Here is a 72,089-nt window from a genome sequence, read left to right on the forward strand (position 1 = left end):
TTCATGCAAGCTGACTGACATGTCATTTATTCTATCTGCCACAGTGTTCCTAGTTAACGCTATTTCTCTGAAGATTTTAACTTTTCTGTGTTAATTATTATAAACGAATAATAACAAGACTCTGGATATAACTTATAAGACATGAAATCAGCTGTTTAATCTAACGCCATCTTGGTTGTCAACAACAGTTACAAGGGATATTACTCCCAAACACCGAGTGGTGCAACCTATATAAAACACACATTAACATCCTTCCCTTTCTATAGCGAACAAAAAAACATATCAGAAATATTTGCAATTAAAATAACAAACATTTATAACTCATCTTATTTTATAAATTATGTAACAACTAAAAATACAAATAAATTTCAATTGAGAGTGTGACACATATATAATAAATATTTCAACATGCATATTAATATTGTCATAAAAATTCTTAGTACATATCATAATCCCTATGCCACACAGGTCTATTTGTTTCTCGAGTGCTAGTTCTTGCTGGCTTATTTCTATCACAATTATTGTCTGGTACATGAGAAACTACTCCAGACTGTGCTGCATGTTGAGAACAGTTATCAGAAAAATCTGGCCTTTCATTATCATCATCATCATCATCATCTAAGACAGGGGTGGGTAACCTTTTTGTATTGAGGGCCGCATAAAAAAAAAGGTTGGGAATGGCGGGCCGCATATATATATATATATATATATATATATATATATATATATATATATATATATATACAAAGCTTGCTGTGTACAATGTCTTTTAATTCATATATACACTGTATTATATTCACGTTTGTTTCCTTTTTTTTCACACTCCACGTTGAATTACAACAAGAGTTAGCAATTTTTTAAACCAATTTTTTTTTTAAATTGCTGTTGTCTTTTTATATCACAATATCCCCACAAATATACATTTGTACTTAATGTGCACTATTTTAATTCTTACACTCGTGCATAATGTTCCGGAACTGCGAAACACGCTTACTAGTTGTTACCCCTGTGACTGCTTTCAAATTACAGTCAATCAACATTGACAAGTGAATATACTATTTTAGTTTCCACAAAAGAAGTTGCTTGCTCACTGAATGAGACAATATATGTTCCGGAAGTTAAATGTCGGGACGATCGAAACCTTTCCTTGTGGAGCATAACCAGAGAATGCTGACCATGTTCTTCAATGGTGCATACTAAATCAAGAGACCCGAACAAGACTCTTCAAGGAATATTCGGAGAACTGCCTGATCTGGAAACCACTACGCAGTTCATATCTTATTACTGATATGAACCCTCCAACATGTAAAATGAGAACGAAGAAGAAGAACTGATGTATGTGTACCCAAATAGTGTGAACAGCAGCAAAGCTCCCGTGTTAGTACTGACTGGAACTTCTCTTTGCTTCAAGTTATGTCCTCTGGATCGGCTTCTGTGCTAAATGGTGAGCTGATTGTATTGAAAACTGGTTCTTGACGTCTTAAAATTTGCTTTTATAAATTGCACAATAAAGGAATCTTTATAAGTGTTGTACTTTTAATCATTTCACTAAAAATAGTTTCACCTTTCAGCAAAGGAAAATGACAAATACTATTTGCTTGTAGAAATGGGGAAAGTCTTGTTTGAAAAGATTTAACATGTATTTACATTTCATATGTTAACAATCAATTGGAATAGCAATTATAAGTTCAATAAAACATGAAATTTGTCTTCCACTCTTCGTTAGAAATATTGGTAACAAAGTCACAGTCAGTGTCCTTCAAGGAACAAAGCACTTTCTTCCTTGAGATTTTATATTTTTCTCATTTGCCTTGCCTTTGCTAAGATAGCAGATATATTGAATTATTTATTCGAAATCAGACTACCAGTGGTTAACAATTCTAACCCTATTATTCTCCCATATTATTTAAATTCAACCAATTTAATGTTGAAATTATATGCAGCTTTGTGCAAACTTTCTTGTTTCGAATTTATGGTTTTCAGTCAAAGATATAGCTCCATCCGTAGTTACACTTGCCATCTTGTTCCAAGCCTACCCAACACTCAGACATTGTGTCTTCAATTGTGTGTTTCGATGTATAGCCAATAATCATTAGTCTTCGTTTACTTAAAACTTTTTATAATGAGACAGTTTCAATAATTTATATAAATGTTATTTATAATATTTGCATTTTTCTATCTTTATACTGTGGGCAAACCTGATTACTGTAGGTGTCGGCGGGCCGCATAAAACACCTCGGCGGGCCGCATGTGGCCCGCGGTTCGTAATTTGCCCACATTCCCATCATATACATCAGTGTCTTTCAAAATAGTTTTCCTTGGCCTAATATGAAATCTGTTGCGTATGTAGAATCCTCCATATCTCCCTCGATCTTATAAGATCTTGGAGATAGTTCTTCTGTGATTACTCCAGGATACCATCCCGTTTGACCTGGGTTTTGGTAATAAATAGTTTGCCCTAGATGTAGTTTTGGTAGATCCCGAGCTTGCTTATCATATTGTCTTTTTACCTGTCGTTTGTAATTCTCTTTCTTCTCAGCTACAACATGTTCACTTAAACACTTTGAAGTGCTGGGAATCAATGTCCGAGGACTTCTTTTAAGACACATTTCAGCTGGGCTAAATCCAGTATATTGCCGAGGTGTATTTCTGAGTTCCAGTAAAGCTTCATATGGATCATCACCATTATGTTTAGTTTTCAGTATTAAATTCTTCATTATCTTTACAACAGCTTCCGCCTTACCATTTGTTCTTGGACAACCAGGATCTGATCTGATGTGATTGATGTTCCTTCGCCTTGTGAATCTCAAAAACTCATTTGAACTAAATTGTGGACCGCCATCTGTTATTAACATTTTTGGAGCACCAAAACGAGCAAATTGTCCTTTCAATTTTCTAATCATATCTTGAGATGTTGTTGTTGACAGATAATCAAACTCAATAAAATTAGAGTAATAATCAACAGTAATTAGATATGTCTTCCATTCACCTTCATCAGGTCAGCTCCAACTTTTTCCCATAGCACATTTCCTTCATCATGTTGTATAAGTGTTTTCTCTCTGGTTCATAGGTTTCCTTTCTTGACAAGCAGTGCATGTCTCTGCTATCAGTTTTATTTCATCAGCCCAGAACATCGTCTGTCGGGCCCTCCTCATCATTCCATCATATGCAATGTGTGCTGTGTGCAGGTTTTTCTTCATTTCTTGACGCATACCGAAAGGTATGACTACCCTTTCTCCTTTCAAGATTACTCCATTACTAAGTCCCAAAGTATCAGCAAAATCAAAATATGGTTTTATCGTGTTGTCTAAATCTTGTTTTCTTTGAGGCCATCAATTCATTATTTGCTTTGATAATTTACTTAATGTGTCATCTAAGTATGTTTCTTGTTTTATTCTTTCTAATAACGGATCCGGTATGTCCACAACTTGTGTCTGGCATATGTTAAAAACTTCATCTTGCTTCTCCTCTTGATTGCACAGTCGTGATAATGTGTCAGTAATGTGTAAACTGTTTCCTTCTACCCACTGAAATGAGAAATCATAACGATTGCTCCTCAACATCTGGAGCCTGGTTTAGAGGCTTCCTTAAGATGTTTGCAAGTGGCTTATGGTCATTTATTATTATGACATGTCTTCCAAATGTATATTGATTAAATCTTTCTAGCCCAAAAACTACGGCAAGTATTTCCTTTTCAATCTGAACCCACCGTTTTTCAGTTGGTGTCAATGCTCTTCTAGATGCAAATTCTATTGATTGCTCTTCTTGCATTAGTACAGCTCCAAGTCCATGTTGACTACTGTCCACTTGTATTTCAAGTTTCTTGTCGGGGTTGTAGAATATAAGGAGTGGAGTATTTGTAATCATTGTTTTTATCTTGTTGAATGCCCCTTCACATTTTTCAGTCCATCTAAAATAGCAGTCTTTCCTTGTTAGTTCTCTTAATGGTTGAGACACTTCTGCTAGATTGTTCAAAAATTTTGACAAATACTGCACCATTCCACATAGTTTTCTTGCTTCCTGGCTATTTTCTGGTTTCTTCATTTCCAGAATAGCTTTGATCTTCTTTATGTCAGGCTTTACGCCTTGCGCACTAATGCAGTGTCCCATGAAACTTATCTGGTCTTGTTTCTCTATTGTTTTTGTTTCATTTAATTTAATGCATTTCTCTTTGCATTTCTCTCTTAATCTCTTCAGTTTGTCAGAGGGATCTTTTTCTGTTTCTTGTTTGAACTGACCACATCCCACTACCAGTGCCACCATGTTGATTATAATAATCGAATAATAACAAGACTCTGGATATAACTTATAAGACATGAAATCAGCTGTTTAATCTAACGCCATCTTGGTTGTCAACAACAGTTACAAGGGATGCTACTCCCAAACACCGAGTGGTGCAACCTATATAAAACACACATCAACATTCTGGACAAATTACTTTGGCAGCTTTAACAACACAACCCTATATTAAATTCACGTTCACTAAATGATTTGCTATGACTTGTAATGAAGTTTGACAAAATGTAGCTTGCTTTCACTGCAGACTCACTTTCGTTGTTCAGTTTAGCAAATACTATTTTTCAATTCAAGTAGCTTGTCATCTCTTAATTTACAGCATAATAGTTTAACATATTTTGATAATTTTTTTAGATGGCCAAGCGGAACGCATGCGGCCCCCGAACACCTTGTTTAACATGCCTGCTATCTAAGCAGAATCTGGCCTTCAATGGGCATCACCGACGAGTTGAAGTCGAATTGTAAAGACAAAATCTATTAAGTAGATTGTTAGTTGTTCTGCAGTCTTAATTTTCTCACCTATTTTGGATTCTTGGCCCTCGAATTTACTGAAATAAACGACGGGTAAGTCTAACTTCAAAAACAATGATTGTCAATTTGAGACTGCACACTTAAATAGAAAAGATTAAAAGCAATGATATTAATAGTCGGAAGGGCAACGCTGAAGCCATTAGCGAAATGAAGTGCTCTGATCTGAGGATTAATGCAGAACATCCAATACGTTTTGGCTTCAATAAAAAGAATCCAAGCGAAATAGTGAAGATTCTGTATAAACACAGAAGAACGAGCTACCGATTGAGATTTAATCTTCCTTGGACGTGACTGTTCAAGAAAAAATCACCCAATAGAATCATATCGTAATGTGGTAGGTGAATATGAATTTTGTCGCTATCCCAAATATTGAATCTTCAGATTGAAATCAATCTCGATAGTGCTCATAGGGACATTGACAAAAACGAATTCCGCTTAAGTGTTTGTTGCAATATCTTCAGAAGTCTTTGTACTTCTTAAACAAGGACCTGTTTGAAATCTTGAGTTAAATAAAAAGATATCAGCTAGAATGTCACTAGATAATTCAGTTCTAAATATTGTCTAAATATTTTAAATATTGAATGCCAGATTCTGCTTTGAGAGAAAAAAGAATGATGTCCAAGATTCTCTTCATGTAGCATTATCAGATTTTAACATATTTCTGACAATTGCGGTTAATCTGGCTATATACGAGCGAAGTTTTTCAGACTTAATAGGTTGATCAAGAATTGATACCAATCAACGATGCGTTTCACTAACAAGGCAATTGGTGGAAAAACTACTTCAAAAAATTATTGATAGTTTTGCAACCAAGAAAGCACGTAATATTTATTTGCAGTCTATATGGCTCCTTTTGTCTCGAAAGGCAATAGATGCGCCCAAATGAGTCACTGGTTTTGGCTTAATCTTGAGACGGGGCAGAATCTGGTGTGGCTAATCAAGCCAATTAATTCTAGAACGGCAGACTTTGCCACAATTCGTACATGTGTATGCCTCTGATTTAGGGCTAGCAGACAGGGCAGCTTTCTTTTTTTCCCTCTTGATTAAGGCCGCTTCAATTCTTTTGTTCTCAGCAAGGGTTGTCCCAGCACGCACAGTCTGTCTCCATGCACTCCGGTCTTCGGCTATGTTTTCCCACATACTTTCGCTGATGCCTGAGGCTCTCATGTCTCGCTTGCAGACATCTCTATATGTTAGTCTTGGGCGGCCCTTGGGTCTGACTCCTTCCACAAGCTCAGCATATAAGATATCTTTCGGGATTCTACCATCTGGCATGCGGGTGACATGTCCGAGCCAGCGTAATCTTCTTTGTGTCAGGAGAGCATACATGCTGTTCATATTGGCCAGTCTCAAAACTTCCTGATTGGAGACATGGTCCCTCCAAGAGATGCCCATTATGCGTCTCAGGCAGCGCAAGTGGAAACTATTCAATCTGTGCTCTTGGTACATGTATGTTGACCAGCTTTCACTGCCATACAGGAGAGTGCTCACAACACAGGCGTTGTAGACTAGGATTTTGGTCGCTGTGGTCAATTTACCATTTTCCCAGACGCGCTTGGAGAGTTTTGCCAATGCTATGGTAGCTTTTCCTATCCTTTTTGTCAGTTCGATGTCTAAGTCTAGGTTACTGACAATTGTTGAACCCAAGTAGGTAAATTCCTGCACTACTGAAAGGGTATGGTTCCCAATTTGTATTATAGGTATTTCTGCGATGTCTTGTGCCAGGATTTCGGTCTCGGAGAGACTTATAGTAAGGCTAGACTCTTGACAAGCAGCTGCTAAGGCGTTCACTAGCTTCTATAGACCTCCTTGTGCAAACAGCAGCTCCCTTATCAAGATACGACGCCTTTTCTGTAACATAATAGTATTATATGTACATTTGCACACTAGCGCGTCAGTGCAACACCGCTTGTGTTTACGTAATAAACGGAGTTCCTAATATGTCTTCCCTCTTAAACACTAGTTTGTTATTTGTGTAACACGAATATTCTACATGGTGTCAAAATAAAACTTGAAAAGCTGTCCAGACAAAGGTTTTTATTAATCTAATAATGGCTTCTTTTTATTTTGAGCAACCAATCTTGAATTGGAATGCTAAAGATCTGTATCAAGAGTTTTTAAGGTTTCAACAGCAGGTGAGCTTTTGTTTCAAAGGACCGTTAGCTGGTGCCGATAGTAAACAAAAAGCCGGATGGCTGGGAATGTGGATAGGTCAACAAGGCCGTGAGGTTTACAAAACTCTAAATATTACTGATAGTGAAGAGGGAGATCCGCAATTACTATTAAAGAAAATAGAAGACTACATAAGGCCAAGACAAAATAAAAGAGTGTCTAGATTTAGAGCACATCAGAGAAAGCAGGAAGAAGGAGAAAGTTTTGATAACTTTATTAAAGACCTAAAGCTTCTCATTATGGACTGTGAGTATGATGACCCAGACGATATGCTTATTGATTTGATTATTAGTGGAGTCATACACGAAAAGGTACAATTAAGACAACTTGACCAGGGACAGAAGTTGACCCTTAGCAAGGCTATAGAAATTGGACAACAATATGAGATGTCGCAAAGCCAAGTGAAAATTTTTTTGGGGCCAAGAAGTTCTAGCGATCAAGAGAGGGTCACACAATGTACTCAAGCAGAAGTCTAAAGACAACTCAGATAAATTATGTAGTAAATGCGGCAAGAACCACAAAAAGGGAAAATGTCCAGCAATAGGAACCACATGCAATTTCTGCAAGAAGAAAAACCACTGGTTTCAAATGTGCAGAAAAAGACGCAACGTCAATCTAGTAGAAGATGACAGTCACAGTGATGAAAATATTATACCTGTTAGCACTGCAAGTAGCCAGTATAAAAAGGGTAATATTGAGAACATCAATGTCGTCGAAGACAAGTGGACTGTAAAACTAGTCGTGCATGGCAAGACATTAATTTTTCGTATCGACACTGGTGCAAGATGTAACATTCTTGTCAAGTCAGAGTTTGAAAAGCTCAAAGACAAAGTAAAACTTGCTTATTCAGCAAAGTCGCTCAAGTCTTACTCTAATCATGTTATTAAGACTTTAGGAGCAGTAGTGCTACCTTTGAAAAATAATACACAAGAGGTGAAAGCAAGGTTTGAGGTAGTAGACATTAGTCAAGAGAACATTTTGAGTGGTGACACAGCAGAATGTTTGGGACTACTACAACGGATAGACAGCATAGAATCCAAGGCAGAAGACGAGTTACAAAGAAAATTTCCTGAAATGCTGAAAACAACTGGAACACTGCCAGGAGAATACAAGATTCAGTTACAGGAAAATGCTAAAGGAGTTATTCATTCACCACGTCGCTTAGCAGCATTTCTACGCAATGAAGAGGGGCTGCTTTTGTTCTCTGCTCTTTTCCTGTAGCTGCCGCAGAGAGAAGATCTTATCTGTTGTAGATCTACCTGCACTAAAGCCACACTGCGACTCTGGATAAACACGATCTGCCAGGATCTGTAATCGCTTTAGCCTTTCCGACTATGCTAAGCAGTGAGATGCCTCTGTAATTGTTACAATCAGAGCGGTCGCCTTTATTTTTATAAATTGTAACTATGTTGGAGTCTTTCAATTCCTGGGGGACCATTCCTTGTTACCAGCACAAGCTTAGCAGTTCATGGAGTGGTTTGATTAGGGCATGTTTTCCAGCCTGAATGACTTCAGCAGGAATGCCATCTCCTCCGGGTGTTTTCCCATGTGCAAGCATTTCAATGGCAATGCTTAGCTCCTTTACTGAGGGCGTTTCGTCTAATTCCGTCAAAACTTGAAGTGATGGGAAGTTGGAAACAGCATTTGGTGAGATGGCGTTTTCAATCTGGTATAGTTCTGCATAGTGTTCTACCCATCGTTCCATTTGCAGCGCACGATCGCTGATGATTGAGCCATCTTTTGACTTGAGCGGAGCACACTTGCTGGTGTGAGGTCCAAAGGCTTTTCTCATGCCCTCATATAGTCCTCTTATGTTACCACAGTCGGCACAAGATTGAATATCTTCGCATAGCTCCTGCCAGCATTTGTTAGCACATTGTCTCGCTACTCTTTGGGCATTGTTACTGCGTTAATATTAGAAGATATTACGTCATTGTTTGTTGTTTATGTTTTATGCGAAAGCAAAGAATCGGACGGAAATAAAAGTTAGTTATATATGTCTACCTTGCTAAAGACAGTCTCGTTATTATCATTATTAATTAGTAACGTCTACAGTAATTTATTATTAATCTGTGACTACAGAACATGGTGTCAGAAGTGTAATGTAAAGTTCAACAAGAACAAGATACAATATAAACTTTCTGGTGTTAATTATCTCGGAAGACAAATTGGAGCAGATGGTATTCGTCCAGATCCAGCTAAAATCAAAGCAATAATGGAGATGCCAGCACCAACAGATCGAACAGGAATTCAAAGACTGCTAGGGATGTTGAACTTTCTGTCAAGTTTCATTCCAAACATGTCAACAATTACCAGTCCATTGCGTGAATTGCTAAAGAAGGATGTATTGTGGCAGTGGAATGCAGAGCAAGAAAATGCTTTCCAACTAATAAAGAAAACACTTAGTGAAGCTCCAGTTCTGCAATTGTTTAACCCTGAAAAGCCAGTTACTATTCAATGTGACGCTTCTTCTAAAGGGTTGGGAGCATGTTTAATGCAAGAAGATAAACCAGTTGCGTATACGTCAAGATCATTGACAGAAACAGAGTGTAGATATGCACAAATAGAAAAGGAAATGTTAGCTATAGTGTTTGCAGCTGAACATTTTCACCATTATATTTTTGGAAGAACTGTGACTGTACAATCAGATCACAAACCTTTGCAAACTATTGTGACTAAGTCTTTACATAAGATTTCACCAAGACTTCAGTTGATGATGTTAAGACTGTTGAGATATCAATTAACAGTAACTTACACTCCAGGTTCAAAAATGCAAATAGCTGATACGTTATCGCGTGCGTACATCAATGGTCAAGAACAATCAAATTCAAATGATGACATGGTTATGAGAATTCATAGCGCAACAGCACAGTTTCCGGGAAGTGATCAGAAGATTATTGAAATTAGAAGGAAAACTGAATCTGATTCTTAAAACTTGTAATGAATTATGTCAGAGAAGGTTGGCCAAAGATAAAAACTCAAGTTCATGAAACAGTGAAAGTGTATTGGTCATTTAAAGACAGTTTTCATGAAGAGAATGGAATATTGTTTTACGAGAACAGAATTATAATTCCTTCAAGTATGAGAAATGAAATTCTCGACAAGTTGCACATAGGTCATTTTGGTCTTGAGAAAACCAGATCGAAGGCAAAACAGAGTGTGTTTTGGCCAGGATTGTCTAAAGATATTTTTTCGACAATAATGAAATGCGCAACATGTGCAACGTTCAAAAGAAATAATGTGAAGGAAAAATTGTTACCTCATGCTGTACCAGACAGACCATGGAAAAAGGTTGCGACAGATTTGTTTGAATGGCAAAACAATTACTATTTGCTAGTTGTGGACTATTTCTCCAAATATCCTGAAATAAAACTACTAGAGAACAAAACAGCAGAATGTGTTATCAGGGCAATGAAAGGTATTTTTGCTAGACATGGCATACCAGAAGAAATAGTGAGCGACAATATGCCATTCAATAGCTATCAATATAGAGAGTTTGCTTCTGAATGGGGTTTCAAGATAACAACATCAAGTCCCAGATACCCTCAATCAAATGGACAAAGTGAGGTGTATGTTGGTATCGTAAAGCAGATATTCAACAAAGCATACAAAAGTGGGAAAGATCCATATCTCGCTATGCTCGAGTATAGAAAGACTCCGATAAGCAGACTGCTTTATTCGCCATCACAACTGCTGATGAGTAGAAGACTCAGGGACATCATTCCAACTGATCCCAAACTATTGAAACCATCGGTAGCTGAAAATGCAGAGACATTACTCAACGAACGACAGAGGAAAAGCAAAGTGAGGTACGATGCAAAAGCAAGGTTACCTAAAGACTACTCTGTCGGGGAGAAGGTGAGAGTTCGTCTAGGACAAACATGGCAGAAAGCAGTCGTCATTAAGAAACATCCATCACGCAGATCTTACATCATAAAGACAAATGATGGGAAAACATACAGACGAAATCAACGGTTTTTAAACAAGAGCTACGAAGAAGACATCTCTGGGTACTATGACACCGACGAAGACAATGAACAGCAAACTGTTAGAACAAAAGAAACAGACAATTATAAACCAACATCTAGAGAACTTGCTGTGCCGGTCAAGACAACCAGAAGTGGTCGAGTTGTCAAAATTCCTTGTAAATATAAGTATTAAAAACTTTAAAAGGAAGGATGTGTTGATAGCTTTAAAAGGAAGGATGTGTTAATATTAGAAGATATTACGTCATTGTTTGTTGTTTATGTTTTATGCGAAAGCAAAGAATCGGACGGAAATAAAAGTTAGTTATATATGTCTACCTTGCTAAAGACAGTCTCGTTATTATCATTATTAATTAGTAACGTCTACAGTAATTTATTATTAATATGTGACTACAGAACAGTTACGTGCAGCTCTGAGCCTTTTTAAGTTGCTTGGGATGGGATCCTTCTTGTAGATTAGCATGGCTGCTCTCTTGTTCGTAGTGGCAGTTTCCATTTCTGGTAGACTTGCCTTAAACCAGTCTACGCTTTTCTTGGTTTTGTTTCCAAAGACCAGTGATGATGTTTGGTAGATTGTATCACGCATAAACGTCCAGCTTTTTTCTACCTCAGTCACAGAGAAGTTTTTAAAACCTTCCTCTAATTTGTTGTCAAATTCGGTGCAAAGATCAGGATTTTTTGTGCTAGTAGTATTCAGGCGTGATTTTCTTTTTCCCTGTGATGTGTGGATCTTAGTTGGCAGCAGTCTTGTCGGCAGGAAACTAAAGTATGATCAGTATCACAATCCGCGCTTTGGTAGCTACGTGTCAGCAGTAAACCACAGCACTGTGTCTCATAGAGGCACCCTAGGTCTGGGTACTGGCACCAGCTGGATATGATACTAACACGAAAAAAAGACATTGGAAATATACTGCTGACACGTAGCTATTTGCAGGATATTTTGTTAACATATAATAATAACATATTTTCGCTGTTTTATATTCGGGTGGGGGGGGGAGGGGGCATCATGAGAAGATGGCATCAAACACCCTAGCTATGCCACTGCCTAAAGGTTAGTTCTGTATCTACGAGACTAGTGTGTGCTGGGGAAATTGCAGTTTCCGGGATAAGTTTTAGCAAATGGATTTCGATTTTCATGTATATGTATATATTGTTAGACACCTTATTTATATAGGTTAGTTATTTAGCGACGCACCATAGATGACGCATATTGAACGGGACTAGTGACGTTTGGGATATGTTGGGTTAGAGACCGGAAAATCAGTTAGCGTTAGAACACTCCAGGGTAACGACGTGTTTAGTGACAGAGACTTCTACTGTGGCCTTTTATCAGAATAAATCCATGTACAATTGTTCATCAGAGTCGACTACATCTCTTCACTAGTTAAAACAGGTGTTGTTTTATTTAGTCTGACTTGTTGGTCAACTACACGTAATACACCCGAACAGTTACACCCAAACGATTGCAGAGTAATTGGTTGACTTATTTATATAGGTTAGTTATTTAGCGACGCACCATAGATGACGCATATTGAACGGGACTAGTGACGTTTGGGATATGTTGGGTTAGAGACCGGAAAATCAGTTAGCGTTAGAACACTCCAGGGTAACGACGTGTTTAGTGACAGAGACTTCTACTGTGGCCTTTTATCAGAATAAATCCATGTACAATTGTTTATCAGAGTCGACTACATCTCTTCACTAGTTAAAACAGGTGTTGTTTTATTTAGTCTGACTTGTTGGTCAACTACACGTAATACACCCGAACAATTACACACAAACGATTGCAGAGTAATTGGTTGACTTCAAGACAGCCTGAACTAGTAACATCACAATATACTATATAACACACTCATATATACACACGCATAAATACACAATTACACACTAATATATCCACACTCATATAAATATACTCATATATACACACATACATGAGTGTATATGTCATATTTTACAATCAAACGCTCACACAAAGATTTCAACAAACAAATAAAAATAATAGACTCTATAAAAAGTGTAATTCAAACATAAAGCCATTTACATTGATCAGGAAGTCGCTCATAACAATGTCCCTAAGTGTTGTTCTAAATTTTTAGTTAATTAATAACACTACCAGCATTAGTGAGTTATAGTCTTAAAGTAAATAGGAAAGTGCTTTTGGAACTAAATCTTTGTAAACGTTACGTGTGTTGTCGTGTCTTTTAATATTACACATGAGACTGGTCACTATTAATGTGACGAGAATGCCGTAAAATGCTGGGTTCGTGCTTCCCTGGAGTTACACTTGACAAGTGACAAACATAGATATTACTAATTGACTTAATGCCACTTTAGCAGACAAAACATAACGTTTATTTAATAATAATAATAATAATAATACCGCACTCATTGTCAGTTACATAAGTCCATAATGGATGGCTGCCTGGTCGTGCGGTTTGCGTGCTGGACTGTCGTTCGGATTTATCGACGGTCGAGGGTTCAAACCCTGCCCGCTCCCATCCCCCGTCGTCCTGCGGGAGGTTTGGACTAGGAAGTAAACTATCTTCAACTCTGAAGGAACATCCGAAACATGTAAAACATTTTACAAACAAACATAAGAAACAATCACATCCACATAACAGCGGTATCAAATATATCCAACATGTCAAATTCTCCAAAATAGACTTCAAGTAACGTCCGCTTCACAGCGGGTAACAACAAACTTCCATAATCCAGATTAATAACTACTAGAAATACATGTCTCAAGTGACCACTGGCTTCCACTGCCCAAAAGATACTTCTTAACTCAAAATTACTACTTGATTTTCTAAATCATTACCGTCCAGACCGGACCAAACGATATTACTTACTGCCCTGGACCAAAGGATAATCCTTGACTGACTAAAAGTCATCCTTACTTCCTGATATAGGAAAAAAGGGCAGCAAAGATTACGATTACTAAGAAAACTGTCCTCGTTTAATGTTTGCGAAAAGGCCTTGGCTATGCTTTATCACGCTCACATCTGCAATATATTAAGTTTCAATATCACTGCCTGGTATGGCAATCTGAGCATTAAAAATGAAAATAAACTTTATAGAATCCTAAATGCTGCTGGTAAAATCATTGGCAAAAAACAAACCCCATTTGGGCAGTTGTTTGAGACAAACATCTATAAAAAAGTTAACAAGATCCTCGAAGTCTTTTTTTTTGCCGAAATTTGAGAAACACTGCTTTATTTTTATTCTCAAATATATATATATTTGCTGTACGCACGTTTATGCATAGGGTTAGGCTTTGCTGGGCGTTTGGGTTAGGGTTTGGAAAAAAATCGCCCCCCCCCACTCCAAAGTTCTGGATCCGCGAGTGCGTTGGATCGAGTTAGGTATAATGTTAGTTTTTAGGGTTAACATAGAAGAATTCAGACTCGTTCTTTCTGACCCTCTACAAGAGATTACAATTCAACAATTCATAAATACTACCAGTTTTTTTAGCGGACCCCTAAAGGGAAATAGACGCTATTAGTTTTGTGTTGTCTGTCCGTCCGTCCGTCCCGTTTAGATCTCGTTAACTAGAAAAGATATTAAAAATTTACAATTGATAAGTAGTGTTTCCATAATATCGCGATAACTACGGAGTACCCGGGAGACCGCAGAGTATTATGTACTCTGTATAACACTTATCTAAACGGATTTTCTTTACAGATTTTTTTTCTTGAGGCTTTAAATAAGAGATTGACCCTTTACAAAACAATTAGATCAATTAGATAATAGTTATATAACATCAGTTAGGTCAGGTTTACATTTAACTTCACTTTCCCCTACCTCTTGGTCTGTTGGACCGCTGGGTCACCACACAAGATCTGTAAATCTACTTTCTTCATTCTTTTCTCTCATTTTCCTTTGATATAATTTCATTCTGATATTCTTTCTGAAATCACTGAAAAATTCCTTTTTACTTACCTGGTTGGACCGCTACGGGGGCCGATTGTGAGTTTGTGTTTTACTCAAACTGTCTTTTTTACCTTGTTTTTTTTTATGTCACTTCTTTTATTATCTATCTAGGCTGTTAAGCTTCCCTCTCTATCTCTCTCTCTTTCTCTGTCTCTCCCTCTTTCTCTCTCTTTCTCTGTCTATCTATTTATGTCTATCTCTCTTTCTATTTCTCTCTGTCTCTCTCTATATTTATCTCTATTTCTATTTCTCTCTCTTTCTCTTTCTATCTCTCTGTTTCTCTTTCTCTCTCTCTCTCTTCCTCTCTCGGTCGTAACTCTCTGATTTAATTAACCAATTAAATGTATAATTCTCTACATCGACGCACGCACGCCGACTCTCAAACCCTGTATGAAAAAGGCATGGAAAGATAACTCTTTTCTTTCTGCAAGTCGGACTAAAGTTAGCCCACGTAACTTTCGCTGCGGCAGAGAACGCGGCTCAGAAATTTAAAAAATGGGGTGGGGGGAGGAGAGAACAAGTAATCTTCTCACTAACTAAACCTTGTATTCTATAAACCTCACCAAGTAGCGAGTATCTTTAAATGGTATACTGAATAAATCCTTTAATTTCAACATGAATGGCAGTAGACCAAAACTGAGTAGAATACGGCCAAAAAGAAAACGGAGCAGGATCATGCTTGAATTTTAAGCTGTAGACCAGACCGGGTTAGCCACCTCGGAAGGCTAATGTATTAATTAAAGAACAACAGCAAACCAAGTTCCATAATAACTGAACTGTCAATGCTAAATAAAAATACTTAATATTCAGAATATGTACAAATCACTTGTTAATAGGTGAATGCATTATAATTGTACTTATAAACACAGCTCACGCACGCACACTTAGTTCAGGCCACACGGCTCGGTAACTCCAAATACTAAGACATGAAGATGCAAGGCTCATACTAATTAAGGGTCAATCACGTCTCCAAAAGCCATCTCAAACCCACAGACTTCAATGTAGCCCAAGCCCAACACCCTGAAACGAAGAATAACTTCGATCTAGCCTGGCTGCTAAACCACAGAACTTTCATTAAGGACATCCGTACCAAAATATCAACCTGATTAATGCATTTTGGAACTTAAGTACTTTTAACAAGGGAAACAGTAAAAACTGTAGCCCAGAAAGAATCTACAACCGGAACGCCCTCTTTGCTACAAGAACTTTACATGAAAGTAAGCCTGACGTTAAACGCACACAATATTATTAATAAGAAATCACGCCCAATGCTAACTAATACCTCAAAAGTCGACTATTAGACAAGAAAGAAAACTTCACGCGACGGTATGCGATCTGGACTGTCATCTCAAAGATCCTGGGTTAGAACCCTGCACGCCACCATCCCGCTGAAAGTTTAGGTTAAAATGATATAATCTTTAATTCTAAAGGGTCAATCTTCATGTCATGTCTTCAAAGACGAACAAATAACGTTTAAAAAAAAGAAAACAAACTCGCGATGTGATTTTTACCCTGTTTGTTTATTTGTTTCAGAGGAAGAGATTGCTCACTGCCTTCGTCTCCCAGGACAATAATAAAAATAAGATCGATCTACCAACATAAAGAGACATGGTACTCTAATGGTCGCAGTCACTCGCGCGTGCCTCGGCTAACCCTGAAGTTGGGAACTGACTAAATATTGATGACAAGTCGCTTGCCTTCACGTGACTCGAGTATAGTGATGTAACGATTGGATCACGCAGCTAATCAACGATCGAAAATCAAGTGTTTGAACTAATTCCGTTGACGTGACATCTTGTTGGATGGTGATGATGTACAGGATGGGAAGCCATATAACGATGTAGTATGCTCATCGCAGTTCGATTATCTTGCAAGCTAAAAGGCGCTTTAGTTTTTCTGTCAAAGACAATGAGATATTTAGTACAAAATAGCAGACTTTGAAAGAATGCCAAAAGTAAAAGGTAAGGTGTTGTAAGATATTGTTAAAGTAATTTAGGTATCGTAAGGTAACCTAAGGTAGTGTAAGATATTGTAATGTAATGTAAGGTATTGATGGTTTGTAATTGTTTAGTTATCTTCTTCACTAAGGAAATACCCAATTAAACTCAACTTCTACACTTGTTACTATTGAGTTATTACAAAGGTTATGTAAGGTATTGTAAGGTATTTAGGATTTTTGTTCGATACTAATTATTTGATTAATCAACAAAATATCGATTCTATCTTCTGCAAGAATAGCTACGAATGTATCACTTTAAGAGTATTTTAAAGTATATTTGCTAATAGCCAAGTTTTTTTTCTGTCTATTCGTGAAACGGTGGACTAAACCATGTGAGGGGGTGGTGATAATATGGCACCACTGAGCGAAAGGCCTTCTAGATTAAGGTCACTGGCCAGTGCGGAAGAGTCCAACGATGGACTACAACGGCCACATGTTCATTACCGAGGCAAACCACCTAATTGGAGGTACTCGGCTGTGGTCAAACATGGATAGGGTTGGGTTTCGCCATGCAAGTATCTAGCCCTCATTACACCAATTGAGATCATGATCGTAAATAAATCCATACCGGCTCGGCCGTCGCCCGGGTTACCAAGGGCCGCGCCTACCGTTACAGAACAGGGTGGAGGTGAAAAGTATACTACTTGTCCATGCAAAAACAAAATAAATACCAGAAATAAAATCACCATAGGAACATGGAATGTGAGATCACTTAGAGACGAAGGAAAAGTTGAAGAGCTCATACATGAACTTAACTGACTCCGTTTCAACATCATAGGACTCTCTGAAATGTGCTGGAAAAACATAGGTGAAACAACAACAGAAGATGGCCATAAACCAGGGGTGGGCAAATTACGACCCGCGGGCCACATGCGGCCCGCCGGAGTGTTTTATGCGGCCCGTCGACACCTACAGAAGTCAGGTGTGCCCACAGTACATACTTAATAAAAATGCAAATTATTAAAATTAATATAAATATAAATGATTGAAACTGTCATTATAAAAAGTTTCAAGCAAACGAAGACTATGCTTATTAGCTATACATCAGTACACTCAATTCGAATCACAATCTCTGATCAGTATTTATTCAATGCTATGCAGAACTGTGTTGAATGTCGGGTATGCTTGAAACAAGATGGCAAGGGGGACAACTGGTGGATCTCGATCTCTGACTGAGTAAAATGGTGGATTTTTTTTAAATACCCCAACTATAAACTTTAAACAGGAAAGTTTGCACAAAGCTGCATAAAATACATTTTTAGAAACGAAGAAAAAACAGTAATCAAACTTATTAATGCTAAGGGAGGGCATGGACCACAGGTAGTTTCGATTATGATTAAAGTAATCCAATATTTCCTCTATCAGAGCATGGGCAAGGTAAACGAGAACAATGTAAAATCTCAAGGAAGAAATTGTTCTGTTACTTGAAGGACATTGACTGTGACCTTGTAACCAATATTTCTAATGAAGAGTGGAAGACAGATTTCAGGTTTCATAATTGCCATTGCAATGAGTCTTTTGCATATAAAATGTAAATGGAGGCTAAATCTTTTCAAACAAGGCCTTCCCATTTCTACAAGCAAGCAAAAGAAAACAGATTTTGTCATTTTCCTTTGTATGTCAACACTTTACAAAATGTGCTGCTGTTCACACTATTTGTGTATACATACATCCGTTCTTCTTCTTCTTTGTTCTCATTTTACATCTTGGAGGGGTCAGAACAGTATCTAAGATGAACCGCGCAATGTTTTCCAGATCAGGCAGCTCTCCGAATAGTTTTGGTTCTATAGGAGGGCCCTTGGCCAGAGTCCTGTTCGGGTCGCTGATTTAGTATGCACCATTGAAGGACATGGTCAGCATTCTCTGGTGATGCTCCAAAAGGGCAAGTTTCGCTCGTCCCAATATTTAACTTCCGGAACATATATTGTCTCATCCAGTAATAAAGCATTATATTTTGGGGGGGGGGGGGGGAACTAAACAAGTATAATTACTGGTCGATTTTGACTGACTGTAATTTGAAAGCAGTCACAAGGGTAACAACAAGTAAGCTAGATCCACAGTTCCGGAACATTATGCACGAGTGTAAAAAGTAAAATACTGCACATTAAGTACAACCGTATAACTGTTACCCTATATCATGGGCGTAGCCAGGGGGGGATAGGGTTCAACCCCCCCCCCCCCCGAAATGAAATCCCCCACTCTCGGGGGGGGGGGGATCGGAATTTAGTGAATGATTTTTTGCTTTGATTTTGTTTATTTTAGCACAACCAATGGGGGTTTGAGTTTAAAACCCCCTACCAGGGGGTTTTGAGTTTAAAGCCCCTACCAGGGGGTTTTGAGTTTAAAATCCCCTACCAGGGGGGTTCGAGTTTAAAAACCCCTACCAGGGGTTTTGAGTCTAAAACCCACTACCAGGGGTTTTGAGTTTTAAACCCCCTACTTGGGGTTTTTGCAGTTAACTCCCTCTCTTCTATAAAACAAAACAAAAAAAAAATGCAAACGAAAATCCCCTTATTCCAAGAGCACAGTTAAGGGAGATTTTGATTTTAAACCACCCTCCAAAATTTACGATAAACCCCCCTCTTCAATATAAAAAAAGCTAATTACGCACTCAAAATGTGTATGAGTGTAGTCAAAGGGGTTTTGAGTTTAAACTCCCCTCCAGTGGAGTTTGAAGCTAAAAAGTAACTTTTCAATATAAATAAAAGCAAATTACTTACTCTAAAATCTATAAGCGTAGCCAAAGGGGTTTTGAGTTTAAACCCCCATTCAGATGGATTTGATGCTAAAAAATACCTCTTCAATATAAAAAAAAAGCTAATTACACACTAAAATTATTTGAACGTAGCCAATCCAATCGGGGGTTTTGAGTTTAAACCCCTCTTCTAGAGAAGGCGTTTTTTTAAAGTTTAAAACCCCTCCAGATGGTTTTGAGTTTAAGATCCTCCTTACAGGGCATTTTGAGGTGGAAAACCCCCAACAGATGATTTTGACGATAAAACTTCTCTTTTCGATATAAAATCTAAAGCAAACTACAGTCACTTAATTCCAAGAGCGTATTCAAGAGAGGTTACACATTTTTACCAGTGGCAGGGCTCCCTTAATAAAATGGAGTGAATAGTCATCTGCCGAAATTGAAAAACTAAATGTGGCTAAACAAAGATGGCTTAGACAGATTTTAGGAGTCAGTTATAGAGATCGGGTTTAAATCAAGGAAATCCTATGCCGAACTGGGAGTCGACCCTTTAGTAAGATTGTGAGAGAGCGACGCATGAGGTTTGCTGGACATGTTCTCCGACAAAATGAATTACGCATAAGAAGATTTGCAATGATATCCTAGTACAACTTGACGCCACTCATTTATTGAGGTGGGAAGAGGCTTCAGACATTACCAGTGACAGATTTTTTTATGGAAACAGCTTGACGGCAAATGTGCCAAACGGCGCGGGAGGGTCAAAGACAGTAAGAATAGCACATAAGGTTTTTGAAATAAAACTTTTTAATAGCAGGAAAATGCACTGTAGATACCTCAGAATATGCATTTTGTTGGCTTTCAATAGCAGAAATAGTGCTTGACGGCGGGGCTTCGCCCGCCCAAAAAAAAACCTGGGTAACAGAGGATATACTCCAACTCTATGACAAGCGACGGGGACGGGAGCTTAAAGGGAAAAAGTTGTCTGACACACAATTAGTCCAAGAATACAACAAGCGGACCAAAAAGGAAGAAAATGTGGATAGAGAATAAGTGTCAGTAAACTGAACAGGTACTTAACAGAAATGACAGTAAAAAAAACCTAAGGTCAGCATGGAAACCTCCCAATACAGTGTGAGCTGATTACCTACTTTTACTGATTTTCACTCAAATGTAAAATCCCAATGTTAATTACATTTATTCAATTGTTATTGTACATTTTACAATAATACTTAATTAAAATTGTTAAGAGACTTAACATCACATGAACAGGTTACTTTTGTTATTCTTTAAATGTTATAACGTTGTGCTGTATCGTTCACATTTACCATACCATCTAGATGTGTCTAGGTATATTTCGGCATATATCTAGAGATTTTATTATTATATTTTCCCATGTGTCTGCTTTTACCGTGTCATAATTTTTCCAACTTGGTTGTCACCCCAAAATGGTGTCCACTGGTGCGAACCGCACCCCTTACACCCCCACCCCCTAGTGACGCCACTGCTCAAAGATATATCCCGAGATTTTATTTGTATCTTTTTCAATGTGTCTGCTTTTGCAAAGCTATAATTTTTCCAACTTGGTCGTCACCCCCAAAATGGTGTCGCCTGGTGCGGACCGCACCCCTTACACTCCCATGCCCTAGTGACGCCACTGCTCCAAGATATATCTCGAGATTTTATTATTATCTTTTTCAATGTGTTTTCCAAGTTATAATTTTTCAAACTTGGTTATCACCCCCCCCCATTGGTGTAGACTGTTGCAGACCACACACTCGCGCCCCCCATGACGCCACTGCTCAAAGATATCTACTTCTTCCCAACAATTTCGATTAATATATTGGATTATACGTAGTAAGAAATATTTAAAAAAAAAAAGAAGCCTGCACAACTTAACAGGTTTCCCATGCGAACAGAAAAGGCTAATAAACTATTAACCACTCTTTATTAGTATAATTAAATCTATAGCCTATATTAAATTCTGTATGAATGCATTGGTAAAATAATAGATCTAAAGCTACTTATTATAAATAACATTAGTAGATTAATGTTAATAAATTAAGTGGAATAGATTTATTGTTCTAGAACTTTAGAATCTACTTATTATTTTTTTTTTTTGGCATTTTGTACAGCACAGCAGACAAATTTACAAAAGCCATCAAGTCGCAAAAAGTTCTGCGTATATGTATACAGTTCACGCCATTCACTGTTCTGCGTATATGTATACAGTTCACGCCATTCACTGTTCTGCGTATATGTATACAGTTCACGCCATTCACTGTTCTGCGTATATGTATACAGTTCACGCCATTCACTGTTCTGCGTATAATGTAGGTTTAGTCATATCACCACATGGGCACATGTGATTTGTAAAACATTAAAATACATAGTAAACACTGCACTCATCATTAATCTTCAGAATCACTGACATTGTCATTAAGTAGACTCTACCCTATATCTAGATCAACATTTCAGATCGAATTTAGTTTACAAATCTAGATTCTATCTTGAGACTAGATTGTCACTAGTCTAGATCTAGCTCTACCTGACTAAAGTCTATTAATTAGGATAGGCCTACATCAACTATCTAGATTATTTTATATAGAGTCTGTATCTAGATAAAAAATAATTGTATAGCTAGTCTAAATCAGACACAGTAGATCTACTGTCTATACAATATTGAATATACTTCTACTTATAGATCTACTTTTCAACGCCAATATAATAATAATAATGTTTGTCATCGAGTCCGAAGATTCATGAGGATCTCGAATGCAATATTTCCCATCAATACGCAGCCCCAGCTGTGACCTACATATTTTTCCACCTCCAGGGCAAACATAACCATTGTCCGCCTATGGTCGATTAAGATTTTCTTTTCGCCATCTGCGTCTGTCCTGCTTGTAGTGCTGTCTGGCCACCGTATGTTTATGATGGAGCTCAAGCATCTTTGGTGAAAGCGTTCAAGTATTGTTAGTTTAATACCCATGTCTCAGATACATATAGAAGGGTTGAGAGAACCACTGCTTGGTAAACACTTTTTTTTTGTAGGCAGCAGGAGCAATCTATTCCGCCAACTCACTCCTGGAGGCGACCAAAAGCACTCTTGGCCATGGCCAGACGGTTATCAACTTCCTTGAAAGCGAGGTGTCATTCGATATTATGCTTCCTAGATATGTGAAGTGGTCTACCACGACAAGGGGACGTCCATTTACGGTGATCTTTAGGGCTGAGTAGGTTTTACTGGGTCATTTCTGGAACATTACTTCTGCTTTCCCAAGGTTTATAGATAAACAGAAAGAAGCGGGATTTCGTTGACCGCCATCTGGAGATCATGTTCATTGTAGGTCAGCAGGGCGCAATCATCGCCATAGAGAAGCTCTGTTATGACCATTTCTTTTGAAGATTGCCTCCGAATGAAATGTGATGTCGATGCTTTCTTGCAATTGCTGACTCATTTGACCCAGCCAAAGAAGATAGCGAATAGAGTAGGAGCAAGTATCTCGATTGTTTTTGTTTTTATACAATACCTTTATTCAAGTCAGAACTTCATGGGCGGTGGAGAATGAAATCTGGATAACGTTCTCATTAACGGCTGTAATGATGATTTTCCTAGAAGCTTAACAGTACAAATCGTTCTAGCTTGATCTTTAAAGTTCTTTAAAATTGGAAAAGAAAATAACTAAATTTAATTTGGCAAAAAATTTGATTAAAAACCAGCATAGTCAGCTGTAGTATACCAATAACTAGTTTGTTTATTTAAAGTACGGTTGCTTTAAGTTTATTAATAGATTATCTAAGCTTTGCTTTTTTTTTTTTTTTTACGTAAATCTATAGATTACATCTAGAATCTAGATCTTAAAGAGTTGTAAATCAAAAGTCTAGATTTAGTTCTAGATAAGGAAAATTCCAATTAAAAATGATTCAAATATACCAACGCCCTCTGAACTAATGAGTATCATCGTTCGTACAAGGTGCTGACGGCTTGTAAAATGTTTCTAAAATGTTTTACATGTTTTGGATGTTCCTTCATAGTTGAATAAAATTTACTTTCTAGTCCAAACCTGACGCATGACAACGTGGGATTGCAGCGAGCAGGGTAGGAACCCTGGACAATCCAGAAGTCCGAATGACAATATAGCGTGCATACGTCACGACCGGTCGATAAAAATTTTATTGTTTTTAGCGTCTTTTAGTTTTGTCCGTCCCTCCCGTTTAAATCTTTAAACTAGAAAAGATATTGAAAATCCAACTACTTTTTTCTTTTCTGAAAGCGGTAAATTCAATTTTTTAAATCAAAAGAAAATATATACTAACCGGACATTACCCGCGGCCTCAGGCCTTAGTTTGAGTATAACTCATCATCATCATCAAACTCCATTGATGGCTTGAGAGGCTCAAATCCATTCTTGCAAAAGCCATGAACTGAAACTCTACTGTCTTGCGTAGTGCATACAGTTCACCATAAAGGTCGAGAATTTTTGGTTTCCTAGAGCTGTCGATGCGGAGATCAGCAAGTCTGGGAAAGTCAAAGAGAATGAGACACGGTTTCCTCTACTTTACAGCAGTGGGGGCACCATGAATCGAAATTTGGCCATAGCCTTGAGAAATATAAGACAACAGGACAGTGACCTGTCCTGCACTGTGCTATAATAGCCTGCTCAGACCTGGACAGCCTCCACCACAGGGAAGTGCGGTCAGGGGGCCTCATGCGCTCCCAGACTTCACGGGCTTTTTGGGACTTTTCCCATTTCTGTTTTTTTCTAATTATAGCCAGAGCATGATGAAAACTTACAGCCTGTTCAGTGGGTGGAATTTGCCCTCTCTGGTGGGCCAAAAAGTTTGCAATAGTGTCTCCTTTATTAACATATCCTATTTACGTTAACAGCCTCTCATTCTGTAAAATGTATGACCCAATTTTCTTGTGTGCGTATCATTCATTCAGGTCGTTCACTTTTATCAGTTCTAATAACAACCGGAAAGGATTGAGGAGCTCAGCAGTGGGAAAAAAGTAACGCCTTTGAAAGGTTGCTGACCTATTGATGAAAGTTCATGGCAAATCTCAGCAAAATGAGCACCAGCTTAGCATTGGGGTTGGTTGCTGTGTCCCTTTCACTCTTCTGGTTGAAGAGAAAAACCACATCTAGAGACCCCGCCTGGACCTCCAGTACTTGTACCAGGTAGGCTTAGACTTTTATAGCTCTTTCTTTCGTTAACAAAGACGAGTAATTAGATTATACTAGTTGAAACACGTCCTTCGTTTAGTTTAGTTAAATAGTTGCTCTATTTAAATTATTTTGTTTACCTCTTTACCGGAATACTTTTTTTTTTAATTGGCATCTTCACATGGAACGGCCAGAATTCTAACGCTCTTTCAGCAAACATTGTTTTCCAGAGAACCTTTTGTTTTGTTCTCCCGCCCTCCACCCCATCATTACACTTTGTTGACCCGTGAATTCTAATAGCCCTTAAGAAAAAAGACTTTTGATTTTCTCCTCCAGGGTTGAACTTACGTCTTCATTGGCCCCTTTCTTTTGTATCCGATTACATCAAAATAAATGTGTTGGTCTACACAAAGGTGAAAATCACTCAAGGGAACTTTCGCCAATTTGTCCTCCTCATTACACACACACACACACACACACACACACAAACACACAAAGACAAAATTACGTTTCTTTGGTCGTCAGCAGTTTTAACGTCTGCCTCTACATTTCAGAAGTGCAGAACGGCAAGGCATACGCTTGCAACGGGTTTGGTTTGATCTTGGGATCTCGTGACCACATACGGGAGCGCAAACCTCACAACCTTTCTAGATCTAAAGTCAAGATAAAAGTCTTATTTCATAGCAGACTTTTATGTAAAGAAAGTCACATTGTTTGGCCCCGTCAATTGTAGTCCATAAGAAATTCACACAGATTTATTAGTACAACTGTGAGTTATCGGACAAACAATGTTAGTTAATGTTTCTATATTATACGTTTTGTATACATTTTTGGGCATGAATAAATGTGATTAATGTATTTGTATTTAATCTTAAGACTTTAGTGGAATTGAGCGTGTAAAGTATTTAGTTGTTCCAAGAACATGGAAATATGAATAGCTGGAGAAATGTAAGATGGAGAATTATTGATAATTGACAGAAAACTTTCCGTGTTGCTAGCACTTCCCCATCGCAGTCATTTACCTATTTGACTTCTGTGTACTCATGAGATTTGAACCCGAAGCCCCTTGGTTTGGAAGGCAAGCGCTTACCATTCTCCTTTTGAAATAGATAGTCTTTAAATTTATTCCGATTTTGGCATAAATCGTTTAACTACATTGTAATCCTTTTGAACCATGTTCAGAAACTGTCTAAATTATACAATGTCAATGTGACCTTGTTCAGGTTTCGGTCATCTGCTACAAATATCCAGTCAGCAAGTCCAACAACTTTGTCTGCTGAGACAACTCTACGAAGATGTGTTTAGGTGGAACATGGGTAGTTACCATGTGGTCATAGTCAGTGGTGCCGAGATGATCGCTGATGTCCTGCTAACTCGTGGAGTGGAGTAAAGCCACAGACCGCCCTCGTTTTTAGCTAAAACTTAAGCGTACAGTAAAGGTAAATAATGATAAATCTAATACATAACGATAAATCTGATATTAATCATTCCCTACATAGCCATAAGTCTGATAATAATCATTCACATACATAGTGATAAGTCTGATATTTATCATTCAAATACATAACGAGAAGTTTGAGATTGATCATTCGCATACATAACAAAAAGTCTAATATTAATCATTCACTATATAGCGAAAAGAAAACCTGAGATTGGTCATTCACATACATAACGAGAAATCTGATATTAATCGACAAGTCGGACTAGGCAGATATTAAACTCTGTAGAACGTATATTTGTACGACTTGGGGTGTGTGTTCAAAAGCTCCTAATTCTATGTCTTGCAATAGTTGAGGAATACAAATACACTGGTCGTTGTGCTGACCACAGCTAACCCTGATAGACATAATTAATAAATCGGAAACACGATCGTATCATATGTAGCCAACATTTTATTATCATCATCATCATCATCAAACTTCATTAGAGTGAGGTCTTGAGAGGCTTAAATCCTCTCTTGCAAAAGCCATGAACAGAAACTCTAATGTCTTGCGTAGTGCATACACGTCACCATATAGGTCCAGAATTTTGGGTTTCCCAGACCTGTCGAGGCAGAGATCAGCAAGTCTGGGGCAGTCAAACAGAATATGAGGCACGGTTTCCTCTTCTTCCCCGCAGCGGGGCACCATGAATCGAAATTTGGCCATAGCCTTGAGAAATATGAGCCAACAGGACAGTGGCCTCTCCTGCACTGTGCTATAATAGCTTTCTCAGGCCTGGACAGCCTCCACCACGGGGAAGTGCGGTCAGGGCGCCTCATGCGCTCCCAGACTTCACGGGCTTTTTGGGACTTTTCCCATTTCTGTTTTTTCGAATTATAGCCAGAACATGATGAAAACTTACAGCCTGTTCAGTGGGTGGAATTTGCCCTCCCTGGTGGGTCAAGGTAGGGGCGGACTGGGTGTCGAATCGACCCGGGCATTCCTATACATCCGGCCCACAAATTATATCCCAAATGAATGGTATCCAATTTTACCTGTCCTCAAGAGCATTGTGTAAAGTTTAATAATGTATCAAAAGTAGTTATATATAGGCCTATGAAAAGTTTATTAGATGATATATAGAGCATTTTATTACTAAATATTTTAAATCAAGTACAACACTAAGATTGGGGAATCTCTTAACCTGAACTAATTCCTCATTAACATATAAGAGCCTCCATCAAAGAACATATTTTTAATGATTCAATTTGTATTTCTCGCCATTCTCTCAGGCATATTGACTTCAATTTACAAATACAACTCTTAATTCTCCATTTCAAAAAGTTACAGGGGCGCAGTGGCTGAGTGCTTAAGCGCTTGGCTTCCGAACCTGGAGTATTGGGTTCGGATCTCGATGGAAACTGGAAATTTGAATTTCGGGAAATTTATAGCGCACTTCAGCCCACCCAGCTCTAATTGGTATATGACATAAGTTGGGGAAAGGAAAGGCAGTTGGCCGTTGTGCTGGCCACATGACACCCTCGTTAACCGTAGACCACAGAAACAGATGACCTTTACATTATTTGCCATATAGACCATAAGGTCCTTAAGGGGAACTAGGAACGTTGTTGTTGGTTCCTTTATGTCCGAATATATTCACACTAACGTCAATCTCTATAAGAAATAAAGGCCTTAAGTTTCTTGTTTATCGTTTAAAATTGATAAAGAATCTACGTCAACGCTTTAGATTAGTATTAGACTTAAAAGTGTATAAGATGTTGTTGCTTTTTAAAATTACGACGCTCAAAGTGTTGCTTTTAAAGAGATCATTATAAAATCTTAAAATAATTTACTGGCATTCATGTCGCCATTTCCGTCCCAATCGGGTACCGGCCCACCGGGCATTTGCCCGAATGTCTATACAGCCAATCCGCCCCTGGGCCAAGGAGTCTGCAATAGTGTTGCCAGTCACACATATGTGACTCGATACCCACTGCATTATTACAGGGGAGCCATAGCGCTGCTTTATGTTGTGTGAGGCCATAATGACAGTGGGGGTCATTGTCCAGGGCTTTGCAAAGCCTGTAGTACAGATTTTGAGTCAGTGACCACAACAATCTGTGTTACCCTCAAATTTCCTTTGTCGAGTTGAGAGTCAATGACCTTTAAGGCTTCACAGACCGCCATGGTCTTCGCATCAAAACTGTAAACACTACCACATGGTCCAAAGATTTTGACTGAGTGAGAGCCAAGAAAGTCGATGTAGGCTCCATAGCCTGCTCTTCCAGAATCTATGAATGCCGACCCATCAGTATGTGCAAAAATGAAGGCTTGAAGGCATTAATGGTCACCAGTGCTAGAATTTGAAGGTCGTTAGTGGCATTAGGGTCTACTAGTTAGTTTTCAATCGTATGTCTGGGGTCGTTTGGCGACACCAAGGGGGAAGGCGATGAAAACGTTGAATGTTTTGTCGGTTGGTGGAGAGGCCAGCTTTATCAGATAGTCTAGTTGCATGATGCATAAAAGACTGCATCTGGATACGTCTTCTGCATTTCCAACTATCCACTAAGTTTTCTAGGTGGGAGGTACTTTATTATCAGAAAATTCAACGACCAATTACAATTAGTTAATATTAATCTGTTTTTACGAGAATGAAACCTAACACTAGTGTTCTAACTTCATTGACCTAGGAGACGTTGGAGGGTTGAGGCATTTACCTTGTGCAGTTAGGACATTTATTTTATAATGAAATAATAATTATAATAATTATAATGATAGAATAATAATTATAATAACAATAAAAATAGTTTGAATAAAATTAAATAATAATTATAATAAAAATAATAACTATAATAAAAATAATAATTATAATAAAAATAATAATTATAATAAAAATAATAATTATAATAAAAATAATAATTATAATAAAATTAAATAATTATAATGAAAATTAAGTAATTATTTTAATACAAATTAAATAAAAATTATATTAAAAATAAAGTAATAAATATAATAAAAATGAAATAATTATAATAAAAATGAAATAATAATAATAACAAGATTACAAAGAGAGTTTGTGTTACACAAACTCAGAGGCGACTCCCATCGAAGTCGGATCCCTGTCGGATCTGCATATTCGCAAATAATATTCAAGAGGTGATTGAATTTTGATGGTCAAAAGTAATAATGTTTCAAAGATTCAATTACCGTAAATTTAAATTTAAATTTAATAAAAAAAATAGTAGATTAGTTTTAGTATATTATAACATTGCAATATTGATCAAAACGTTTGGAAATGAAAATCTACACTTTTTTTTTTTACACTTTAAGTTTAGAAATTTAAATTCTACATCTTAATCTAGTCTATTTTAGTCTAAACTAGATCTAGAAATTCTAGATCTAGACTCTAAAATAATTTTAATTAGAATATAAATCCAGATCTAGATATACTGTAATAAAAATCTAGATCTAGTTTAAAAAATCTAGATTAGATCTAAATCAAGATATCATTCCTTTTTTTTAAACGCGAGTCACATAACGAGGCTTAATAAACATTACTATACCGAGTTCTTTTTTCATTTCATTTGAAGAATTAATTCCATATAACGTCAGAGGGAAAAAAAAACACTACGTCACACGGCCTAGCTAGACTAAAAATCGCATTCATGAATACGAGCCATTTATCGAGTGTTCATATACATTGGTGCACCGAGTGCGTTCTTTTAGCATTTCGTTTAAAGAATTTATTCCATATGACGTCGATTGAAAAAAAACACTACGTCACACGGCTTAGTTAAACTAAAATATGTTTTCATCAATACGAGCAATTTTTCGAAGGTTAATAGACATTGGTGCACAGAGTGCGTTCTTTTAGCATTACATTTAAAGAGTCCATTCATATGACGTCGTGGAAAAAAAAATCCATTACCTCAAAATAGGGTAGTAGTACTGGTACCATAAAAAAATGTCTTTATTTACACGAGATATTTAACGAGGGTGTATAGACATTGGTGCACTGAGTTCTAATAGAATTTATTTAAAGAGGATCAACCCGCATTGTTTTTGCGTTTTGTCTGTCAGTCGGTATGTCCGTCATCTTGATATAAAAAAACAACAACTAAAAGTTATTAAAAATTGATTAACCTTTATTTTAGGTTCAAAACATCGCAATAATTTTTAGGTATGAACACAATTGAAAAGTTTATATAATAGATTGTTCCAGATGTTTGTATAATTAGTAAAAGAAAAAGAGAACTTCAGATAAATGTAATACAGTTAATTAAATTTTTTGGATGGTCTCGTATAAAAATTAGATGTACTACAGCCATGTGGAGAGATTTTCATACCTTACTTTGGTGTTTGGATTCTGTTTTCCTTAAAAATCGGAACATAATATTAAAGATAATTAGATTATTATTATTATATTTTAATGTTTAAGTTAGAAAGTTAAATGTACTGTAAGAGAGAAGTGAGTTAAAATATTTTTCATAAAAATCCGTAAAAACATTATTTCGTAAATGAGAAGATTATTTGTTTATTAATTAGAAGAGGGAGTTCAAACAATTATTTGGCGTTAGTAGATTTTTAAATAAATTCGGAAATTTCTGGCGACGATTTGTAAGAAAAAAATCCGGAACTTTCTTTATCGATTACAAAACTTCTATGTTATGTTTCAGCAAGAAAATTAAGTCTAAAAAGTATTTTTCAGTAATCAATTCTAGTAAATTACTTTTTTTTAAAGCCCTGAACAACCTATTGTCGATATTTTTAAAATTTGCTTAAAGATAAAAATACGGAACAATTTGATATTGATAACCAAATTACAGTGACGCATTGTCAAATAATATAAGTGTAATATTAGTAAATTATGCGATTTCAAACAATCATTAGACATAATTCATGTTTTATAAAACAATATCCGGAACATTTTTACACTTAATGAAATATAAGCCAGTATAGAGATTTTGGTTTAGCATTAATATGCTATTCACATAAAAAACGGAACAACATATTATTGATAATGTGTTTTTGCAACGTTTAAGCATGGAAATAGAATGTAATATAAGTTAGAAGAGCAAACAAACATTTGTTGGCGTTGATTAGTTTTGCACAAAAATATCCGGAACAATCAATTTTAGATACTTAAAACTATTAAGATGTTACGGGAAGAACATTAAAGGGTAAATCAGATTTTCAATAGCTTTTGGAGTTTGGACCAACAGACAAAACGCACAAAAATAATCTTCCTTTATTCGGATGGGGGCACTAAACAAAAAATAAATAAAATCTGATTTTTTTAAAAAGTTTAAGGAATTGGTTTAGCACCTGATCATGTTGCGACGTTACGCTACTGCACGAAAATCGCTGCATAAAAAGTCCATTTAAAAAAATGTGCGTGATATTTACATACAAAGTGCATTATTAGCCTTTATAAACAAACAGAAATGTTTTCTTTTAATTTTAGCAGCTAGATGACCAGAAAGAACATCTTTAACTATTATTTATATTTGTTGTAAACATTTCCTGTACATTTTTTTAAATATATTTGACTTAGTGATACTGAAAATACACGTGTCCTTTCGATCTTTGTTAGCATATTGTAACATGCCTCCAATACATTTACGTAATTGTTTTAGAATTGGTGTATTTTTATGAAAAAATCGCTTGCATAATTAATTTTATAAATTAAACGGTTTGCTTTTAGAAAACCAAAAGTAGCCGTTGCACCTAAACTTTTCAAGCCATATTTAATGATGAAATAATATTTTTCATATCTCTTCTAGTTTTCGAGATCTGAGTGTGACAGACGGACAGACGGACATTTTGCATAAACCTAATAGCGGCTTTTTCTCCTTACGGGGGCCGCTAAAAATATAATATTCATTATAATAAAAAAATATTGTAATAAAATAAAATAATTATAATAAAATTATTATAAAATGATAAATAATAATAATAATAAAATGATAATTACAATAAAACTAAAATAATAATAATAAAAATAAACTAATTGTAAGAGGTCTGTTGGACCGTTGGGGCACCTCACAAGATCTGTCGACAATCCATTTCCATTCATCTGCTGTATTGTGTCTTGGATACAATCTCCCTCCCCATCCATTCCTTTATGTTGTATGCCCATCGCTTTCTCTGTCTGCCTCTTTTTTTTCCCTGAAGTAAGGTCTTTAAGAATATTGAAAACCTTGGAATGTGGCCATAGAAATTTTGGTAGCGTCTTTTAGCGTCAGTAGTAGCCGGGTTTCAATCGCTATACTAAACTTGTCTCTATTTGCTTTTTCGGTGATGTGATGCGATACCTAAAATCTATTTTTAGCATCTCAATTCCACTGCTAGGTTCCTCTTCCTCTTTCTTATATTTAAAAGTCAGTTTATGCTAAGTTTTATTTTTAGTTTTTTGCAATAAATGAAATAAATTCTAAAACATTTTATATTTTATTGTATGCCATAGGTGAAAAATGAGATGGCGCAATGAAAAAATGCAAATTATGGATTTATTTGTCTACCTCTTTTATTACACCCTGAGAGTAGAGGGCGGGTAACTCTTCAATCCAATGATCCCAAAGATTATCCTCGCATTGAGCCCAACTATTTAAAGAAACAGAAAGATATCGAGACTTTGATCACAGGTATGGTGTTATGTTCTTGACTAGTTTTGTATGAAAGGAAATATGTTGTACCTCTGTACATATTTGTGCATCATTTATTAATTATGTGTCTGTGTACATTTCGTATATCAGGTATAAAGTTAAAGATTTCTCTATGCACATATTTGTATATCAGGTATATAGTTATGGGTTCCCGATCACTTTATCCCCGGTCACTTCATCCACGGTCATTTCATCACACGGTCATTTCAACCCACGGTCATTTCATTCCCAAATAAATCCAGGGGGCAGAGGGCTTCTCACTGGGGTTTTTTTTTTGCCTCCTCATGTAGCTGGCCAGACCTATGAGAGACCGGAATGTTCGGTTGTACACTGGGCAGGTTATATTGCTGGAGCTAGTTATGTAGTTATGATTATTCGGTGTACATATTTGTACATCAGGTATATTGTTATGCAATGTCTATAAACACTTGTCTGTTCCTCAGGTTTATTGTTATGCTATGTCTACAATTGTCTGCTCCTCGGGTATATTGTTATGCTATGTCTATATAAACTTGTCTGTTCCCTAGGTATATTGTTATGCTATGTCTATATAAACTTGTCTGTTCCCTAGGTATATTGTTATGCTATGTCTATATAAACTTGTCTGTGCCCCAGGTATATTGTTATGCAATGTTTATATAAACGTGTCTGTTCCCCAGGTATATTGTTATGCTATGTCTATATAAACTTGTCTGTTCCCCAGGTATATTGTTATGCTATGTCTACACTTGTCTGCTCCTCGGGTATATTGTTATGCTATTTCTATATAAACTTGTCTGTTCCCTAGGTATATTGTTATGCTATGTCTATATAAACTTGTCTGTGCCCCAGGTATATTGTTATGCACTGTTTATATAAACTTGTCTGTTCCCCAGGTATATTGTTATGCTATATCTATATAAACTTGTCTGTTCCCCAGGTCTATTGTTATGCTATGTATACACTTGTCTGCTCCTCAGGTATACAGGAGTGTGAAAAGTTTGTTAACACTAAAACACTTCAAGACATGGGTGCAGAGCTGGCAGAGAAAGTTCCGATAAGTATTTATAATGGGCACAAGTTCAGATCTCATGATTACTGGCGATGCCTCATTAAAAGCATGCCCCTAACTGCCTATCACCCCGTGGGGACATGTAAAATGGGACCCAGGGGTGACCCGACCGCTGTCTTCGATGCTGATCTAAGGTATATACTTTGATCTTAACTCTTTCTCTCCTAATTGACGATACCAAAGTTGATTTGACCCCTATTTAACTAAATTGATTTTTGGATTTATACAATTTATTTTTTCTGTGGTGTAAAAAAAAGCATGCATTCTCCTATAATTTATTAAAATTATAACAAATATAAAAGTTACTGAAGTTTAATCATAACAGGATAGTGTAATACAAATGAGCATAACGAATGATACTATCGAAACAAAAAATAATAATTACGGAGAGTAAAAGTTAACTAGCTTAAGAGCAGACATTAGATCTTGTAGAAACAGATTGATAAGGGCCAAATACGTTTAGGGCTAGAGCTCTCCAGCTTGAAGTCAAGTCGTACAACTTATTTCATCGTAACATACATTTAAAAAGCCAAGAAGTTAATCTTCACACAGATGCCACCTTCTTCCAAACTAATTGTTACGACCACACTTAATATAAGCTTTTTAAAAAAAATATTTATATATATTACCCACATTTAATCTCTAGGGTACATGGTATCTGCAATCTGCGAGTAGTGGATGCCTCCATCATGCCTTGGATTGTTTCTGGAGACACAAATGCAGCAACAGTTATGATAGCCGAAGTGGCTGCTGATTTGATTAGATCAAAGACTCCATTGAAACCTTCGAATTTGTAAACTTTTGGTCAATTACCTAGGCAACGAAATTGTAATGGATTTATATAGTTGTATAGAAATAGAAATAAATTTTTTTAAAGAAATAACATACTGTCTTTGAATTATGTAATTCTTGCAAGTCAACTATAAATATGTTCAATATTACAAGAAGTATATCTCGCACTGGACTCACACTATCGAATATTTCAAGAAACACTATTTCTTCTGTGACATAAGGTTCTTAAGATGGGCTCCAGAACGCTAAGACTTTGGCGTCTTCCAGTGTGGATAACTAAGAAGACATTTGTTTTATCTTTGGGCCGCCCAAACCATTACGCAATCATTCATGAACTTATGACACGAAACTACTCAGACTCACTTTTAAGCTCACGCACGAGCTTACACACTCACACCATCAATTTTTCTTTCATGATCAACCACGCAAATACGCAACTACACATTCATAGATTCACAAAATAAGTCTCGTACTTACTTGCTCATAAAGCCCCAACAACACTCACCAACTTACGAGATGCCTTGTCACTCACTCATGCTCTTACGCATGCGCACACAATGAGGCACTAAATCACTCACACACCTTCATTCATTCACTCTCACTCAATTACTTAACACAATCTCGCATGCGCGCACTTGTACACTTATTACACACAGTCCAGGACATTAAATATGCGCTTTACTCATTTACATGGTGACTATGCATGACTAAATGCATGACGCGTAGGACGAAATCATCTTCTTTTTTGAAGTAACGTCTGTATTATATTAGATAAGAAGAAAGATAAGAGCTTCCCATAAAGAAAAGTTTTGGGGAGGCGATTTTCTGGCATATGGACTACATGTCCTCCCTCCCACCCCATTGGAAATTGCTGTGGCGTGGATGCTGGTCATAAGCAACATCTGTAGTATTTCAATATTTGAGGTGTCATCAAACCAGTTCACCTGATGGATTTTTCTCTAGACAGCGTAGATGGAAGTTAAGCTTTCTGATGCGGCGGGAATATAAGGTCAAGGACTCTGAAGCATATAAGAGTGAAGGGAGGACTACTGCGTTGTTGACTTGTAGTTTTGTAGATATGCTGAGTTCTCTCCGCTGGCCTACTTGTTTTTTGTTGTTTTAAGTCTGCCAAAAGTAGCACTGGCACGAGCAACACAGTAGTCTACCCCCATATAGACCAACGTTTAAACATTTGCTAGCTTTGGATCATCTATAAAAATATCTTTTCTGTGACTGATTTCTTTGGAGGAGATTGGAGCATCTTTTCTGTCTTTTTTTTTTTTTGTGCAGGCGTTGGCGAAGATGGACAAGCTCTTTTAGTGGTCCTCTTCATTTACAGTATTTGGGGAATAGTCACCTGCTGTCTCTGATATTTTGTGATAATATATATTTATTTTGTAATTTTATTTGGGCTAATTTTGTTTTATAAGAATACCTTTATTAACTTATTCATGGTATTGATCAGAACAGTCATATCCAATGCGATTATATCCAATCATGGAACTATACTAATGGAACACCAGCTTCGAGATTTTATGATCAGAGTACCGTCGCTCATCTTTTTTCGCGCACCATACCAATTTGAAAAATCGATGAGGATGCCAAAGAAGAAATTTACTCTGAGAGCCACTTGGATTGACCTTCATTGAGAGTAAAACTTCCCCACACTATATTTTATTAGATCTGTAAAAACTTTATCCATTTTTTGACTATCTGATAAAATAGATAGAATTTCCCTGAATAAGAGATCGTCACAAAAGATTTTTTTTTAAGGCCACTTCGTTAAAATAGGTGTTTCCAGTACTTCCTCATTTGGGTATTTTACACAAAATCTGGAATTTTTTTAATGTACATGTCATTTTTATCATCTGTCCCGCGCAACCAAACCATCCACTTTTCCCGGTCACCAATGTTCTTAACAAGATAACAAGAGAGAGAGGCTGGTCCATTATTTGCGTAGTCCAGCCAGCTTTTTTTTTTTTTTGACAACCTTTTTTCGTTCTCTCTCATGAAGGATATGTTTTGAAAATTAGTCTTACAAAATACAATTCCAAACCAACTCATGCAGTTATCGTCTTTTCACACTATTGAGGAGTCATCCTTTTTGCTAGCCAGAGTGATAATTGGCAAAAGTGAAAAATTCATTTGTTTAATTTTTTTAAGTAAATATTCATAACTATATCTTTTATATAATAATATATTTTTAAAATAATAATCTTTTATATAGACATGCTTTAATAGATCTAATAAATGATTAACTCAGACCTACCAATATGGGTATATAAATACTTAAATCTGGGTATTTAAAATTTCGAATGCGAATTTTTAAAAAACCGAACTTATATATAGATCTAGATCTCTTGTAAAAAATGTATAATATCTAGAATAATATAGATCTAGATCTACAACACCTAGACTAAAGTTAAAGACTAAGGTCTAGATTTATTTAACGTTTTAAAAAAATCAATAGATCTAATATAGACAGTCATGTGATCCACTCTATTTTATCTAACCCTAGATCTAGACCAGTGATTCCCAAAGTGGTCTATATGGACCCCCAGGGGTCTACGACGACCTCCAGGGGGTCCACGGAAGTTAAAAAAGAAATTGGGGGTCTATGAGATGCTTTTGGGGGTCTACGCTAATGGATCCCATTTAAAACCATTACACAATTATAGTCACCGGGCTATGCCTGCAATCGCCGATTTTTAATTGTTTCGTTGACGTATGCACTGCTAATTTTTTTATTTTTTTTAACATTTACTAATTCTGACATAAGAGAACGACAGAGTGAATATAATTATATTTGAATAAATAAAATGTCAATAAGACTTAATACTTGTGTTTTTATTGTAGAATAAGGATAAGGGTAAGTGATTACCAGCTGTTTGAGTCTGATGGTAGAGATAGTGATTATTTAGTTCAACTGGAGAGTGGAAGGCAACTAAATGTGGCATTTGAAGGTTATTGAGCTCTGTAGAGTAAACCTATTCAAGACTTCAAGATTCTATTTAAAACATGATAATAGTAATAATATATTGTTACGTATTTCTGAATCTTCTGGCTAGATGTATTAGTTGGCACACAAATAAAAACACTGCAAAGAACTTGACGACTAAACTTTCAGTTTCATATAACTTTAATGACTATTAACTCTAACATTACTGTAACATGTAGCGTAGAAGACTGTACAATATCTGTCAGTTTACAGTTAGCTATACTTCGTTGCACTGCATCTCTTCACTTCGTTGCAATTCCTCTCTTCTCAACTAGCATCGAGCCGTATTCCACAGAACAGACCAACGACACACTTCCCAGTGTCGCTCCAGGTCTCCCAAAGCTGAACCAAGTCGTACTCAAGTCTACCGAATCAGAGCCGCACACGTCTTACATCGACTGTATCGACTGTAACGGCTCAAGTCCACTGTAGTTCGCTGTATAGACTTTAACGACAGTAGTCCACTCCAGTTAACTCTACCCTAGTTAACTTGCATCGAGTCGTACACGTTTCTCTTCCACAGAGCCGCACACGTCTTACATAGTCTGTATCGACTGTAACGGCTCACTCACGACTCCATACGACTGACGTTCACATTAACTCTCTGGCTTATATAGAGTCCCTAATCGCTTGTCCAAAGTTGCACAAACACGGCTAGTATCCTCTGGAATAACACGTGAGGAAACGTCACATCCTGTCTTTGTTTATACATGTAGATTCCAGAAAACATCGGCTGCAGTGTCATCTTGCCGGGGTCACAAGTTGTGACCTCTATCTGTCACTATTCATTAGTAACTGTCCCCCTACTTAGATCTGTTCGTCCCCTGGAACAACTCGTGAGGACACGTCACATCCTGTCTTTGTTTGTACATGTAGATTTCAGAGAACACTCGCTGCTGTGTCATCTCGCCGGGGTCATACGTTGACCTCTACCTATCACTGTTCATTTGTAACAATATTATAATAATCTGTATTATCCGTGAGAAAATTTGTTTTACAATTGTGCCTTACACATTACAATACATTATAAGAGCAAACAATTTGTAGGATATTGCACATACTATACATTCCTACAACAGTTTCTCTTTAGCATTACATGTAAAATTTACAACTTAAAGGTTCATTTTATTGAATGAGTAGTTTTGTGTCTATTTTTATTTATGTTATCTATGTCTTATATCTTCTTTGCGATGGTCATAGATTACAATCATGAAACAGAAGTGGTTGTTTTTTGCTTAAAATCTGTATAGCTTACCTATCAATGTTTTTTTTTTCTTGACTAATTGTCCAAGTGTGCGCTTTGTTTGTTGGCGATGATCTTGGTACAGCATCGAAAGTTACTATTTTATAAAGTATATTTTATTTTTTTATGTTCAGATTGTCATACATGGCAGTGATGTTGAAACTTAAAATAATGCAGACGTTAGCATGGTAAAACATTGATGCTTATCCTATTAGGACTATTTTTCACTATAATAAAAGAAATATTTTGTATGATGTTATTAGTTTTATTTAATGTGCATTGATTTCTTAGAATGAATAATACGATGCTATACATCTGCTCTCATGGATGGGGTAGTTATTTCCTGACAACTGCAGAACCTCACTTTTATTTTCTTTTATTTCCAACACACATGATACTTTATTTGTACGCCTACCTTAGCTAATTCTTTAACTTTCAATCCTGGTGAAATCCTCTTGTGCGAATCGAAAGTTTGTATTTTAATAACTTTTTCTTTAAGTAACAACACAGTTCAAAGACGAATAGATGAAATGAGTTATGACACTGAAAACTTCTTATGTAAATATTTGCAAACTACATGTTTCTCTATACAGCTGAACGAGTCAACCTTGCCTAGTAATGAAGCATTATTGTTGGCATATTTTCGTTTTATTATGGATCAAGAAATCCACGAAGAACTTCTATTTGCAAAAACTTTGGCCATTGACACAAAAGGCGAATCAATACTGAAAGTTTTGAAGGACTACTTTAAAGAAAAAGAGATCCCTTTAGGAAATATAATATTAGTAGCAACAGATGGAGCACCTGCAATGGTTGGACGCTACCGAGGATTTGTGAGCCTTTTAAAAGAAAATGTACCCGGCGTGTTAGCAATACACTGCGTTATCCATAGACAACATTTAGTTGCTAAAAATCTCAGTGTCAGATTGCATGAATCTCTTCAGTTTGTCATTACTGCTGTTAATCGAATCCGAGCCAACGCTTTGAATACTCGATTATTTGCTCAATTGTGTGAAGAAAATGACGAGAACTTTCACCAACTGCTCCTTCACACTGATTCGATGGTTGTCGAAAGGCTTGTTTGACTAGATTTTTTTCTCTTTTTGACACTGTTTCAGAGTTCTTGCATGCTAAAGATTCAATTTTAAAACAAAATTTAATTAAACGGAAATCGGACATTGCCAATTTGACAGGCTTATTTCAGAAATTTAATGAAGTTAACTTGCAGCTACAAGGGGATAACCTGAATTTGATCAAAACAATGTCCATAATCTTGCAAGAATAAAATTAATGAAGCAAAACATTGGTCGTGGCGAATTTTCCCTATTTCCAAATTTAGAACACATAAAATGTCAGGAGGAGGACATTTTCATTTATGTTGAGCATTTGAATTCCCTATATTCTGATTTTAAAATTAGATTTGAGAATATTCTGAATATGGAAATACCTCAGTGGATTATCGATCCATATGTTGATATGATAGAAGAGGATGATGTAGCATTGCAAGAAGAACTTCTAGGAATAAGTACTAATGAAGAACTGAAAGTACAATTGAAAAAAAGGATATCAGCTCTTTTGGTTCCAAAAGATATACCCGATACGTATACCATATTATGGAATATCGTCAGAAAGTTTCTAATTGCTTTTCCATCTTCCTATCTTGTGGATAGAGGGTTCAGCACTGTTAACAATCTTCTACTAAATACAAGAAACAAACTGGACATCACTAACTGAGGAGATTGAAGATTAAGCCTAACGAAATGGAAGCCCAACATTGATTTGTTAGTATCAAAGCATCAGGCCCTTCCTTCCCACTGATGTGCTTTGTACTCTTCTTTTTTTGCTTCATACTTTCATGTAAAACTTATTAAATTTTACTTTGCTTCGTTTTAATTTGTATATATAGGGCCTACCAGTTAACATGTGCTTCATGATAATTTGTTTTACTTTTATTCACATAAATACAGTTTAAAAACAGTTTTAAAAAATTGAGTTGTTACATTTACAAAATTAAAATAATAGTTAAGCAGGGGGTCTACCGAAAACCGGAAAACATGTTAGGGGGTCTACGAGACAAAAAAGTTTGGGAACCACTGATCTAGACCATACATGAGATCAATAATTGTCAATATGAATATTTATAGATCTAGTCTAGAGTCTAGAATAGATCTATCGATCATCTAGTCTGTCTAGTATAGCTATACTTATACACTTTTACAGTTTATGAGTATAGGCCTACTCATACGAGTCATACTGGCTATACTATAGTAGGCCTATAGACACTATAGTATATAGTTAGTATAGTTAATACTTTTTAATAGTAGATCTATCAATTCTATCTAAATCTAGACTTCACTTTCACATCACATTCATACAATTATTGATACAGACAGTGAATGAAACGAATGCAGTGGTCATACAGATTATACTTAAAGTGACGATACTACTTATAGATCTACCAGTTGATAAACATCATCATCATAGATAATAATCTACATCTATAATCATAGTGCCCTTTATTTAGTCAATATAGTCAAGTCAAGATAGTGGAACGTAAACTCGAAGGTTTAATACAATACGGTATGAGTCTATGAGTTAGTATAAGATCTAATTATTTTGTTACTTTGTATGTGACATTATATAAATGTCTCAATTAAAATAATTAATATCATCAGCCATATCATTTTAAATATTTAAAAAGTAGATATAGATTTGTATTATATTATAAATAGATAGATTAGATCTACGTATAATTTTACAAACTTTAGAAATGATTGATTTTATTTTTTTTATTGATAAGCCTTCTAGACTAGATCTAGCATCTCTAGCTATAATAGACTCTAACATGTAGATTGTAGATCTTTGAATTGGATCGATATTCACCTTCCTAAATTGTCTCTAAAGTCTGTAGCTGATTTGAGAGGCCCAACGAGGCAAGACGAGTCTATTAGTACTCTGTCTCTTGATCTATCTAGTAGGCCTACTAAGCTAGTGCATTAGCCATAGTGTAGTCAAATCTTGACAACTAGTCTTCTAGATCTAAGCTTCTAGAATAATTAGATCTAGATCCAGTTTAGATTTAGAATATAAAAGTTTTTACTACCTAAAATACTAAATCTACTGATCTAAATTCTAGATATATAGATCCAGTTCAGATTAGGAATATAAAAATATTCCACTAGCTAAAATTCTAAATCTACTGATCTATACTTAATATGTTAGATATTATATGACATCTACAAAAATTATTATTAAGATATTATTATAGATTCTAGACTAGTTATATATGTACGTAAAATATATAAATAAAAGATAAGATTTATGCAGGCCTAGGTCCCATACATTTATAATTGATCCAGATCTATTAGTAAAAGTTACCTTCGATTGGCAGTTTTACCCAATCTAATCTATACAAGACAATTTATAATCCATGCCTTGCCTACACCCCATATATATTAAATAATAGTTTCCATGCCATACCCAGACCCATGAGTTCATGAAATAATAAATGATGTGGTGTCAAGTTAGATCTATTCCCTGAAATTCAGTACTTAATATAAAACTCACATATCTAGTTAATTATTTGCTATGACACTCTGATAAACTTTGACTTGTGTGATACATATATGTTTCTTATCAGATTTAATTAATGATGTTTTGGTGCATTTAACCAGTAATAAGGCTACAAAAGTAGCATCAGGTGTATTCTAACCATTGGTATTTTTACTGGCAACATTTCTATTCTAGTCTGTGATAAATTATAAATAAAAAAAATGTTTCAGTTATTAACATTAAGTAGAACCATGGCAACCAGTTCTGATGATGTACCAGAATGGCTCAAGGATCATACTTATACTATTTCTACTCTCTGGGCATCCATTCAATATTTAATGTAAGTACTACTATACAATTTTTATTTTAGTTATCTAATAGATATTTTATGATTTGTGTGATTTTCATGGTCAAGCAACATCCAAATATCTGGGATGGAATTTAACATTTTTCTCTAGTTTTATTTATTTATTTATAACACTCTTAAGCACATTCATCTTTCATGAATGCCTAATATACCTTGACTGTTGTGCAGGCCATTCCTTTACAATAAACTGTTAGATGAAATTAGGCAAAATTGTCTGATAATTTGTATGTTTGATACAACAACGTTTTCAATTTAATAATATTATTTTTTTATTTTAATGTTTTCAAAAGAAATTAACCAATATGCCTAATTGTATAATTACAGTTATGTTTGGAAATGCAAGAAAAAGGCATGCATTCCTGAAAAGTCAATGATTGGTTGCACCTCTTAAAGGTAAGGTACTGCAATTTTTCCCTATGTACTTTTCTCATAAGCTGAAGTACTTGTATTTTTGAAAAACTAGTTTTCCATGAAAATGTAAATCATAATATATGTTATAGTTGCTTTTAGATTAGTTCAATGTGCATCAAATTAACTGAACATCTGCCTTCACCTAAAGTAATAATTCATAACTATTAAGGTCAGGGCCATGTCTACACATTAACGCAGTAGATCTTTCTAGATACAGACTATTTTTAGAATGGCAAAATTATATAACTATACTTAATAACATATATACGTTTAGCATGGTCAACACATATGTCACACATATTTTTTTATTTTTTTTTAAATCCAATTATTTATTTTTATAACTAGATAACTTTCTGTTATGAGAAAAGATGAGATTCTTGGACTCCTGCATAGCACCACCAGAAAGGAAAATACCATCATGTTGCAAAATAAAAGTCTTGGACCAATTTTAATTGAAGATATATATATTACACTGTAAGCTGTATACATATTTATGTATATCCTGTCATTCAGCCAACAGGTTTGGATTTAGTATTTCTTTAAATCAACTTCATATTGTACTTGAAAACTATTAATGTGAGCCCCATTAAAACAAGAGGGAGTGCAGTGGATGAGTGGTAAGGGAAATTTTACTTTTTTAAAATTAAAATAAGAATCTAACAAAAGTAAACATATAAAATATGGTACATTCTGCTTAAAACTAAAACCTGGTGCAAATTAAGGTTTAAAATGTTGGCAAAAAAAAGCAACATCAATTAAATATTCTTAATTCCCTTTGCAAAACTTACTGAGAAGAACATGCATGTTGTTCCCTCATAAGTTTCTTGACAGAGGAAATCTTGTTTATATTAGATTTGAATTAAGCAAATTAAGAAAAAAATTATAATCATTATTTAAAATGGTTGTATCTAAACCTTATGAATTATTTTTCAGTTATAAGTATATTGAAATGAATGGATAATCATGAAATTGTTAAATAATTGCTGCTTTCATTCCATTGACTCAAGAACCATAATTTTTTTTTTGTTAATTTCAAAATGATTTTTTTCAAGCAGAGTTCACATTGATCTTGAGTGAAATTTTTCTTTTTTTGACTAATGCTTCAATTTTATTGTATCATTAGTTTTTTATTTTTATTAACCAGAATATTTTAAAAATGAGTACACTATTTCATGTAATAATGTAACTTGGTATTCACACATCAAAATACGCTATAATCTTTAGGCCATATAGATTTGGATAAATATAAATAAACTTTCTGCAATACATTGTAAATGTATATTGTTTGGATAAGAATAAAGTTTTTCTGTAGACAATTATTGTTCAAGATTTGTTGATGCTCCTGCTTAATAAATTATATATACAGGTCATTAGTTTTAACACACTACTGACACAAGAAAAACTGGTCACCCCCACTTCCATTACATAGATGTAATAAAACGTGACCTCAAATCAGTGAACATCAATACTGACAATTGGGAAGACATAGCTTTAGACCGCAACAGATGGAGAGAGACAGTGACCAAGAAAGCTATGGACAGTGAAAGTACATGGGTCTCAACTCAGGAAGAAAAATGTACAATCCAAAATAGGGCTCCACAGCCACATGAGGAAGTGTGCTCTGAGATGAAACCTTAGTCTTTCTACGACTGAAGGAGGCCAATGATGATGATACAGGTCATTAGTTTTTACACGTCTGATAATAAATGACAGTACAAGTTATTGAATGAAAATTTGTCATTATTTCATCTGCTTTAGGCCTACATCAATGTGAGGTACCAGTACTTTGATTGTGTCATATAACAATTTAAAGCAACATTTTGAAATTAATAGTGTGTAGATTTGACAGTAAATACATTTAAGTGATGGGCTGTGATCTGCATGAATTGAGAGCTGATCATGTATTGAATTTGTGTTTTTGATCTTTTCTTCAAGTGAATATTAATGAACAATTAATTTTTAATGAATAAATAATTTAAAAATAAATACAAAGAAACCATAAACATCTACTTTATTTTAATAATTTTTTTTCATCAGAACAGAATTTCCAACTTTGCATTCTTAAAATAAAATAAAATTTATTTAGAGTAGAGTCAGAACACAAAATCATAGTTTTGAAATTAAGCTAAGCTGTGATCTCTTATAAACATTTGTATATAGACTACACATAATTTAACTATTATTTTTCATCAAATTGCAGAAATTAGTACATGTACTTATGCATATTTGACAATAAAAAACCTTAGTCAATGAAATAGTAATACTAGTAAATGAGATAAAAGTAAACTAAATATCATCAATGCTATTGAAGCCACACTTGTTTCTTTTTTTCTTGTTTGGTGGACTGCAATTAAAGTTGCTATTAATTTTACTGATCGTCTCAGCTGAAATGCCAGTGTCGTCTCTTTGAATCCTAAGCATATTTTCTTGGTTACTGGAAGTCCAGATGTTTGGAGTTTCATTTTAAACACCTATACTTTCCGAAATGGCCTTCCGATAGGCAAAACCTATTTGCCTAACATGTCATATGCACATAAAGAGGTACCACAGAAATGCTTTAAAGACAAGCTTAGGCGCCAACTTGCTTTAACTGACATAGAATAAGAGAGCACCTGGTTGCATACAGCTTCAGAATGAGACAGCTGGAGGTCACTTACAAAGGTGTGGTATACACCAATGAAAATTAATTGCCGAGGGTAAACGGCAAAAAGAAAAAAACAACTGATTCTACCACAGGTGGATAATGGTTATACCTGTGCTCAGTGTGGCATAATATGTAGGTCACAGCTGGGGCTGAGTAGCCACTGGAAACATAGCATTCCTCATAAGTCTTCGGAATCAAAGACAAGCCTATCATTTTTGTAGAATAGTTTGTAGCTTCTGTAAATGCATGAAATGCCGTCACAAATGACACAAGTCCTCTGTGAGTTTGATGGATTATAAACATCTTACTTCTTTGCCTTATATTAAATGGTCAATCTGTCTGTTCCACTAGGTACTTGCGTTTATCTAAATATCATTGATATATCGTAACATGTCATCAAAATAAAAACTAGAATCTCTGCAACTGGTTTACAAGTCATCAATAACACTTGCCATTTTAAAAAAACAACAATTTAGATTACTCAGAATTACTGATTAGTCAAATTAATGACTGATTATTCGATTCATTTAGGCCTATAATTTTTTTTATGTGAATATATAATGATCCTTTACACTTTGTGACTTTACTAGTAGATCTATACTTTGGAGTAGACTTGTTTGTTGAGCTAAAGTCGGAAGTACACATTGAATTTTACTGTGATCTAGTAATCATCTAGTCAAATGTAGTGATCTACTACTAGTAGTAGTACTAGATCTAGATCTAGATCATACTAGATGTAGAGTCTAGTAGTAGAGAGAGTAGGCCTATCTCTATCTATCTCATCTGTCATATCGTGATCAGTAGGTGGCTGAAGTTTTATAAATCTATTCCATGACAAAAACCCTGGCTAGATTTAGATCTACTGGTCTAGACATCTAGATCTAACTAGAATTAAACTAGAAAACTGAATTAGAGAAGTAGCTTTCTGGATCTCGAACTATAATCTATATTATTAATATTAGATCTAGTTGCGTCGAACGCTAAATTTTTGGTTGTTGATTTTAATAAATGCACATAAAATACATTGTATTTTGGCAATAAAAATACCCAGTTGGTAGTCAAATAATTCTAATAATTAATTAATGAATGACTCTATCAGTATTTGTTTTAGATCTATCAGATTCATATGACTTATCATGGGCGTAGCCAGGATTTTTTTTCGGGGAGGGTTTTGGGGGAGGGGGGGGGGATTCCCCCCCCCCCCGACCTCCCCCCTCCCCCGCGAAAAAAAAAATATATAAATATATATGTGTGTGTGTGTGTGTGTGTACATGAATATTTATTACATTCTGACCCTTTCGGAAGACGTTTATTGTTTATTGTAGACTCCCCGCCCTTGCTAGCAAGGGGGTCAGGGGGAGTTCACAGCGCTCCCCCAGCGCGGGGCGAAGCCCCGCCGCCGAGCACTTTTTCTGGTATTGAAAGCCAACAAAATGCATATTCTGAGGTATCTACAGTGCATTATCTTGCTATTAAAAAGTTTTATTTCAAAAACCTAATGTGCTATTCTTACTGACTTAAACCCTCTCGCGCCCTCGGCGCATTTTCCGGCAAGCTGTTTCCGCAACTCTTATTTTACGTAATTCATTTTGTCGGAAAACATGTCCCACAAAACCTCATGCGACGCTCTGGCACAACCTTACTAAGGATTCGACTTCCAGTTCGGCATATGATTTCTTTGATTTAGACCCGATCTCTATGACTGACTCCTAAAATCTGTCTTAGCCATCTTTGTTGAGACACATTTAACGATTTTCAATTTCGGCAGAAGACTATTCACACTTAATTAATGGAGACCAAGCCACTGGTAGAAATTTGTAACCTTTCTTGACTACGCTCTTGGAATTACATGCCTGTATTTCGCTTTAGATTTTATATCGAAAAGGAAAGTTTTTTCGTCAAATCATCTGTTGAGGGGTTTTAAACTAAAAAATCTCTGGGTTTTTTGTTTGTTTTGTTTTCCATTCAAAACCCCATTTAGCTACGATCATAGAATTTGGTGACTGTAGTTTCCTTTAAAATAATATTGAAGAGAGAGGTTTTCAACTCTAAACGCTCTGTAGGGGAATTTTAAACTCAAAACCGTCTGGAGGGGTTTTAAACTTTAAAGAAAAAGCCATATGGAGGAGGGGGATTTAAACTCAAAACCCCTTTGGCTACGCTCATAGATTTTATAGTGGGTAATTTGCTTTTTTTTTTATATTGAAGAGGTACTTTTTAGCTTCAAACCCCAACTGGAAGGGGGAGGGGGGTTAAACTCAAAACCCCTTTGGCTACGCTCATAGAATTTTGAGTGTGTAATTTGCTTTTTTTATATTGAAGATGGGGGTTATCGTAAATTTTGGATGGGGTTTTAAAATCAAAATCTTCTCAACTGTGCTGTTGGAATTTGGGGATTGTTGTTTGCATTTTTCTTGTTTTGTTTTATAGAAGAGGGGGATTTAACTGCAAAAACCTCTGGTAGGGGGTTTAAAATCTAAAAACCCCTGTAAGGGGTTTTAAACTCAAAGCCCCCTGGTAGAGGGTTTTTAACTAAAAACTGCCTCGGCTGTGTTGTGGTAAGTGATGATTTAGTATTAAAATCTCACCTAAAATAAACAAAATGAAAGCAAAAATCAGTCACTTAATTCCGTCCCCCCCCCCAGGGGGGGGATTTCATTTCGGGGGGGGGGGTTGAACCCCAAGAACCCCCCCCCCCTGGCTACGCCCATGTGACTTATTATTTATACTTATTTTATATCATTCGTCCAAGAAAATCTAGCTCTAGATCTATTTCATTTTAGATTAGGCTATAGTTTTTTTTTGTTTTTATTTTTTGTCATTTTATTTAGGCTACAATATTATCAAGATTAACTTTTTCTTTGTTTCCCACGAGACGTGTATGCCTTTAGCCTAGTCCTTTCGATAATAAAAAAAAACGATTAGAAATGCGTAGCTTGGAGTGTCAAAACTGTATTAGGTCTCCTATTTTTATTTCGTGCAATTTAGTATATCGTAACAAATACGCATTTAGCGGAACGGTAGACAGTTCTTCATCCAGATTTAGTGTAAATAAACCAAACACAGAAACACTGAAAGATTGTATTTTCGGAATTTAGATTCTATTTTTTTGGAAAATAAGTGGCATTTTATAGGGCGATCGAAAAATATAACTTTTGTGACGATCTCTTATTCAGGGAAATTCTATCTATTTTATCAGATAGTCAGAAAATGGATAAAGTTTTTACAGATCTAATAAAATATAGTGTGGGGAAGTTTTACTCTCAATGAAGGTCAATCCAAGTGGCTCTCGGAGTAAATTTCTTCTTTGGCATCCTCATTGATTTTTCAAATTGGTATGGTGCGCTAAAAAGATGCGCGACGGCACTTCGACTCTCTTTGTCTTTGTAAAAAACTCGAAGCTGGTGTTCCATTAGTATAGTTCCATGATCCAATAATATCATATCCAATTCGTGTCTCATTCAAGTAGATATGAGTTGCAAACCTATCCTGTTTTGATTTTTCTGAGCTTATTTCTATCCAGATTATCTCCCTTGTGATCTGATGAATGCGATTCACACCTAATCAAAAGAATTCGTTTTGAAAAACCTATATTGTTTCTTTTTTGGTTTTTGTTTTAAAAAATGCTATTTTTATTTTTTACTCACTTGTATTTCTCGCATATAGTAAATATTATTACTTTGACGTCCGATTAGAAATAAATTATTATTTCTTTGAATATAGAAATCTCGGGGGGAATCCTGGTAGCTAGTTTACATTTTAAAAAAATTACATTAGTACATTATAAAAATGGCCGGCCCTAGATAGAGAATGCAGTATAAATAGACCATGGTTTAACTATAAGATAGATTTAAATATAGATTAGGCGCGCCTACAAAATCATTAAATGATTAAAACATAGATTTAAACCTAGATTAGATCGCGAAAATAGATTTTCGCTAAACAATAAATAATCTGTATAGATGTAGACTTAGATTAGGTCTTAAAAAACACCGATAGTCTCATTAGATAGCTAAGCACTTAGGCTAGAACACCTGCAAATTCAAACACTAGGTAGACACGAAATCAGCATAGGGCCTACACAGTGCAGTAAAACATTATACTGATAAAACATTAGCGTAGGGCCGACACTCACTAATGGTAAATCTAGATAGATACAGAAACATGCATACTAACAAAACATCAGGCAACAACAAAAAAAGAGCTGAGAATGGGCAGGTCCGTAAGCTGCGGGAGGCTTGAGCGGTTGCGGGATGGGTGAGGGTTCCTTGGGGGGTGGTTTAAAAGGGTGAAAAAAGAGGGTCCTATAACAATAAATATATACGCATAAAAAAAAACAACACTTTGACTATTTGGGATAAGCTATTTCTATTTTGTGAAACAGTAAGGAAATACGCTTCTCTTACTCGCCTGTCTCAGCTTTGGCTTTTTCACTCTTTCCCTATATGTCTCTTTATTTCTCTCTCTCTCTCTCTCTCTCTCTCTCTCTCTGTCTCCCACCCCCACCTTCATCTTTTCCTCCCAGTTTCTCTTTTTTTTTTAAATTTCTCTTGGAAACATTTTTTTCCTTGGAATCTACACATGTTTAAAGTTGTCCCAATTTAAAGTTGCCTCATTTAGAAATGTAAAAATATAACAGTCTCTTACTCTTCTTTCTTTCTCTAATCTCTTTTCTCACTTATATCTCTCTTTCTCTGTTTTTCTCTCTCCTTTTTCTCATTCTCTACAGTCCCATCCCCAGGGCGCTATATTTACTTAGATTTCGACTTCTAAAGCCCAACTCACCCCCTACACAAATGCACTCAAAAAAATTTTTTTTCACGTTAATTTAAAATCACTCTTCCCTTGCCCTCTCCCTCTTCTCACCCCCCCCCCATCTCCCCAAAAAAGTTTATGTTACAATATCTGTCTTTTCTTCGGCTTTTCAATTCAACATTGACTGTGAATGGAGAAACAGAATTCGACTTGATTCGATCCGACTTGAGTTGTAGATATGATCATCACCAGTGAATGGTCAAGTAGGTAGAAACCTCAAGCAACTGATCTGCCTCATCGTGGATGTAAAGAGCTTTCACAACATTTGTCAATGTCCAGGCGCCATCGATCAAGTTTGGTCAGCTTGGACCCGGGAACGCAACCCTTCCACTTCGTGGCACCCGAGTGGTACCGGTTGTCAGAGAGGACGGCTAGGCCAAAGGGTAGCAAACCAAGGAAGTGAACTCAAAACTAGACTAGTTTTACCCCCCCCCCCCTTTGTCCCCTAGTCTCACCCCCCCCCCCGTCAGAGAAAGGGGTGTAAAGGAGGAACACACCCTTCATTCAGGCCATTGAGTTCCAAGCGCGATGCACAACTCTACATGACTATTTCACGACATATAAAAATGGACGATGGAGATGTCAAGTGTTGACTATTGAAGACTATGTTCTTAGATGTAAAATTTTGACTACTGAAGACTATGTGCTTTGATGCTAAATGTGGACTACGAAGAATATGTCTTACATTATAGTTATAACTCTGCCGTACGCACCGCCATCCAGGCTAGTGCAGAGGTGCACACTGTTATAGAATGGACTGGAAAGGATGTGAGTATTAGAAGAGGAGGAGAACGATTTCCGCCAGAGTAGAGAGCCAATGTGGAGAGACTGTGCCTAAGATAGATGTTGTTTTGTGTAACAGTGATGTCCTGTTAATAAACATATATGTGCCTCGTTGAGCTGCCTCACTTAAGTTATTACAATACATTTTTAAAAAAAATGTTCGTAACATTCGACAAAAAGTGTAAAAGCATACATAGAAAAAGAGATAAAAGTATAACAAGACACAAGAGAAAAAAATAAGATAGAAAGAAGCTTAAAGAGAGAGAGAACACCTACTAAACTTCGAATACATGTCAATCAACTGAACAGTTAACAACACTCGTTCAACACGAACAATATTTAATAATATCGATACTTTAACTTACATTAATAAGAAGTCTCAATGAAATTTACAAAAGCAGGTACACATAAAGTATTTACAATAGATGCCTGCCGAGCCTGACTCTCGGACTATAAGAAGCTCGTGCCATCCATCCATCCCAGTGACGCAACACCCCATGGAGGGATATGGCCTGCTTCAACACAACCCTTCAGATCAGAACTCTCCTGGGCCTTCCGCACTAACCCAAAGCTTTTTACCAAGGCTTATAGTTAAATCAAAAGAGGCTGCACCGTACGCAAACTCATTGACAACGAGCTAGATATCATGTTCAGTGTGAGCAAGTAAGGCGTAGAGAAGCTGTGTTATGTCCATTTCCTTTTTTATTTGTACGGGACTGTAGGTCAACACATGGTGATAATTCACCCATAAAGTAAGCCTTTGTATTGTTGTAACTCTCTAAGGCAGGCACTCAACGAAACACTGGCGGATCCAGAACTTTGGAGTGGGGGGGGCGATTTTTTTCCAAACCCTAACCCTAACGCCCAGTAAACCCTAACCCTATGCATAAACGTTCGATATCTGAGAATAAAATAAGACTGTTTCTCAATCTTCGGCAAAAAAAAACAGGAAAAAACAGTCTTTCTCTTGCAAGCTTGGGGGTCTGGGAGAGCGCTATAAGCTTTTTCAGTTAGGTCGGGGCGAAGCCCCGACGCCCAAAAGCGTTTTCTTGCATTTTTCTCTGCAGAAACGCATTCTTCTAACATCTACAGCTCATTATTCATCAGTGGTGTTCGGGGCGAAGCCTCGACGCTAAAAGCGTTTTCTGGCAGTCTTCACTGCAATAACGCATTCTCGTGCCCTACAGCTCATTATTCATTCTATTATAAAGTGCCTTTTGAATAATGAGAAAAATATTCTAATATGAATTTATAGTCCCTTAATACATTGCAAATAAAACCGATTTGTTCTTTGAAAAGATTAGATACCCCACATATTTAGATTAAGGTTTTGAGGATCGCCGCCGAAAAAAAAAAAAAAATTTTCGATTAATAATATTCAATAAGATTCTAGCATACATTGTGAGTTATAGTCCTAAATTTATTTAACTAGAAAAATATAAGATAGAGTAAAGGTTGGAAAAAGTCGACTAGGAAAAGATCATCTGGCTTTTGAACTCATCTCAACCGTGACTGTTATATTGAAAAATTTCGTTTGAATTATAACTTTTCCAAAGCAAAGTCTTTCTTAAAATAGTTATGATAAATTCATGTCAAATTACACAAACTCTGTCTGGAAAGGGCAAGGGCGGTAAAATGAAAACTATTAATTCTTGCTCCTTTTTATAATTTCTGCTATTGATTGCATTTTGCATTAAAGAATAGGGGTTGGCGACTCGATATAAGAATTTACTTTATAGCATATATAAATTATATTAGTGACAGATTTTTTTAAATTTTGTAATTTCTTACTATAATACAAAAAGAAAAAGTATTGATTTGTCCGATAGGGGGGAAGGGGATTGCATGTATCGCACTTCCACCTGTTTATATTATATAGATATTCGACTAATTTTGTTCACATACTATGATTTCTCCATAAAATTAGGACCGCCCCCCCCCCACTCAAAGGGTTTAGATGGGAAGGGCGGTGGAGGTATTTTCTCATTCCACTTCCAATCGGCCAACAGGTGAACGAAATTATATAAAGACCAGTTAAAATACCAATAACAAGTTTTAATCATATAGATATTTAATTGATTCTGTTAGCAAACTGTGATTTCTACAAATAAATAGGACCGCCCCCCCCCCCACTCGAAAGTTTATGGTGGGGGGGGGGCGGATTGATGCCATCGCCCCCTCCTGACCCTACCAAATCGGCCAAAATACTAGAAGGGGGGGGGGCAAAATAATCTAAAGATAGGTTGACATATAAATAATTAGTATATATTATTAACATAAGTAATAAATTCGCATAGAAATTGTGTGAATTCTATACTATAATTCGTCGGGTCGGCCGAGTGGGGGGGGGGCGATCGCCCCTACCGCCCCCCCCCCCTGGATCCGCCAGTGCAACGAAAGACAGGTAGGCAACAGTAAACGATGTATTTATTTATTATAACTAGTATAAGCATGAACAAATAGTAATAGTTACTAGTTAGACTTGGACGTCTGCTATAAAGTCACAGGGAGTAATATGGCTTAAGTTCTAAGAGTCCTGCTTCATACCAGAACACAGAACAGACCACCGACACACTTCCCAGTGTCGCTCCAGGTCTCACACACAGTTTCCTAGTATCACACAGGACAGCACTCAGCACCAGACTGCTCAAACTCCCATGACTTTTAGCCGGCTCACAACAGTCCTTCTTCCTGTCTCTATCTGTCTTTCACTAGTCGTGTTCAGTAGTGCTCAGATGCGCACCATTAGTGTAGCGCGGGAGTGGGGTTACAACAGTATTGTAGACACTAAAAATGCTGAAGCACTGCTACATGGTTGTAGACCTGCATGTATTTAGGATGTTTTTATGCTTTGGGTTCCTCCGTGTTAACAAGTGTGATGATAAACCTCCCCCAGGTTATAGGCAAAAACTCTTCCAGGAATTCAACAAATTATATCCTAATCTAAGCCTTACTGAGCAGAATGTTGTAGACAGGTCTGTAATAATTAATAAATGCTATTTGACACCTATAGAAATTGACGTGATAAGACGAGAAATAGGTCATGAGCTCCAAATACAAGAGCTCATCTCAAATATAATTGACACACCCACTCAGCCGACCAACGAAAACGTTAGCAGAACACCCAACCAACAAGAGAATGACCACGCCTGGAAGTAGCTCTTTAAGGAGACTTTGTCACGCTTCTGTTCACCACACTATGAGCGCTGTCCTGCAAAGAGCTTCCCATGAAGAAAAGTTTTGGTAGGACGATTTTCTGGCATATAGACTACATGTCTTACCCGTTGGAAATTGCTGTGGCGTGGATGATGTTGACTAGTGACATCTGTAGGATTCCAATATCCGATATGTCATCAAAACAGCTCAGTTTTTTTTTCTCGCATATAGTAAATATTATTACTTTGACGTCCGATGACAAATAAGTTATTATTTCTTTCAATGTAGAAATCTCGGGGGGAATCCTGGTAGCTAGTTGACATTTTAAAAAAACTGCACTAGTACACTATAAAAATGGCCGGCACTAGATAGAGCAATAAATATCAATAAACCATGGCTTAACTAGATAAAAAATAAACTTATAAGATTTAACCATATATTAGGCGCGCCTACAAAATCATTAAATGATTAAAACCTATATTTTAAACCAAATTAGATCGAGAAAATAGATTTTCGCTAAACAATAAATGATCTGTGTAGTTGTAGACTTAGATTAGGTCTTAAAAAACACCGATAGTCTCACTAGATAGCTAAGCACTTAGGCTAGAACACCTGCAAATTCAAACACTAGATAGACACGAAATCAGCATAGGGCCTACACAGTGCAGTAAAACATTATACTGATGAAACATTAGCGTAAGGCCGACACTCACTAATGGTAGATCTAGATAGATACAGAAACATGCATACTAACAAAACATCAGGCAATAACAAAAAAGAGCTGAGAAGGGCAGGTCCGTAAGCTGCGGGAGGCTTGAGCGGTTGCGGGATGGGTGAGGGTTCCTTGGGGGGTGGTTTAAAAGGGTGAAAAAAGAGGGTCCTATAATAATAAATATATACGCATAAAACAATTTGAGTATTTGGGATAAGCTATTTCTGTTTTATAGAAACAGTAAGGAAATATGCTTCTCTCATTCGCCTGTCTCAGCTTTGGCTTTCTCACTCTCTTTCCCTATATGTCTCTTTATTTCTCGCTCTCTCCCTCTCTCTCTCTCTCTCTCTCTCTCTCTCTCTCTCTCTCTCTGTCTCCCACCCCCACCTTCATCTTTTCCTCCCAGTTTCTCTTTTTTTTTTAAATTTCTCTTGGAAACATTTTTTTCCTTGGAATCTACACATGTTTAAAGTTGTTCCAATTTAAAGTTTCCTCATTTAAAAATGTAAAAATATAACAGTCTCTTACTCTCCTTTCTTTCTCTAATCTCTTTTCTCACTTATATCTCTCTTTCTCTGTTTTTCTCTCTCCTTTTTCTCATTCTCTACAGTCCCATCCCCAAGGCGCAATATTTACTTAGATTTCGACTTCTAAAGCCCAACTCACCCCCTACACAAATGCACTCATACATTTTTTTTTCACGTTAATTTAAAATCACTCTTCCCTTGCCCTCCCCCTCTTCTCACCCCCCCATCCCCCCAAAAAAGTTTATGATATTTGTCTTTTCTTCGGCTTTTCAACTCAACATTGACTGTGAATGGAGAAACAGAATTCGACTTGGTTCGATCCGCCTTGAGTTGTAGATATGATCATGACCAGTGAATGGTCAAGTAGGTAGAAACCTCAAGCAGCTGATCTGCCTCATCGTGGATGTAAAAGAGCTTTCACAACATTTGTCAATGTCCAGTCTCACCCCCCGTCAGACAAAGGGGTGTAAAGGAGGAACACACCCTTCATTCAGGCCATTGAGTTCCAAACGCGATGCACAACTCTACATGACAATTTCATGACATATAAAAATGGACGATGGAGATGTCAAATGTTGACTATTGAAGACTATGCTCTTAGATGTAAAATTTTGACTACTGAAGACTATGTGCTTTGATGCTAAATGTGGACTACGAAGAATATGTCTTACATTATCATATCTGCCGTGCGCACCGCCATCCAGGATAGTGCAGAGGTGCGCACTGTTATAGAATGGACTGGAAAGGATGTGAGTATTAGAAGAGGAGGTGAACGATTTCCGCCCAAGTAGAGAGCCAATGTGGAGAGACTGTGCCTAAGATAGATGTTGTTTTGTGTAACATTGATGTCCTGTTAATAAACATATATGTGCCTCGTTGAGTTGCCTCAATTAAGTTATTACAATACATTTTTAAAAAATGTTTGTAACATTCGACAAAAAGTGTAAAAGCATACATAGAGAAAGAGAGAAAAGTGTAACAAGACACAAGAGAAAAAAATAAGATAGAAAGAAGCTTAAAGAGAGAGAGAGGACTTACTAAACTTCGAATACACGTCAATCAACTGAACAGTTAACAACAACACTCGTTCAACACGAACAATATTTAATAATATCGATACTTTAACTTACATTAATAAGAAGTCTCAATGAAATTTACAAAAGCAGGTACACATAAAGTATTTACAATAGATGCCTGCCGAGCCTGACTCTCGGACTATAAGAAGCTCGTGCCATCCATCCATCCCAGTGACGCAACACCCCATGGAGGGATATGGCCTGCTTCAACACAACCCTTCAGATCAGAACTCTCCTGGGCCTTCCGCACTAACCCAAAGCTTTTTACCAAGGTTTATAGTTAAATCAAAAGAGGCTGCACCGTACGCAAACTCATTGACAACGAGCTAGATATCATGTTCAGTGTGAGCAAGTAAGGCGTAGAGAAGCTGTGTTATGTCCATTTCCTTTTTTATTTGTACGGGACTGTAGGTCAACACATGGTGATAATTCACCAGCAAAATATAATGGCCACCGGAAGCTATGGCGTGTTTTCATTCTCTCTGACTTAGTGCACATTTTAGCAACATAAAGTAAGCCTTTGTATTGTTGTAACTCTCTAAGGCAGGCACTCAACGAAAGACAGGTAGGCAACAGTAAACGATGTATTTATTTATTATAACTAGTATAAGCATGAACAAATAGTAATAGTTACTAGTTAGACTTGGACGTCTGCTATAAAGTCACAGGGAGTAATATGGCTTAAGTTCTAAGAGTCCTGCTTCATACCAGAACACAGAACAGACCACCGACACACTTCCCAGTGTCGCTCCAGGTCTCACACACAGTTTCCTAGTATCACACAGGACAGCACTCAGCACCAGACTGCTCAAACTCCCATGACTTTTAGCCGGCTCACAACAGTCCTTCTTCCTGTCTCTATCTGTCTTTCACTAGTCGTGTTCAGTAGTGCTCAGATGCGCACCATTAGTGTAGCGCGGGAGTGGGGTTACAACAGTATTGTAGACACTAAAAATGCTGAAGCACTGCTACATGGTTGTAGACCTGCATGTATTTAGGATGTTTTTATGCTTTGGGTTCCTCCGTGTTAACAAGTGTGATGATAAACCTCCCCCAGGTTATAGGCAAAAACTCTTCCAGGAATTCAACAAATTATATCCTAATCTAAGCCTTACTGAGCAGAATGTTGTAGACAGGTCTGTAATAATTAATAAATGCTATTTGACACCTATAGAAATTGACGTGATAAGACGAGAAATAGGTCATGAGCTCCAAATACAAGAGCTCATCTCAAATATAATTGACACACCCACTCAGCCGACCAACGAAAACGTTAGCAGAACACCCAACCAACAAGAGAATGACCAAACATCGGCAATAAGCAAGGAGCTACATTAAAAATGTTCTACTCTTATAGCCGTTATAAAAACACCAATCTTAACTCTAGGCCTAGTATCCCTAAGCTAAACGTCAAGAAAGAGACAAACGCACGACTCTTATGTTGGAAAGATACTCTGAGACAGAAAGTTAAACTAAAGGGAGCTAGGTTAAAGCGCTACAACGAAACCACTAAAAGGAAAGAGCATAATGCTTTATTTCAAAACAAGAGAAAACAGTTCTATCGTAAACTAGCTAATAATGGTTCTGACAAAATTCAAACCATTGATAGCACTAAACACGGCGCGTTCATCGACTATTGGGCGGCGCTTTGGTCCGACATTACAACGTACAGGCCGACTGGATCGTCGAAATCTAAACTACGAACAACCTAATACAAGACTCACTATTGCTATCTAAAGTATGTCTTTTATATTGTCTTTATATTGTCTTTTAAGAGTATGCCATGTGGACCGATCAAGAGCTTTTGCCAGTGGTGAATATCAATATCACACGCCTGGAAGTAGCTCTTTAAGGAGACTTTGTCACGCTTCTGTTCACCACACTATGAGCGCTGTCCTGCAAAGAGCTTCCCATGAAGAAAAGTTTTGGTAGGACGATTTTCTGGCATATAGACTACATGTCTTACCCGTTGGAAATTGCTGTGGCGTGGATGATGTTGACTAGTGACATCTGTAGGATTCCAATATCCGATATGTCATCAAAACAGTTCACCTGATCTCTGATGAGTTTTTCTCTTTTCTTTTTAGCTCAGTTTTTTTTCTCGCATATAGTAAATATTATTACTTTGACGTCCGATGACAAATAAGTTATTATTTCTTTGAATGTAGAAATCTCGGGGGGAATCCTGGTAGCTAGTTGACATTTTTAAAATAGGATTAAGTGGGGGAGAGTTCTTGGGGTGACAGAATTCAAGGACACATTCATAAACCTACACAGTAAACATATCCCACCAAAAGCTAGAGAGATTAGTTATAGACTTATCTTTGGGATGACCCCTATGGTTAGAAGACGGGCAAATGACCGTGAATGTATATTATGCCACCTTGAAAATGCTGATAACGAAAAACACATGTATTTGGAATGTCCATTATTCCTTCAAGTTAGAAGTACTGTAATGGACCTATTGGAAGCAAACTGTGGCAATTATGTAAATGTTAACTTGTCTATTATTTTAAACAAGCTGCCAAAACTAAAAAATAAAATGATACATAACTTTAACTTGATTATTGTTTCCGAATACAGGAATCTTGTTTGGGCTACCTGGCTCAAATGTCTACATAATAATAAGGTGTTTGATCCTAATCACTTGGAATTAACATTTAGGAAAATAATGGACTTAAGGGTAGAGAATTATCTAGTTTGATTTTCATATACCTGTATAATGCTCATGTAGTTTTTCAGAAATAGGGTGTTGGGGGTCAGGGATATCTGATATTGTGTTGATTGTTCTGGAGTAGAGTATACTTGTATCATTTTTCTGTCTTTAGGGGGTTCATTGGTTAGGTAGTATGTCTTTGATATTAAATAATATTTCTATTACTGTTATTATATTTTTAGGTTAATCACTTTTCAATTGTTTATGATTTAATACTTGTGAATTATGGTAACTTACAAATAAAAACATATTAAAAAAAAAAAAAAAAAAAAAAAAAAAAAAAAAAAAAAAAGACCACAAAAGAGGCAAGATGGCCCATAAAAGAGGCATATAAAGCCCCAAAAAGAGGCAAAGAAAAGAGGCATAAAGCCCAAGAATTCCTATGATGATAAAGCTAAAACTGAATAGCGCTAATTCTGAGCAATAGCACAATATAAAAATGGCCGGCACTATATAGGGCTATAAATATAATATAACCATGGCTTAACTAGATAAAAAATAAACTTATAAGATTTAACCATATATTAGGCGCGCCTACAAAATCATTAAATGATTGAAACCTATATTTAAACCTAGATTAGATTGAGAAAATAGATTTTCGCTAAACAATAAATAATCTGTGTAGATGTAGACTTAGATTAGGTCTTAAAAAACACCGATAGTCTCACTAGATAGCTAAGCACTTAGGCTAGAACACCTGCAAATTCAAACACTAGGTAGACACGAAATCAGCATAGGGCCTACACAGTGCAGTAGAACATTATACCGTTAAAACATTAGCGTAGGGCCGACACTCACTAATGGTAGATCTAGATAGATACAGAAACATGCATACTAACAAAACATCAGGCAATAAAAAAAAAGAGCTGAGAAGGGCAGGTCCGTAAGCTGGTGGGAGGCTTGACCGGTTGGGGTTGGTTGAGGGTTCTTTGGGGGGTGGTTTAAAAGGGTGAAAAAATAGGGTCCTATAACAATAAATTTATACGCATAAAACAATTTGACTATTTGGGATAAGCTATTTCTGTTTTATAGAAACAGTAAGGAAATATGCTTCTCTCACTCGCCTGTCTCAGATTTTGCTTTCTCACTCTCATTCCCTAAATCTCCCTTAAGTTCTCCCTCTCTTCTCTCTCTCCTCTCTCCCACCCCCACCTTCATCTTTTCCTCTGTTTCACTTTTTTTTTTATTTCTCTTGGAAACATTTTTTTCCTTGTCATCAGTGTATATATAACATTGAGATGCCCTTGTACCTTAGCGAACTGATTAGTCCGTATGTCCCCCAGAGAGCCCTGCGCTCAATGGACTCAACGCTTTTAGTAGTGCCACGTTTCTCCCTCAAAAGCTACGGTCTGCGTGCTTTTTCAGTTCACGGACCAAAGGTTTGGAACTCACTCCTGTCACAGTCCAGTTTTAGAACCTCTGTGACATGAAGTGACACTCAGTCACCTATAGTAATATTCCGTGCTGGTAAGCACGAGAATAAGTTTAGGGACTCTAAAATAAGGGTCAATGTTAATCAGTTAGTGAAGAACTCCAGCAGAGAGTGGCCGTAATATAATTTTCTCTGTCTGTAATATGTACGGTGACAAATTTGAGCAAGTGTTAACTTAGAAGATTTCTTCGGACTTATATTGTGAATTATTCATTGACGTGATTACTTAGTCTACAGGGCATGAGCAGCCAGTATTTATTGGTTTATATTTTGTGATGGCTGAAGTTGCCAATATCTTTTGTGATCTATATTTTATATGTAATAAAATTCTTGTCTGCTACAAGAGCGTTTATTAATAATTGGGAACGTTTTTTTTCTCACCCCCCCCCCGTCCCCCCCCCCCCCCCCCCGCGAAAAAAAAATTATATGTATTTATGTGTGTGTGTGTGTGTACATAATCTTTATTACATTCTGACCCTTCATTCTTTCGGAAGACGTTTATTATGCCCTAGAATAGGTTCTTCCATAAGTTAGTGAAAAAATTGTAGATTCCCCTACATTACTAGCAAAGGGGTCTGGGGGAGCTCCAAGCACTATTTCTGATATTGAAAACCAACAAAATGCATATTCTGAGGTGCAATTTCCTGCTATTAAAAAGTTCTATTTCAAAAACCTAATGAGCTATTCTTACTGACTTAGACCCTCCCTCGTCGTTCGGCGCATTTGCCATCAAGCTGTTTCCATAAAATTGTGGACTTCCGGCCATTACTAGCAAGGGGGTCTGGGGGAGCGCCAGGAGCTCCCCAGCGCGGGGCGAAGCCAAGCACTATTTCTGGTATTGAAAGCCAACAAAATGCATATTCTGAGGTATCTATAGTTCATTTTCCTGCTATTAAAAAGTTTTATTTCAAAAACCTAATGTGCTATTCTTACTGACTTAGACCCTCCCACGCCGTTCGGAGCATTTGACGTCAAGCAGTTTCCATAAAAATCTGTCACTGGTAATGTCTGAAGCCTCTTCCCACCTACCATGAGGACCTCCTTGAATGAGTGGCGTCAAGTTGTACTAGGATATCATTGCAACTCTTCTATGCGTAATTCATTTTGTCGGAGAACATGTCCCGCAAACCTCATGCGTCGCTCTTTCACAATCTTACTAAAGGGTCGACTCCCAGTTCGGCATAGGATTTCCTTGATTTAGATCCGATCTCTATTACTGACTCCTAAAATCTGTCTTAGCCATCTTTGTTTAGTGTTTTTCGATTTCGGTAGATGACTATTCACTGCAGTTTATTAATGGAGCCCTGCCACTGGTAAAATGTGTAACCTCTCTTGAATACGCTCTTGGAATTAAGTGACTGTAGTTTACTTAAGATTTTATATCGAAAAGAGAAGTTTTATCGTCAAAATCTTCTGTTGGGGGTTTTCCACCTCAAAATGCTCTGTAGGGGGATCTTAAACTCAAAACCATCTGGAGGGGTTTTAAACTTAAAAAAAAAAAAAGCCATCTGTAGAAGAAACTCAAAACCCCCCGATTGGCTTGGCTACGCTCAAATAATTTTAGTGTGTAATTTGGTTTCTTTTTTATATTGAAGATGTAATTTTAGCACCAAACCCCTCTGAATGGGGGCTTAAACTCAAAACCCCTTTCGGCAACGGTCATAGCATTTTGAGTGCGTAATTTGCTTTTTTTCTTACACTGAAGATGTATTTTTATCCTCAAACCCCCCATTAGACATAATTCATGTTTTATAAAACAATAACCGGAACATTTTTACACTTAATGAAATATAAGTCAGTATAGAGATTTTGATTTAGCATTAATATGCTATTTACATAAAAAACGGAACAACATATTATTGATAATGTGTTTTTGCAACGTTTAAGCATGGAAATGGAATGTAATATAAATTAGAAGAGGAAACAAACATTTGTTTGGGTTGATTAGTTTTGCACGAAAAAATCCGGAACAATCAATTTTTAGATACTTAAAACTATTAAGATGTTACGAAAGGAACATTAAAGGGTAAATCAGATTTTCAATAGCTTTTGGAGTTCTAGTTTTTTTAATCTAATCGTGACGGACAGACCGACCGACAGACAAAACGCACAAAAATAATCTTCTTTTATTCGGATGGGGGCGCTAAACAAAAAATAAATAAAATCTGATTTTTTAAAAAAGTTTAAGGAATTGGTTTAGCACCTGATCATGTAGCGACGTTACGCTAATGCACGAAAATCGCTGCATAAAAAGTCCATTTTAAAAAATGTGCGTGATATTTACATACAAAGTGCATTATTAGCCTTTATAAACAAACAGAAATGTTTTCTTTTCATTTTAGCAGCTAGATGACCAGAAAAAACATCTTTAACTATTATTTAGATTTGTTGTAAACATTACCTGTACATTTAAAAAATATATTTGACTAAGTGATACTGAAAATACACAAAAATTATCCTTCTTTGTTAGCATATTGTAACATTGCCTCCCTTACATTTACGTAATTGTTTTAGAATTGGTGTATTTTTATGAAAAAATCGCTTGCATAATTAATTTTATAAATTAAACGGTTTGCTTTTAGAAAACCAAAAGTAGCCGTTGCACCTAAACTTTTCAAGCCGCATTTAATGATGAAATAATATTTTTCATATCTCTTCTAGTTTTCGAGATCTGAGTCTGACAGACGGACAGATGGACAGACGGACAGACAGACAGACGGACAGACGGACATTTTGCACAAACCTAATAGCGGCTTTTTACCCTTACGGGGGCCGCTAAAAATCAGTCACAAAATTCCGACTCCCCCCCCCCAAGAGGGGGATTTCATTTTGGGGGGGGGGGGGTTGAACCCCAAGAACCCCCCCCCCCTGGCTACGCCCATGTTATCTACACATGTTAAAAGTTGTCCCAATTTAAAGTTGCCTCATTTAGAAATTTTAAATATAACAGTCACTTACTCTCCTTTCTTTCTCTAATCTCTTTTCTCACTTTTATCTCTCTTTCTCTGTTTTTCTCTCTCCTTTTTCTCATTCTCTATAGACCCATCTCTTTTTTTTCCAAGGCGCAATATTCACATAGATTTCGACTTCTATAGCCTTTCCCGCCCCCTACACAAATACACTCAATTTTTTTCCAAATTAATTTAAAATCATACTTGTACCCCTCCCCCTCACCCCAAAAAAAAAGTTCATTATACAATATCAGTCTTTTCTTCAGCTTTTCAATTCAACATTGACTATGAATGTTGAAACAGAATTCGACTTCGCTCGATCCGCTTTAATATATACCAGTGATGCCCAACCTTATTCGCCCGGCAGGCCATTTTCATTTCCGACACTCATGTCGCGGGCCACATCGTTGAATAGATGAAAAAATGAAATAGAGAATAAGTCCATTTTAAACAGTTTTATTAGAAACCTGTAGCACTACTTGGCCAACTTACACACGTAGGGCGATTACGTAAGATCGGTCTCATCCGTTTTATTACTGAAAGGTTTGTCTGCTCAATGAAGTGCTTGTAAACATTGTGATCGTCCTTAACACTTCATTTCGGTAATTTGAAGTTTCATCAGGCGAAGAAATGAACTGTCTGCACCACTCTAACTTTCTCAAACAGGGATGTCTGGCTTTGTAAGTCAATCAATTCTAGTTGCAGATCTATCGTAGTGATTCTCAGTGGCAATAGAAAACATTTCAAAATCTGCTGCCCTGTCATTTAGTTTTGCAATGCGTTAACTGCTTTTTTTTTTACCCAGGACTAATTCTTTCACTACTGCTAGAAAGCACTTTTTTACGCATCATGTCTCATAATTTGAGCAGCTCTGTAACTTGCCCTTACCGTGGACTCATTTCTTGTCTCTTTTGTCTCGTCAGTCACTTTACTCATTCAACTAGCGCGTAGCTTAGCGATCTTTTTCTTGGCGGTTATAACCAACAATGCCGCCATATTTTTTTTTTATGTTTTGATTTGCAAATGACTTTTTGTTATAAGTTTTAAAAACAGTAACATTTCTGAATCTTGTTGGCATATGTTAAACAAAAGCAAAGATGTCTTCACTTTTTTCCCGGAAGTTTCTACATTCATTTCGTTCCTATGGCTCTCTCATTTCATTTACGCTCAAATATTATATTATATGGTACTACCATTCACTTTGATATCAAAAGACCTTTACCAAAAAAAATGATGCAGAATTGATGCCCTGTGTTACACACAACATATACACGACTAGCTCTAGACAGCAGCGGAATTATCCAAGAACCTAAAACAACTGTGAACACTTGTCACCAGAAAATAAACGTCGTGTTCATTAAAAAAAATAATAATATAACTTAAGAATACCATAGATTAGAATGAAATCCATCCAAGAAAAAGTGTATGTCCTAACGTAGAAAAATACATTTTTCAACCTTTTAAAAAAATTTCTTCACTTTGTGCCGAGGTTTAGGCGGGCCGGATGGAAGCACGTCGCGGGCCGGATCTGGCCCGCGGGCCGTAGTTTGGGCATCACTGATATATACAATACATGGCTGGATTTACGACAATCAAAATTAGCACGCCCCAACAGAGCTTCGCCCTTTACGGAGCCTCTATTTTTAAAAATATATAATTTTTTTTTTTTACAAAAATGCATATTAAACTGATAAATTTTATAATGCTAATTAAAAGTTTATTTAAGCATGAAGAGTATAGGCGTCTCCACGCATATCCTGCCCGAGGACTTATTAAAATCCGAAACTATTAACTAATAATATTTCATTAAAAAGGAGGCGCGGTGGTTAAGCGCTTGACTTCTGAACTGGCGGTCCCGGGTTCGAATCCTTGTGAAGACGGATTTTTTTTCGGGATTCTTGGGCGCCTCTGAGTCCACCCAGCTTTAATTGGTACCTGACATTTGTTGTGGAAAAGTAAAGGCGGTAGGTCGTTGTGCTGGCCACATGACAACCTAGTTAACCGTAGGCCACTGAATCAGATAACCTTTAGTTTCATTTGACTTGTTAAATATAAATTTGCTTCACCTTCCCAACTATTGAATCCTTAGATTTAAATCAATCTCGAGACTGCTCCTAGCGACTTTGACAAAAAAAAAAACCTAATTGCATCTCGAGCGAAAGAAGCTTCAACGGTTTGTCGCAGTCTCTTACGAAGCCTCCAAACTTCAGAAACAAAGACTTGCTGACCTTTTCATTTTAAAAAATATCGACTGTGGAAATGAGTCAGGCCCGAATGTCGTCATCTTGTTTTGCATATTTCTGCTGTCAGCGAACCTACGTAGGAGCCAAGTCATTCCAAACTAAATTGAGGCCGAATTAAGAATTATTTGCATGCAGGAATGTCAAATGGACGACTCACTCATTTGACCGTTTTTCACGTTGAACAAAGGCTAGGGAAAGAACATTATTTGGAACAAATGATTGACAGTTTTGCAAGTAGAAAGGGACATACGATTCATTTGTAGTATCTTTGTGTAAAGTAAATCTTTTTGCGAATTAGAAATACTTGAACGACGAGTACACATTATTTTGAAAAGAAAAAATTTCCATTGGTTTTTTTTTTATTATTTTTATTGGAGGGAGGGCATCATGAGGAGATGCCGCACTGGGCATCGTAAACCCTAGCTACGCCACTGCAATTAATAGACACATCCACTTCTTTGTCGTATTTTATTGTGCAAAGAACGTTTGTCAGAAACATCTTCCTTAATTATTACTGATTTTATCGTGGTTTATGTAACTTACATTAGGGCTTATCGGCAGGGGCGGACTGTGTATCAAAATCGGCCCGGGCATGACCAGATAAACCGGCCCACAAATGACATAGAGGTCACAACGTTTGGTCTAGTGACTGAGACTAGACTGTTCCCGTTCTTTAGTCTTCTTAACTCTTTCTCTCCTAATCGACGATACCATCGTTGATTTTGACCACATTAAATTAAATTAATGTTCAAGTTTTTAAACTTGACTTACATAAAAAGAGCTTGCATTTCCCTTTAATTCTATTCCAAACACAACATGTTCTGATAACAACTCTATTGAAGCCCAATCATAACAGGGGTAGTGAAATAGTAATGATCAAATGAAGAATTCCTTCGAAAAGTGGAAAAATAATTTCGGAGAGAAAGAGTTAATACACCTGTTGATTTATTTTATTGTGGAATGTGTTTTAATCTATACGTCTGTGTCCAGGAACTAATCAGTACTAATACACGTACATCAAAACGCAACTTATCTTCTGATCAGTACAAATTATACTGTTAATATAAGCTCTAAAAAAGGGTTAATGCTTTGTAAAAAAACAGAAACGTCTCATCTCAAAACTTTTTGAGATCTAGGTGACTAAAGTCTATAAAGACATTTGATCTAATGTGGTCGAAGGCACCCAATAAGACATACCATTCAATTTAAGACTCAACTCATTTTAGCTGACTTAGTTGTTTGTTTTCTGCGTGTGTCTAGCGTGCCAGAAGGTCATGTGTGTGTGTGTGCGGTTATAGTACTTCATCAGTGTTATGTGTTACCAGTGTTATGTGAGACGTGCTGGTTTTATTCAATGTCTGCTGTGGTCTAATTTTGTCAAATAAAGCCATGGTATTGGTATACTAGTGTTGTTGTTTCATTACAAGGGCCATATAAGTTTCCAACGTTTTACTTTAAAAAAAATGTCGCGCTTAATGTGACCGAACAACTGTTGTGATTTCATAATTCACAATGGATATACGTTTCGAAGGGCCGCATATATACCGAGGTCCGTAGGCTGGGCGTCACTGTTATGAAACTCTTATGAGCAGGTGGCTTTTGTTGGAAACACGCTCCATAATGTTTGTGTCTTCCACCGATCGACCTTCAAGTCGACAGGTGTTGGTTATTAGGTCTTTGGTTATTAGGTCTTTGGTTATTAGGTCTTTAATTATTAGGTCTTTCGTTATTAGGTCACAGCAGACTTTCATTTTAAATTTCTAAATGAGAAAACTTTATCCTAAATTGGCAGAGCATTACAAATGCTTAGATTTAAAAAAAAAAGAGATGTTCCTGAAGGAAATAGAAAAAGAAAAAGAAAAAAGAGAAACAAAGGAAAAGAAGAAGCTGAGGGTGGGAGAGAGGAGAGAGGGAGAACTTAAGGGAGATTTAAGAAAGAGAGTAAGAAAGCAAAATCTGAGACAGGCGAATGAGAGAAGCATATTTCCTTACTGTTTCTATAAAACAGAAATAGCTTATCCCAAATAGTCAAAGTGTTGTTTTTTTTTATGAGTATAAATTTATTATTATAGGACCCTCTTTTTTCACCCTTTTAAACCACCCCCCAAGGAACCCTCACCCAACCCGCAACCGCTGACTCCTCCCACCAGCTTACAGACCTGCCAATTCTCAGCTCTTTTTTTTTATTGCCTGATGTTTTGTTAGTATGCATGTTTCTGTATCTATCTAGATCTACCATTAGTGAGTGTCGGCCCTACGCTAATGTTTCATCAGTATAATGTTTTACTGCACTGTGTAGGCCCTATGCTGATTTCGTGTCTACCTAGTGATTGAATTTGCAGGTGTTCTAGCCTAAGTGCTTAGCTATCTAGTGAGACTATCGGTGTTTTTTAAGACCTAATCTAAGTCTACATCTACACAAATTATTTATTGTTTAGCGAAAAACTATTTTTGCGATCTAATCTAGGTTTAAATCTAGGTTTTAATCATTTAATGATTTTGTAGGCGCGCCTAATCTATATTTAAATCTATATTTAAATCTATCTTATAGTTAAACCATGGTTTATTTATATTTATCACTCTATCTAGGGCCGGCCATTTTAATAATGTACTAATGTAATTTTTTAAAAATGTAAACTAGCTACCAGGATTCCCCCCCGAGACTTCTATATTCAAAGAAATAATAATTTATTTCTAATCGGACGTCAAAGTAATAATATTTACTATATGCGAGAAATACAAGTGAGTAAAAAATAAAAATAGCATTTTTTAAAACAAAAACCTAAAAAGAAACAATATAGGTTTTTCAAAACGAATTCTTTCGATTAGGTGTGAATCGCACACATCAGATCACAAGGGAGATAATCTGGATCAAAATAAGCTCAGAGTAAATCAAAACAGGATAGGTTTGCAACTCATATCTACTCGAATGAGACACGAATTGGATATGATATTATTGGATATAATCGCATTGGATATGACTGTTCTGATCAATACCATGAATAAGTTAATAAAGGTATTCTTATAAAACAAAATAAGCCCAAATAAAATTAGAAACAAACTAGTGCCATCATAAAATCTCAGAGACAGCAGATGACTATTCCCTAAATACTGTTATGACTCTACATTGCGCACTGTCATTCGGCGCGACATTGTGTACCAGAGGACACGATAGAGAACAGAGGAAGGAAGATGGCCGATGATTAGAGATGTAAACAAGAAGGCTTGAGATGTGACTCTGGGTTTTGCTCTAGATCCAGTTTATAATTGATTATTAAACGTTCTGTTTTATATCACTTTCGTTGAGTTTTATTGCTAAGTTATAGCAATTGGTGTCAGAAGTGGGATCCTCAACGAAAGTGGAGAAGAAGGTCTGGATCTATGTACAAGACATTGAACGATTCCATTTTCGGGTAGATCAACATAAATTTAAGGTTTTAGTTGATCAACATTTTGATACGGGATGGCGTCTAAGAAAACACTTAGTCAACTGTCATTACAGGAACTTAGACAGGAACTGAGAGGGAGGGAGCTGAACGTAAGCGGCAACAAGAAGGCACTCATAGAACGTATTAGGCAAAGCATCATAGATGAAGAGCAGGATCCGGACACTTATTTGTTTGAAAAAGAACCGGATATGAGGGATCATTTTCAATCGATGCAAGAACAAATGAAGGAAGACCTGAAATCAGTAAAGGATGAACTTAAAGACGAATTAGGTAATAAACTGAGCTCAATAGCATCCTTTGTGTCTCAATTGAAAAAGGACATAGACAGTTTCAAATAACAATTAAGAAATGAGGTCGCTGAATTAAGGTCCCAAATGGTGGGAGATGTTGATTCTAAAATTCAACAATTACGAAATGAAATGAAGGCGGAGCTGGAAAAGAAACAAGATGCGGGTGCCACTGTGACTGAAATGACGGGGAAGATTAAACCACCGGTGTTTGACGGCTCTGTGTCTTGGTTGGTGTATCGATTACAATTCGAGGCGGCGGAGCAAATCAACAGATCAAATCAACAGATGGGATACCCAAGCAGAGAAAGCAACTGGTCTTATATTGGCACTCAGAGGAAAGGCAACCGAATTGTTACAGACTATGACGGATCGGACAGACTACGATGCCATGGTCAAAACAATGGAACTACGATACGGCAATGAACACCTGCAGGAAAGAAAGCCATCCGAATAAGCGGAAAACGGAAAATCAACGAAGCCCTCATCTATGCCCTGTCCTACGAGGCGGCCGAAGTTTCAGCGAGGAACATACACTATTGTCGAACGTTAAATGTGGCGGAAGAGGAGGATCTGCCGAGGCGGATTCGAAGAATGGTGGAAAGGCTTTAAATGAACGGGAACATTATCAGACCTCAAGGCGTAGTAAAAAGACTTTTCGTTGTTGGAATTGTAACACTCCTGGTCATGTACGGAGGAATTGTAACATGTTGTTCCAAGGCCAAGGCTGTGCATCAGAACGTCAACCGCTACGATTCTACGGGCTTAGGGAGCAAGAACAGGCAGCCCAGGAAATCGAAACTCCGAGAATAAAGACTCGTTTCAGAGTGTTAGAACAAAGCAGAACCTTGAGAGTGCAGGGAAAGATTCTTATAGGTTCCTCTTGGACACAGGGGCTACGCGGTCGATAGTTGGACCCAGTCTGATTGGTGATCAGGAAATAATACGAGTGAATGACTACACTCTTAAAACGGCAAGAGGCGAACTGTTACCTATATTAGGACAGGTACGGCTTAATTTTGAAATAGGAAGTCAACCATTTAGTCATGATTTTCTGATCGCCAATGTTGTCGACGACTGCATCCTTGGTCTGGATTTTATGCAGGAATTCGGTTTATCTCTAAACATTGGAAGTGGAACTGTACAATATGGACACATAGTGTTTCCATTGCTTGATGATGGTGTGGAAGGCATTCAGGTGAAACGAATCGAACATACGACCATACCAAAATGGTCTAATCTGTCAGTAAACAGGTATCATAAAAGGGACAAACTGAAGTGGAACAAATTGGAAGGCCAGCTACATCCTAGAAGAGCGGAGATTGAAACATCAACCAATCACTGTTGTGGCTATACGGGTAGTTACAAGGAAAGTGTTGGTGGTGGCAGCGCCGTCCATGATCATAATGACAAATCAGATGCGTCTAGATTTCAAGATAAAGAAAGTGGCACCCTTTTCAACGATAAGCGCAGACCCGAAAAGAAAACGCTAGATAAAGAAACTAGAGGAGTGACCTACAGGCAGAGTGAAACTATTGCTTTCGATGTCCTTAATATGAGTGCTTCAATGGGCATGACCAAATCAGACAACGTTGGGTCTGTGTCCAATACTTCTGTTTGGCTACCAGTACTAACTGCAGACAGAAATCTAATAAGAACTGTACGGGCGGCACCTCGAATGAACAATGCAGATACCAGAAAAACCATCAACAGGTCTGGACTTGACAAACGTGTGTACGTCTGCCTTCACAACGCAGAGTAAAAGATGAATCAATTTCAGTGGAAACTGGACACTGATAATGTGGTTAATGGACATGTGTAGAAAGGCATACCTTCTGGAGATGACTGAAAATGACAGTGTGTTTATGACCTGGCCTCCAGTGGAACTTTTTTGCCAGAACTTCATCTGCACTGACAATTCTGTAGCCCTGTCGAAAAGCTGGTCATGTTCGGGACGAACATAACTAAGGAGGGGGCAGTGTTATGACTCTACGTTGCGCACTGTCATTTGGCGCGACATT

The 72,089-nt window shown here is 36.7% G+C and overlaps 1 protein-coding gene and 2 long non-coding RNA genes across 3 annotated transcripts; all 3 read left to right on the top strand.

Annotated features, from left to right (window-relative positions):
* The first annotated feature begins 26,006 nt into the window (after positions 1-26,006).
* Positions 26,007-34,719, top strand: LOC106063945 (uncharacterized). Its single transcript, XR_008778687.1, has 4 exons — positions 26,007-26,216; positions 32,665-32,842; positions 33,823-34,048; positions 34,561-34,719. It is a non-coding gene; the product is annotated as an uncharacterized LOC106063945 (long non-coding RNA).
* A 4,881-nt stretch (positions 34,720-39,600) lies between these two features.
* LOC129926880 (protein FAM200C-like) lies at positions 39,601-40,681 on the top strand. Its single transcript, XM_056033352.1, has 2 exons — positions 39,601-40,022; positions 40,366-40,681. The coding sequence occupies exons 1-2, from the start codon at positions 39,601-39,603 to the stop codon at positions 40,679-40,681; spliced, it is 738 nt and encodes a 245-aa protein (XP_055889327.1).
* A 665-nt stretch (positions 40,682-41,346) lies between these two features.
* LOC129926603 (uncharacterized) lies at positions 41,347-44,831 on the top strand. The gene is made up of 4 exons (XR_008778307.1): positions 41,347-41,527; positions 42,730-42,839; positions 43,191-43,259; positions 43,623-44,831. It is a non-coding gene; the product is annotated as an uncharacterized LOC129926603 (long non-coding RNA).
* The last annotated feature ends 27,258 nt before the right edge of the window (positions 44,832-72,089 follow it).

Source organism: Biomphalaria glabrata, chromosome 6 (assembly GCF_947242115.1).
Source record: "Biomphalaria glabrata chromosome 6, xgBioGlab47.1, whole genome shotgun sequence".
Lineage (NCBI taxonomy): Eukaryota > Metazoa > Mollusca > Gastropoda > Planorbidae > Biomphalaria > Biomphalaria glabrata.

Bases quoted from the DNA above. Each gene is read 5' to 3' on its own strand.
- LOC129926880 (XM_056033352.1), top strand. From the start codon at position 39,601: ATGGATCAAGAAATCCACGAAGAACTTCTATTTGCAAAAACTTTGGCC. The intron at 40,023-40,365 runs GCTTGTTTGACT...TTTTAAAATTAG, and splicing joins GATTCGATGGTTGTCGAAAG to ATTTGAGAATATTCTGAATA.